Here is a 72,089-nt window from a genome sequence, read left to right on the forward strand (position 1 = left end):
GTAACTCCTGGGCGGAGTTTGGACATGTGACTTCTGCTTGAAATTTAACATTAGGGGAAGGACCATTTTTGGTCATAGCTGAGGTGATGACATCTTGGCAACTGGAATGGACATGACCTCTGTTCCATGTACTATGAGTAACTGCCCCCTCCCCATTTCTCAAAGTCATGTTCAGATGGCAAAACTGCCTGGGATTACCACATCTGACTCTTGCTAGCTGTTTCTGTGTCTATGGCTTCATACTCTCCAGACATAGACCTGGGGCTCAGCACGCATGTTTGTTTGAGTGGCATAAGGTCAGAAGCACAGATCCAGGAGAGACTGTGGCCTGGAGGAAGGTGGGTTGGTTGGAGGACAGAAAGTGGAGGTGGGAGCGAACGAAGATAAGTAAACAAAAAAATGAGCTCTTAAGCAAAAAAGATTGCCTGTCTGCTGTAGCCTGTAAAGCTCTGATGAGAAATACCTTTATGATTTGCTGGTAAACTCCACCCAATTTGGTTCTGGAAGAGGTTATTTTTCATTGCAGTGCAAGCATGTAATTAGTTAATTGGGAAATATGGCACCATTTTCAAAGTTCACTTTCATCTGTCATCTCATTTACACCTCCCTGTGACCTGGGAGATTGGTTTTATTATGCCCATTTTACAGATATGGAAACTGAAGCTCGGAGAGGTGAACCCCCTAAAGAGAAATTGGAGAGGCTTATCCTGACTCATCCGTGATCCCTGATTCCTTGTGCTTGAGATGCAGACTGTGGCTTGGGAATACGGGAGGGCTCAGAGGGCTGGAGCTCAGCTGAGTGGCCGGACGTTCCCCCAGAGGGTACCCTCCTTTGGCTTCCTGGTGACCCTAGTAGTTGTCAATAGTGCTGCAGGTGCTTCATGCCTTCCCACCGTCTGGGTGAAGCTCATCCTAAGGAATTAGCATCTCATTTCTAATTCTCAGGTCCTCAGCAATCAGACTTGTATTTTGGGTCAAATTTGCATACCTTGGGGCTTCTGTCTTCTCGAGCTATATATGGACCCCAGAGCAAATCTCAACCATGGTTCAAAGTCAGCCTCTGGGAATCTGCAGATCACTGGAAGCCAGGCTGTCCACACTTGCTGGAAGCCACTTCCTAGTGAAGGAGCCCTGGAGGAAAGAGGCAACGGTATAGGAATCTCCCTAGAGTGAGAAGCATGGAGCCCAGCACTTCAACTATGTCTGTGGCTGGAGACAAAATAACCAGTTGCTCCTGGTCGCTGCACGTCAGCAATTGTATCACAACAAGAGGCCACAGGGCATCACCCTACCCAACACTGTGATGGGGGCCGGGGTCACATGTGCTTAAGTGTCTCTGTAAATCAGCCCTTCAGTTGGGATTAAGACAGTTCAGGATCCCAAGAACACACATGCACACACACAACCCACTTGCACATACATGTGTGCAGTCACACATCCAGAGACACACATATACATACATATACACACATGTGCATGTGTGCATACAGGTATTCACATGCACACACACATGCACACTGATACACTAACACACATGTGCATATGTGCACACATGCACACACACACACATACACCACTCCTTTTGCTTGCTTCACCTTTTCTGTCTCTGCTCCTCCTGGTGGTCATAACCTCCCATGCCCTGTCTCCTGTATCAATGCCCCGGGACTACCTACTATAACAAAGTGTCACAAACTGGGTAGTTTAAAGCAACAGAAATGTATCCTTTCACAGTTCTGGAGGCTAGAAATCCAAGATCATGGTGTCTATAAGGTTGGTTCCTTTTGAGTGCAGTGAGGACAGAGCCGGCTCCAGCCCCCTCTCCCCTTGGCTGGTAGATGATCATCTTCTCCCTGTGTCTCTTCATGTCACTTTCCCTCCTTGCTCCTCTCTGTGTCCAAATTCCCCCTTTTTATAAGGATACCAGTCATATTGCATTAGGGCCAGCTCTAATTATTTCATTTTAACTCAATTACCTCTGTAAATAACCTACCTCCAAAGACAGTGTCATTCTGAGGTTCTAGGGGTTAGGACTTCAACATATCAATTTGAGGGCACACAATACAGCCCATATACCCCTCAACACTAAATAAGTTACATGGTAGTTCTATTTTTACTGCTTTGAGAAATCTTCATCCTGTTTTTCGTAGTGGCTGCACTAATTTTCACTCCCATCAACCGTGTGTCCCCTTTTCCTGGCATTTTGATTTGCATTTCTCTCATGATTAGTGATGTTGAGCTTCTTTTTTCATATACCTGTTGGCCATTTGTATGTCTTCTTTTGATAAGTGTGTATTCATGTTTTGACCACTTTTTAATGGGATTATTAATATTTGTTGTTGTTTTTACTGTTGACTTTGTTGAGGTTTTTGTATATTCTGGATATTAGTTCCTTGTCCAAATGAATAGTTTGCAGATATTTTCTCCCATCCAAAAGGGCATCTCTTCCCTTTGTAGATTGTTTCCTTTGCTGTGCAGAAGCATTTTAATTTAATATAGTCTCATTTGTCTATTTCTGTTTTTGTTGCCTGTGTTTTTGAGGTCTTAGCCATAAATTGTTTGTCTAGCGCAATGCCCTGAAGTGTTTTTGCTATGTTTTCTTCTACCAGTTTATGGTTTCAGGTCTTATGCTCAAGTTTTTAATTCACCTTGGGTTGATTTGTGTACAAGGTAAGAGATAAGTGTTCAGTTTCATGCATCTATACGTGAGTATCTAATTTTCCCAGCATCATTTATTGAAGAGGGTGTCCTTTTACCATTGTATGCTCTTCATACTTTTGTGGAAAATCAATTGGTTGCAAGTATGTGGATTTATTTTTGGATTGTCTGTTCCATTGGACTATGTGTCTATTTTTATGCCAATACCATGCTATTTGGGTTACTATAGCCTTGTAGTATATTTTAAAGTCAGATAGTGTGATGCCTTTTTCTTTTTTCTCAGAATTGCTTTGGCCATTCAGACTCTTTCACACTGTTTTTTCTATTTCTGTGGGAAAAAATGATGTTGGTATTTTGATAGGGATTTCATTGAATCTGTAGATTGCTTTGGGCAGTATGGTCATTTTGATTATATTAATTCTTTCAATCCATGAGCATGGGATGTCTTTCCATTTGTTTGTGTTCTCTTTCATTTTTTTTTCATTAGTATATTATTATTTGTGCAGTGAGCAGAGCAAAGTCAAGCACACTGTTTCTAGAACCTGGCTGGCTCCCCTCCCCCAGCCCAGCTGATTGTCCTGGTTGCCAGGCACTTGTTTGCATTAGAGACAGAACACTCTGCAGGGTTCTGAATGGTCAATCGCGGTCCTTAGGCCACTGGCAAACAGAGGCAGAGCCACAGAGGGGCTGCTACTCCTCAAAATGTCTCTCCAGCCACTCTGGAGCTGGTGGGGGCTGCCCTGCTGGTGATGGCTTGAGAGAACCCCTGGGGGTCCCTGTGCATCCCGGGGAGGTCCCGGTTTGTGCCGCTGTGGTGATCTTAGTCATCAAGAGATGACACACTTTATGACAGAGGAAAAGAGCTGAGCCAAACGCTGTTTCCATCAGGAAGTCCATGTAGAAGGCAGCCAGAACATGTAGAAGGATGGGAGTCAAGACACAGCCCCAGGAAGCCTTCAATTCACCCTTGATGGAGGCCAGGCCTTGAACGTTATAATCCCTCTGCTTGTCAACCATTAAAACAAATCTGAGCAGGTCTTCCCTGCAGGACATAGGAGGCTTTCTGGAAAAAGCATGGAAAAACAAGCCTCCTAAATGTTCTCAAGTGACTGATGTAGGACACATCCTGAAAGGATCAAAGGAGGATGAAGAAAAACTTCAGAAGAAAATGACAGGTGGTTTGAATGAAAACACTCATTTTGCAGAAAGTCCAGAAGTGCTCAACCAAGAAATTACAAGATGGAAGCAAAGAGTACAGAAAAAGGAGGTGAAAGAAAAGCTGGAACTTTTGAATGCACAAATAAAAAAAGTCATAAAAGATACCACGAGCCAATTAAAATCTATGGCTGAAAACTTGCTGGACACCATGTGGTTGCGAGATTTCCCTAGGGACCACAGTGACGAGAACTAGAAAGCAGAGCTAAAGAGGAAAGCAGAGCTAAAGAGAAAAGCAGAAAATGAAGACCGCCTCCCCCAGCCCCAGCCCTCCCAACTATAAGTCAGAAGAGTTTGCTGGGTAACGGTGACTTAAATGTGTCCTGTGAAAGTCAAGAAAAATCAAGAAATAGCCAGACAATTGTGGGAAGAAAATGCAATGAATGAGAGCTCACAGGAAAAATCAAATGCCTCCAAACTGAGAAAGCATCTTTGCAATTTGAAAATTCCTAGCTGGGCCAGGTGTGGTGGCTCATGCCTGTAATCCCAGCACTTTGGGAAGTGGAGGCAGGCTGATTACCTGAGGTCGGGAGTTCGAGACCAGCCTGGGTAACATGATGAAACCCTGTCTCTACTAAAAATGCAAAAAATTAGCTGGATATGGTGGTGTGCACCTGTAATCCCAGCTACTTAGGAGGCTGAGGCAGGAGAACCGCTTGAACCTGGGAAGTGGAGGCTGCAGTGAGCCGAGATTGTGCCACTGCACTCTAGCCTGGCAACAGAGCAAGACTCCATCTCAAAAAAAAAAAAAAAAAAATCCTGGCTCACAGGTGGGATCCAGAACCTGCAGCTGAAGTTTCAAATCCTGCCTGAATCACATCAACAACATATAGTGCAACTTCAGAGATCATCTGAGGTGGAAACACACAGCTTAGAGATGAAGAAACTTCCCAGCGTGTGTAGAAACGTGAACACACACAGCAGATTTGAAGCCTCTACAAGGAGATGGACAAAGACATCAGCAAAGAATTGGAGAGAACCACTTCCTTCTGTCAGAAGGAGATTATCGGCCGGGCGCGGTGGCTCATGCCTGTAATCCCAGCACGCTGGGAGGCCTAGGTGGGCGGACCACGAGGTCAGGAGATGGAGACCATCCTGGCTAACACAGCGAAACCCCATCTCTACTGAAAAATACAAAAAATTAGCCGGGCGTAGTGGCGGGCGCCAGTAGTCCCAGCTACTCGGGAGGCTGAGGCAGGAGAATGGCGTGAACCTGGGAAGAGGAGCTTGCAGTGAGCCGAGATCGCGCCACTGCACTCCAGCCTGGGTGACAGAGCGAGACTCTGTCTCAAAAAAAAAAAAAAACAAAACAGAAGGAGATTATCATCTGTGAGGAAAGAGCTCAGGAAAGCTGGAGGGCAGTTCTGTCCACTGAGAGAAAGCTCCAGGAGCTAAGGAAAGAAGATGATTGTAGTAGGCCGATCCTGGCTGACGTGGAGTTCAAGTTCCAGGCTTTCCCTGGGGGATCCTTTGCTCCTGCTTCTCCAGGCACAGCCCACAGAGGCCCAGAAGTAGCAGGGGTCCCCTGGGTCATCAGGTCCCCAGCAAGGAGGAGGGAGGTGCTGTGAGGCTCAGGGACCCAGGCCACCAGGTTTCACTCAACTCTCCCAGCAGTGGGGCCCTGAATGCGCAGGACCTCAGCAGGACACAGCAGCCTGGGCTGTCTCTTTAAAGTGATCTTGATTTATCTCTTTTTAGTTTAGCTATTGTTACTTGGGATGCCACGATTTTCGTTTCTTGAAGTTTGGTATAGCATTATAATTTTATGTTAGTATTTTAAAATATGGACTTATTAATGTAATTCTCATAAATATAATTCCTCATCACTGGACCCTTTAAATTACATGGTATGAGTATTGCACTTTTATTTAAGTTCACCTTTTATGTTTGAGATGGGTGGAGATGTTTAAAACAATAAAGTTCATTTCTGAATGCCATAAGCTGTTATTGTACATCTATACAAGTAACAATATTTACCTGAATAAATTTTAATTGTTTTTAAAAACAATGCAAAAAAACTTAAGAACAATATACCATTCAAACTATCTAATATTTGTATTAGTTTAGTCCTAAATTTATTGATTAATCTGGGAGAGTCGATATTTTATAACTATTTGTTTCTTGTTTTGTATTTTTCTTAACCATTGATGTTTTAAGACAATGTTGTTTAAACATTTCTAAACTACATAATCAACAAAAAGATTTCCATTGATGGCAAACCCATTCTCTGTTACACACACACACACAACACCCCGAATGTTGAGAGAAGGGGCTTTCAGTTTTTATGTCAGTACCTGAAGAAAATGTAGAATTGACAGAGATACAAAGTGTTTTTATAATATTTATATAAATAAAGGAAAAAATTTGTACGTACACAATTTGTACACACAGAAAAGACAACTAAATTATCTATACACTAAAGGAGAGTTGCCTGATGTATCAGACAAGATTTCAACAAGAAACAGTTCATTCCAAATGGTGCAGATGAAGAGAGTTTGATAAAGGAAAGTTTCCTGAGCTGTCAGTTTCCTATGACAGTTTCCTGGGCAGAGATAAAGGCTTGGACAAGAGATGGTGAGGCTCCCAGGGGCTAGCACTAGGGAAAAGGTAGTCTCACCTCTGGGCCTGAAGGGAGGATGTGGTGTCATCTGAGCCCAGTGAGGAACTGTCTTGGGACCTGGGGAAACTAGAGCTAGAGGTGCCTACTAAGGTGGCCACAGCTCATTGCTGGAGCTGTGCCCCTTGCTCCAACTGTCTCTGCAGCTGGCTGGGAAGGGTGGGAACATCAAAGAAGGCTCTCTGGAGGAGGTGGTCCCTGAGCTTAACACTGATGGATGAGTAGGAGCTACCTCCAATGCTTTTCACACATGAAGGGGTAGATGAATCACTTGGAGATCTTTCACTAAGCAGGTTCAGATTCATCAGGTCTTGCAGCAGGAGCTGAGACCCCGGGTTGCTCCCAGGTGATGCCTACGGCAGGATGAGATGTGGAACAGCAAGAATCCTTCCATAAATACAGGGCAGGATCCGGGGAAGTTGAAGGGACAGGAGCATTTCCTGCAGACAGTACAGCCCAGGCAAAGACATGAGGGCACAGACCGCCTGGTCTGCGTGAGCTGCACCATGCGACTGGGGTCCTGCAGCCCAATATCAGGCAGGAAGGACAGGACCGTGAGAACCAGCATGCAACATATGCAGGGTGTCTTCCCAATTATCCTCAGAAACACTCATCTGCCATGGGCGAGTCTTGTCCTGAGGATACCACCTGTCCCAGAAAAGCGTGAGGAACCGTAGGCTGAAGGTCCCCCTTGGAGAAGCCACCGTGGAGGGTATGCTTGGCCTCCAGAATCTCCTGTGTGGGTCAGCAGCTCCCTGCTCTCCCAGTTGCTCAGCCCAGACATCTGGAAATCCCTCCTGACTCCTCCGTATCGATCCATCAGGTACTCTCCTAAATTCCGCCCTGCAAAGCCCCTCTACTCTTTTCTGTCCGTCTCAACCACCACCATCCTGCAAGCCACCATTACCTCTTCCCAGGTGCTCTGTTCCTTGGGTAACCACCTCCCTTACTAGGCCTCCACTTCACTATTACTTCCTTCAATTCATGTCTGCACACGGCCAGAGTGGACCTTTTACCAAAGACTTGAGCATGCTTCATACGAAGCCAGACCTTGGCCTGCATGCGGTGAGTGTGCAGCAGCCCTTGGCCTTGGTCCTTGTCTCCTACCTCGGGTCATGAACAGCAAAGGTGAGCACACATCCCTGAGTGCTCTGGACGGGTCTGGCTGGGGCCAGTGTATCATGCTGTGCCCAGTATATTATTCACAGCTCCCTTTCACTCTTAAAATTGCTTCAGTTACGACAATAAATTATATGATCACACAATGAATGGGTCACTTGAATTCAAACTTTTCAAAGAGAACTGCAACATTCTTAAAATATAGAAGCTCATGAGAAAATAGACAACATGAGTCAAATCAAACTCTAAATACAGCCGTGGACAGTCAAAGAAACGCCACTGCTTTGCCAAGTTAGCCCATGTGGGAACATTACGTTTTTGGTTAAGACCATTCTATATTCTTAAAGGCCAAATATAAGCCACCTCAATTTTGGGAAGGTCCCAACAAAAGCTGAATGATGTGTAAGCATAGTTTAAAGTTAAAGCCCCTCTAATTTATCGTGGACCTGAAGATATTACACTTGAAAAATCATTTCACAAGAGTCCATTCTAAAGTTTGTATGATGCAACGTTCTTGTGAATTATAGACAAATGATTCATCTGTTTGACTCAGATTCAAGGACATTTTTTGTGGTGAAGTAAAACACTGAGTCTCAAGATATAATGTAAAGATATGGAGTTGCTATGCCAGGAAAAGAACTATAGAAAGGGCAGCTAGGAAGTCAATGCAATAGTCAGCACACCTCTGGGGCCCTCCCTGGGAGCCTCTGATTCCATTACTCTTGGGTGGGCCCTGGACATCTATATTTTCTCCAAGTTCCATTCATGATTCTAATGCTCAGCAAAGCTGGGGAACCACTGCAATAAGGCATGATCTCTCAAGACATGCATCTGCCTCTGACTCAGCACAAGGGGCACCCCACTTCTCACGTCTTGTGACTGCACGGTGCACAGTGTGGTCAGTTCGGACTTTATGTCAATCTCTGTCCTTCTCCACCCTGTGGGGTGCTGCTGACCTGTGGGGTGTTGACCACAAACAGATTCCTACCCCATGTTTCTTGGGGGTTCCTCCCATGGGGATTTCCACAAGGAGACAGGAGATTCACTCTCCCGCCTCCCCCAATCTCTGCTTTTGTTTTTGTTTTTGTTTTTTGAGACAGGGTCTCACTCTCACCCTCAGGCTGGAGTGCCGTGTCATGATCTCGGCTGACTAGCAACCTGCGCCTCCTGAGTTCAAGCGATTCTCCTGCCTCAGCCTCCCGAGCTGCTGAACTACAGGCACATGCCACCACGCCTGGTTAATTTTTTTATTTTTAGTATATTTTAGTACATTTGGGATTTCACCGTGTTGGCCAGCCTGGTCTTGAACTCCTGACCTCAAGTGATCTGCCCGCCTTGGCCTCCTAAAGTGCTAAGATTCCAGACGTGAGCCACCATGCTCTCCTGCCTCGCTTTTAACCAGCTGGCCTTGAGCTGGCTGCGTCTGTGGGCCTGAGGCTATGCTCCTCTCAAAGGCTGACTCTCCATGGCTCTCCTTGTGGTTCCTCTAACTAGTCCCTTCCCTTGTCCCTCGAGGCTTAGAAGTTGCTGAAGCTGAACTGCTGGGAGCCCCAGGTTACTGCCTGTATTCATTACCTGTGTCTGCTGTAAGAAATTTCCACACACTCATTCACTTAAAACAACATATATTTATTATCTTACATTTCTAGAGGACAACAGTCCAGAAATAGTCCCACTGGGCTAATGTCAAGGGCTAGTGCCCTCTGGAGCTCCCAGAGTCAGCCTGTATTCCCAGGCTTACGGCCCCTTCCACCATCCTGAGAGCCAGCAGTGTGGCATCTTCAACTTTCTCTCTGCTCACCCTCCGCTTTCACCATCATTCATCTCTGACTGTGAGGATCCTGCTTCCCTCTTTCAAGGAATCCTGTGATTACCTGTGTGATCCATGACAGTCTGCCCATCTCCAGATCCTCAGTCACCCTGTAAAGTCTCTTTTGCCGAGTAAGGCAGCATGTTCACAGGTTCTGGGTAGCAGGAGGTGGACCTCTTGGGGGTCATTATTGCGTGTACCACACCTTGCTTTCTACTTTGCAGTTTCCTACGCCCACGCCTTTGTGAACAGCCCCTTGGTGTATGAACCCTCCTCAAAGTCACCTATTTCCAGCATCATTTTTTCCCTAACTCTGTGCACCATCTCCAGCACTTATTTTTCAAATGCATTGAAAAGATAGACTCACTTAGCATTTATGGAACAGCTTTCCAAGGAAATGAATAGATTTGAGCAGTTTGCTGATAGAGGTGCCCAATGGAAATATCAAAGTACAGATGAGAATGTTGGTGGTTTCCGTGAAGTGAAGCTGTCTGACCAGACAATAACATGAGAATCATATCTCCACAGAGATTACCCACTTTTGAATCACTCTGTCAAGGTGTTGGCACAATGCTGCCCTCATTATCGAAAGGCGATGACTACAACAGTCTTGTTCATTCAAGAGCTGTACTCCAGTCAAGGAACTGAGAACCTCCCAGCGGGCACAGCCTTGTGCTTGGTTGTGCAACCAATGTGCCTTATTTCTAATTTCACACACAATGTGTGTGATCAGCAAAATAAGGGCCCCCCAAATATGTCTATGCCCTGATCTCTGAGGCCTGTGAATATGCTGTGTTACATGGTCAGAGAGACTTTGCAGATGTAATTAAATTTAGGGACTTTATAATAGCGGGATTGTCCTGGATTCTCTGGGTGGGCTGAATTAATTCCATGGGTTCTTCAGAGTAGGGAACTCTCTTAGGCTGGGAGCAGAAGAGGGATGCAGCAGGAAAAGAAGTCAGTGGGAGTCTGATCCTGAGATGGATGGCATGCACGCTCACTGGCCCTGAGATGCAGGGGCCACGTGTGAGGACCAGAGGGAGATCTCTAGGGGCTCTGACGGCTCCTCCCAGCTGACAGCCAGCAAGGAAACAGGGACTTCAGCCCCACAACCATGGGAACTACTAGCAGTATCGATGAACCTGGCTGCTGATTTTTCCCAGAGCCTCTTAGTAAGAACCCAGCTGGTTGACATCTTGGTTTCAGGCTTACAGAACCCAAAGCAGAGAAAGCAGTTGAGCTGACCCAGACTTCTGACCTACAGAACTGTCAGGCAATAAACCGTTATTGCTTTCAGCCCCTAGCTGTGTGACTGTTTGTTATGGCAGCAACAGAAAACTAAACCAAGCCATTTCAGTGAGAGCAGGATAAGTGCTGTAAAATAGTATTCTCTAAAAGAGAAAATTTTCATTGTTTATTTCTGATGATAAAAATAATACACTCTCATTCTTGGAAAACAGAACAACATGGAAAAAAATAAAGAGAAAATTAAAATTACTTATAATCTTACCAACCAGAGATCATTATCATTATTGTGATAGACTATATCATGTTCCCTCAAAATTTGCATGTTGAAATTCCCAACCACCAATGGGACTGTATTAGGAGGTGGGGTCTTTATGGAGGTAATTAAGGTAACTGAGGCCATGAGAGTAGGGCTCTGATCCAATAGGATTGGTGTCCTCATAAAAAGACAATTTAATAATTATATATATTGTATATACACAACCTCTCCCTCTCTCTCTCTCTGCTACGTGAGGACACAGCAAGGGGAGAGAGCAGCTGTCTGCAAGCCGGGAAGAAAGCCCTCATCAGAAACTCAATAGGCTGGCACCTTGATCTTGGACTTCCAGCCTCCAGAACTGTGAGAAATAAATGTCCGTTGTTTAAGCCACTCAGTTTATAGTATTTACTTATGGCAGCCCAAGCATACTCATACAATTACTGATCACATTTTCCTGTATTCCTTATGATATTTTAAAGCCCACATACAATATTTTTCTTAGAAGTAAGATCATGTCATATATAATCATATAGCTTCTTAATAAGTAACATTGTTACCATTAATATGTTACCAGAAAAATTTAAAAATCTGTTTTTCAATGACTACATAATAGTTTTTCAAGCTCCATAATGGCAAGATCTTTCCTTTTTTAAAAAAGTGAGTTTTAATTTACATGCAGTAAAATGAACAGATAGTAAGAGTTCAGTTTGATCAGTGTATTAAGTTCATTGTTGCACTGCTGTAAAGAAATACCTGAGACTGGGTAATTTGTAAAGAAAAGAGGTTTAATTGGCTCATGGTTCTGCAGGCTGTACAGAAAGCACGTCAGCCTCTGGGGAGGCCTCAGGAAACTTATAATCATTTCAGAAGGCAAAGAGGCAGCAGATGCATCTTCCGTGGCTGGAGCACAAGGAATAGAGAGAGAGGAGAGAGGTGTTGAACACTTTTAAACAACCAGATCTTGTGAGAACTCCATCACAAGAAGAACTTCAAAGGAAGAAACTGCTCCCATGATCCAATCACCTGCCACCAGGCCCCCGCTCCAACATTGGGGATTACAATTCGACATGAGACTTGGTCAGGGGCACAGATCCAGACCATATCAATCAGTTCTGACAAATGCATTCAGCTATGTAACTCACACCACTGTCAATATATAGATGTTTTCGATCACTCTAGAAAATTCCTTCTGTGACACTTCCTGATCAATTCCCACCATTCCAGAAACAACTTCTATTCTCATTTCTATCCCCATAATTAGTTTTCCTTGAGAAGGTCATAAATGTTATCATACACTATGTACTTTTGTGTCTGCTTCTCTCACTTGGAATAATGCTTTTGAGATTCATGCATGTTACTGTGTGTTGGTGCTTTGGTCCTGTCTGTTGCTGAGTCATGTATGGATACACTGCAATTTTGTTATTGGTTCACCTGTTCGTGAACACTTGGGACATTTCTGTTTTTGAGCTAGTATGAATAAAGCTGCTATGAACATTTTTGTGCAAGGATTTTTGTGGGCATGTGTTTTCATTTCTCTAGGAACTGAATTGTGAGTCATAGGATAGATATATGTTTAAAATTGTAAGAAACTTCCAAACCATTTTCCAAAATGGTTATATCATTTTACATGCTCACCAGCTACATATAAGAGTTCCAGTAGTTCAGCTTCCTCTGCTGTACTTGGAATGGTCAATCTTTTTCATTTTAGCCATGCTAGAGGGCTGAAGTCCTATCTCAGTTTTAATATACATCTCCCTGATGACTAATGGTGTTCATGTGCTTATTGGTCACATATCTTTTTTGGTAAAGTATCTTTTCAGTCTTTTACCTAATTTTAACTAGGGTTGTTTGTTTTTTTATTATTAAATTGTAGCAGTTTTTAAAATTATATGCAGATGCTCCCTGATTTGCAATGGAGATACATCCTGATAAACCCGTTGTAAGTCAAAACTACCATAAGTTGAAAATGCATTTAACACTCCAATAAAGCCATCATAAAGCCAAAAAATCATAAGAATTGATATTTTCTCCCAGCCTGTGGCTTGCCTATTTCATATCTTAATAATGTCTTTTGATGGGCAGAAGTTTTCAATTTTGTTGAATTCTCATATGGCTTGGCTGTGGGTTCTCATCCAAATCTCATCTTGAATTATAATTTGAATTGTAATCCCCACATGTTGAGGGAAGGACCTAGTGGGACATGATCGGATCATGGGGGCAGTTTCCCCCATGCTGTTCCTGTGATAGTGAGTTCTCACAAGATCTGGTTGTTTAATAAGGGTCTGGTGCTACCCCCTTCTCTCTCTTTCTCTCCTGCCACCATGTAAGATGTGCCTTGCTTCCCCTTCGCCTTTGTGAGGCCTCTACAGCCATGCAGAACTGTGAGTCAATTAAACCCCTTTTCTTTACCCAGTCCCAGGTAGTATCTTTATAGCAGTGTGAAAACAGACTAATACAAATTCCAATTCCAATTTTAGTGAATTCCAATTCCAAATTTTGGTGAATTGCAAAAATTTTTATCTATGACTCTGCTAACAAATGTGTCCACCCCCAAATTCATAAAGACATTTTTAAAGTTTTCTTCTAGAGGTTTTACAGGTTTATTATTATGATAAGGCCTATGGTCCACCTTGGAATAAATTTTTTGTATGGTATGAGGTAGGGATTGAGGTTCTTCCCTCTCCTCATATGGATTTCACTTATTTCTGCATCTGATTTTGGAAATTTCCTTTTTTCTCATTGAATTGCTTTGGCATCTTTGTTGAAAATACCATTTGACCATGTAGTTGGGAACTTATTTCGAGAATTTCTATTTTGCTCCCTTGATCTTTTTTTGTCTGTTCTTTCAGCAGTACAGTACTGTATTAGTCTGTTCTCATTCTGCTCATACAGACATATGCAAGACTGGGTAATTTATAAAGGAAAGAAGTTTAATTGACTCACAGTTCCACATGGCTGGGGATGCCTCACAATCATTGTGGAAGGCAAGAGAGCGTATGCAGGAGGACTCCCCTTTATAAAACCATCAGATCTCATGAGACTTATTCACTACCATGAGAACAGTATGGGGAAACCACCCCCATGGTTCAATTATTTCCACCTGGCTCTTCCTTTCACACACACAGATTATTACAATTCAAGGTGAGATTTGGGTGGGGACACAGCCAACTATATCAAGTACTGTTTTGATTACTACAGCTTTAGGTTAAAATTTGAAGTCAGGTAGTATAAGTCCTCCAAATTTGTTCTTTTTCAAAATTATTTTTGCCATTCTATGTGCTTTGAATTTTCATATAAATTTTAGAATCTGCTCATTGGTTTCTATTTTTAAAAACCATCTGGGATTTGGATTGGAATTGCATTGCACCTATACGTAAATTTGGAGATAACTAACATAATAAGAAAATTGTCTCCCAATCCATAAACATTGTATATATTTCCATTTATTTAGGTCTTCTTTTATTTCTCCACACATCTTACAGTTTTTATTACAGAGGTGTTACATACCTTTTGTTAAATTTATCTCTAAGTATTTCATATTTTGGGGTGCTATTGTAAAGAGTATTTTAAAACTTTTATTTTTAAATGCTATATAAAAATATATGTGTATATAAAAACACATACATATGGGTATATTTGTATATCTATCACTACAGCTATATGTTTATATTAATGTCTATATCTATATCTATCTTTGAGTCTCTATTTTCAGACTTGGGCAAACTCTACTCCTCAACTCATGGAACAATCTCAGTATTGATCTATGCATGGTAGGTGCATTTCATACATATGTATGTATTTTTAACAATGTAAGAAGCACCCTCTATTTCACCTTCCAAACAAAAACTTAACTGACCGTAATCTATATCTAATCACGTTTCCCTCCACTTAAGGCCTATCCCCTGGTCTCCATAGTCAAGTATCATCATCCCAAATCAATCTCTGAATTTATTGAATCATTTCCCTGTTCATGGATTTTGTGGTGATGTTTCCAGGTTTTTGCTGTCACAACTAATTCTGTAATAAGTATTTTTATGTGGTATATTTGGTCCAAACACTCATTTTATTCTTGGGATGTATTTTTATAATTGGAATTCCCATGCTAAAGTACATCAAAGGGCATGAACATTTTAAGATTCTTGATATAGTTTAGCAAAAGATATCCAGAGTGCTTGTATCAATTAACTCTTTCACCAGCAAGACAAGAATGCCCACTTCAGAGTACCTTTGCAAAAATTTATTAAATTTTTTTAACTTCGTTAAATATAATGAGTGACACTTTTAACTTTTGCATTATTCACATTTTATTAGACAGTGGTTTTTCCTACTCTGCAAATTTTCTATTTTGATTTTAAAATATTTGTATTTAATGATACTTAATGTATTGTGGAGAGTAGCTGCACATCACATTTATAGAAAGTATTTTTCCCTTTTAATTTTGTACATGATCATACCAAGTTTTATACATGCTTCATCCTCATGACCTAAACACCTCCCAAAAGGCCCAGCGCCCCAACAAACAGTGTTACACTGGGGATTAAGCTTCCAATACATGAATTCTGGGGGACACATTCAGACGATAGCAAATATTAAAACTATAAATTGTATAAAATTGTATAAACACAATTTACCTATTATCTGTTAGGAAGTGTCATTGTTCTAAGGTCATCCTAGTCCTGGTCAGCCAGTCTCACATGAAATAAAATCCACCTGGCTGTGAAGCCACCTCCTTCAGCACAGTGCCATCATCCCTGCTCTCTACTTAGTGAAAAACAATGGGACTTTTAAAGCGTTGCACTGGAAAGCATGACCTACTCCTCCAGCCTGATCTGGAGTAGCCTCAGACCCCCCAGCCCCTCTCAGAATGAGGGAACTTTCTCCAGCTCCGCAGGACTGTGCAGGGCCCCTTCCCAGTGCAGCCTTGACTGTGGGGTGCGGTCCCTCTGCATGCCACTCACAGGACAAGTTTAATCAAGCCCAGTTTAAGGATCACAACCATGATGTCTACAAAACCACGATGAACTACAACCATTTGTAGTTCATTAGTTCAGAAATTCATTACTGAACTTCTGTGAACCTCCACAGTGCAAGAGCCCTTTTTGAAAGGCAAATTTGGATAGATTCCCGGTTCAGGCTTACTTATATGCCAAGATAAATGAAAAGGGGATTCTTAAATGTCATTCAAAGACGATTTCTCATCTAGCACACACCCTGAGCTTCTGGAAGTCGCCCAGTCACTCACTACTTTATTCACCACATAGGTATTACACAACGACCACGAGAAAAAGTCATCGTCCAAACCAGAGAAAGGAAATTGACCGGTCACCTGTCCTGGGTGCATAGCCGCATGTGATGACAGGCAGGACCCTGGCAGGGCAGAGAAACCAGCTCTGTTCAGAGGTTTCCAGACTGTAAATTTCAAAGCCCTGTACAATTTCAACAACAATGAAAATTTAAGGATCAAGTGTTCTGGCCTTTCAACCTTCCACTTTGCCAAATAAGCAAACTGAAAAAATAGTTACACTCATTTTTGCTATCATTTTATAAAAGGATATTTTTAACAGAAAAAAAGGGTAAAGAAAGTTATCTTAGAATAAAAGACAGTTTCTCAATTAAGTTCATTTGAAGTATGAAAACTTGCTATACGTTCCTTATTTTTCTACTTTTGTTTGCAGACCAGTGCAAAAGCTTTTATATGGACCAATCCCAGTCAGAAAGCAGGCACTTGGAAACCTCATGTCTGTGAAGAACAAGGGGTGGAACCTCTGAAATCCTCCCCTTTGAGACTTCCTGTGCATTCACACATCCTTCTGTGTGCCTTGAAAATGTAAGAAACAGATGTGGGCAAGAGGCAGCCAGAAGTCTCCGGCACAGGCCCTGCAACCTATCTGCTCGCATCCTGCTTGTGAGACATGTCAGCGATAAACTCCAGGAGTAGTCACAAGGGGTGACAGTGGTTACTGCCTGGCTCTGCATCCAGCAGCCTGGTGGAGCCTAGGCTAAGTCTACAAAAATACGGAGCTCAGAGCTCCTACCTAGATGTTTTTGCACATCCAACAGCCTGGTGGAGCCTAAGCTAAGTCTACAAATATATGGAGCTCAGAGCTCCTACCTAGATTTCTTTGCTTTATTCAGGCAGAATTGACAAATTAGAAGGCATGTATTTAAGGTGTACTACTTGATTATTTGAAATACATGTACACAATTATGCTAATTAACATATCCATCGCCTCACAGTTACCTTTTTGGTATGTGATGAGAACACTCAAGATCTGACCTCTTAGCAAATTTCAAGTGTACAACACAGTATTGTTCATTGCAGTCACCACGCAGGACACTAGATCTCCAGAATTTAAGTTACATTTTGATTGATTAGGTATGAGTTGGGCCTAACGATAGCATTTTACTCTTTTTTTTTCTTTTTTCTTTTTTTTTTGAGACAGGGTCTTAACTGTCACCCAGGCTGAGTGCAGTGGCACAATCATGGTTCACTGCAGTCTCAACCACCTGGGCTCAAGCGATCTCCTACCTCAGCCCCACAAGTCGGTGGGACTACAGGCACACCACCACGCCTGGCTCATCTTCTATTTCTCGTAGAGACAGGGTCTCACTATGTTGCCGAGGCTGGCCAGGAACTCCTGTACACAAGTGATTCTCCCGTTTTGGGCTCCCAAAGTGCTGAGATTACAGGCTGGAGCCACTGCACCTGACTGGACATTTTACTCTTTATCACAGCATTAGATACACACAGTCTAAAATATCACAAGGCTTATAATGGAAACAACTAGCCCCTGGCTCTGCCTACCCCACCCTGCTCGTAGCCGTGAGATTACGACCACCAGTGCACTTAGTGATGCTTTTGGGAATTCACCTCTATGCTTGTTAATAACATGCTCATAGGGCTAGATCCTGATCCTCCACTGAGCACATTAACCTGGGGGGTCTGCAAAACCATGGCTTCTCCCCACTAAAGATGTCCATGTCCTAATCCCGGGAACACGGGATCCTGTGAACATGTCACTTTCCATGGCAGAAGGGACTTTGCAGGTGTGATTCAAGTAAGCATCTTGAGATGGGAAGATTTTCCTGGATTATCCAGCCTGGTCCAATATCATCATAAGGGTCCATATGAAAGGAAGGGATTATCCAGCCTGGTCCACTATAATCATAAGGGTCCATATGAAAGGGAGAGTTTATCCACCCTGGTCCAATATCATCATAAGGGTCCATATGAAAGGGAGAGATTTTCCACCCTGGTCCACTATCATCATAAGGGTCCATATGAAAGGGAGGGATGAGAGTGGAGTCAGAAAAAAAGAGAGGTCGCCGTGGAAGCAGAGGTTGGAACAATTCACTGTGAAGACAGAGGAAGGGGCCAAAGCCGAGGAATGTGGCAGCCTCTGGAAGCTGGAAAGGGCGAGGAAGATTCTCCTCGGAGCTTCTGGAAGGACAACAGCCCTGCTGACGCCTTGATTTTAGTGCAGTGAAGACTCATTTCAGACTTCTGAACTCCAGAACTGCAAGGTCACACTTGTGTTGTCTTAAGCCACTGAATGTCCAGTAATGAGTTACAGAAGCAACAGGAAGCCAATACAGCTCTTTAATACTCCCCCAAATTACCACCCTGTTGCCCCAACAAACATTCGCTTCTCTTTCTTCATCTTCCCAATGTTGTTTATCTGGGTCTTCAGGAAGTCAATACTATGATTATGTAAATATTTTCCACTGAGCCACATCAAGAAATAAGATTGCATTTCTGTCTCGTACATGTGTATGTTTTCAAGCTTATAATTACTTTGGATTTTCCCCGATGCACCTCTGGCTAATTTTCAACAGCCACAATTTACTTGTAAAACCCTTTCTCAATTCTATTTTCTGCACAGCCTATATATCAAAAAAAAAGTTCAGTTCATGTTTTTCCTGGAGGAATCCCTCCAGGAAACCCTGGTCTCCCAGCTTCCACCTGGACCGATGGCTCCCTGGGTCCCCTGCATGGCTGCCAGCCTGACAATCCCTTCTGTCCTGCTCTGCTTCATTGATTTCGCTGCTGAGACTCCTCTTTCTTGGTTTTCTCTCTTATCTTGGACGAGCACGTGCCCAGTAACTGCCTGAGAAAGGGTGCAGACAAGAAACATTTCTTGAGATCTTGAGTGCTTGAAAATGCCTGTATTGCATTTTCAAAATTGATCAGTAGTTTCATAAGCCAAGAATTCCACATTAGAAATTCGTTGCCCTTCCAGAATTTTGAAGGCCCTTGTCTTCTAGCTCCCTGTGTTGCTGTTGAGAATTCTAAAGGCCTCCTGATTGCTGATATTTGCTAAGTGGCCTCTGTGTTCCTCTAGAAGCTTCTAAGGCCTTCTCTTTATCTCTGCTGCAGTGATATTCCATGATGATCTGCCTTGGCCTGAGCATCTGTCAGGAGATTTATACCACTTAGCTCTAGGGAATTTTCTTGCATTTTAAAAAATAACTTATTCTCTATATATTTTTTTCCTTTTCTCTCTTTTGGAATTCCTGTTTGTCAGGAGTTCAACCTTCTTCTCTTGTCTTTTCATCTCTCCTCTCCTATTGTTGGCTCTTCGGCCTTTTGCAGTATTTTTTTGGCAAAAATTCTCATTGTTATCTTCTAATCCTCCTGTAGAATTTTGTTTCAGCTCTGTCCTCTTTCCTGCCCCCAATCCTGGAGCTATGAATGTTCCTGCTAGGAGCCTGATCTTGAATCACAAGTATACAGTTCCTCTTAAGTCCTAGAAGGTTTTAATTGTGGGTTTGTCCAGAAAGTTTCCCTCTGCTCCCTGAATTGCCTGTTTTCTCTGAGATCCTTTCTGTCTTGTCTTTAGTTTCTGTTTGTCTGTGTTAGAGGACTTCCTGTCTGGTGATCCTTGGCTATCTATTCATAGTTAAGAGTGAGGCCCTAAAATATTTATCAGAAACTGGTGTGCTGGGGCAGGATTTGCCTGTGCAGTGAGAGGCAAACTACATGTTCAGAGGAGCCCACATTGTTAGCATCTGGAGCCTGTCTTCTGGGTGATGTTGTCCTCAGAGGTCATCTGTTTTCCTGCTTGCTGGTTATAGGTTTGGCTATGGCTGCCCTGGAGCAGGGATGGGGAAGGGGCCGGAAGTCCACCATTCAGTGTGCACAATTCATACCCCCACCTCACCCTGCACTGGAGTGCCAGCTGCCTCGATTTCCCAGAGGATCACCCTCAAGTCTCTTGTGGGATCAAGGAGCTAGTGTCTGCCTGAGCAGCAGATCTAACAACCCTTGGACAGCATTCAATAACCCACCTCTTGCCAACCCCATCTCACCCCAACCTTTCGAGGGCCTGGAGTCTGATTCCTGAGGCTCTCGGGTGGATCCTCAAGGTCTTCTGCTTGCACCTCTGACTGCAGACACTCGGTAGCCAGCTTCCACTAGCACCTCTGACTGCAGACACTCGGTAGCCAGCTTCCTTCCCTCCGCTAAGTCACCTCCCACCCATGGCTGTGTCTGCTTTCCCCTTCAGACATAACTCACATTGTCATTCATCTTATTTAATCCCCAGTCCTGGGCTCCTCATCCTGTAGATTCCCTGTTTTCATGCTTTTACTGACATTTTAGGGGGGCTGGGCTGAAAAATATTGAAAGTGCATGTGCCACCGGCCATGTTTAAGCCTCTTCTGCCTGGGCTGGGCATGGTTGTTCATGCCTGTAATCCCAGCACTTTGGGAGTCCGAGGTGAGTGGACCACCTGAGGTCAGGAGTTCAAGACCAGCCTGGCCAACATGGTGAAACCCCATCTCTACTAAAAAATACAAAAATTAGCTGGGAGTGGTGTTGGGCGCCTTCAATCCCAGCTACTTGGGAGCCTGAGGCATGAGAATCACTTGAACCTGGGAGGGAGAGGTTGCAGTGAGCCGAGATCGGGCCACTGTGCTCCAGCCTGGGTGACAAGAGTGAAACTCCATCACCAAAAAAACAAACAAAAAAGCCCCCCAGAAAACAAAGACTCTTCTGCCCATGCCTGCCATAGACACTGAAGGGAAAACGCAAAGCATCTTCCAGGAAAGCTGACTCACAGAGGTGCACAGAGCCAATCCAGGAGCTTCTCTTTCTCCCACAGCATGCACCCATCCCCAGCAAGTCCTGCCAGCTCTGCTCTAAACAGGACCAGGCTCAAAGCTCATCTCTTCACCTCCTTCACTACCTTCCCTACCATTCGTCTGGGATTCCTGCAGACACCTCTGACTAGACTGCCCTGCTGTGCCCTCTTCAGTCTATTCTCAGAAATTAGACTCAGCTGGAGAGATTCCTGTTAAAATAAAAGTCAGATAATATGACCCCTTCATTCTAAACCCTCCAACAGCTTTCCATTTCACTCATGACAATATCCTAAGGCCTTACTATGAACTGCAGAGTCAACACGATCTTTCCATATCACCTCCTACTCCTGGCCTCTTTGCTTAATCTGCATCAGGCACACTGAACTCCTTGCCATTTCTCACACACACTGAGTGTGTTCCAGCCCCAGGGCCTTTGCACTTGATGCTCGATCCCCAGATACTCCTATGATCATGCTTTCACTTACTTCCATGCTCAGCTGAAATGTTACCTTATCAGAGACCTCCATTGTTTTATCAATCTATTTGTGGCCTGAAAAAGTCTGATTGTGATTCCTGGGTTCCAAACACCTTGATCCTTCAGCTGCTGATATTACAATCAGAAATTCATGCTGGTTATTGGTATTCTGACTTCTATTTGGAATCCATGAAGATCCCTAGGCCAACACTTCTCAAGCTTTAACGTGCATGTGAACCAGAAAGATGCTAGCCAGTGCTTCTTAGACTTTTACATACAAAGGAATCACTTGGAGAGCTTGCCAAATGCAGATTAAGACTCAGCAAGTTTGGGACTGGACCAGAAGTTTGCATCTGTAACACGCACCCAGGTGATGTCGAGCCTGCTGCTCCCCAGCTTACCTTTTAAACAACAAAGTCTACACCAAGGTGAAGATACTGCCCCTCTCATCCCAGACACACAAGAGAGAGAGGCTGGGCCTTCACACCTCCCATCACCACCTGTGGGCAAGTTACTCCATCAGCCAGAAGATGGTCAGCTCTTACAGCCTCAAAGGTCTAATGACGCAACAGCTGCAGCACCTGCTCCCTGGGTGCCCACCTGTGGGGTGAGTCAGCAGCTGGACTGAGATGACAGCTCATGAGCATGTCTCCTGGGACTGTGCCTGTGGCCTGGGCTTAGGCCAGACTCTGTCAGCAACTAAATGCACCTGGAAGGCTCTCCTCAGCTCTGCAAATCCCACCAGCTGCCTGACCTGCTTTCCCCAAGCCCTACCACTCCTCTTGCCTACTCTGCCTTCGTCACCCCAGTTAGGTCAAATGGCATTCTCTTCAGAATGACCTCTACCCTCTGTTGAGACTCTGCTATCTGCCAAGCAGTGTTGCAGGTATTTCCCTTGCATCATTTGATTTAACTCTCATAAGTGTGCTATGGGATGACCGTTATTACCTTCTTTTAAGATGAGGAAGTGAAACTGCAGTGACAGTAACTAATTTGCTCAGGATCACAAAGCTGGGAAGTGATGGAGGTGGGATCCCAGGCTGGCTCTCTGATTCCATCTTGGGCAGGGGACATCACATCTGTGCCACCACCCTACTTGCAGTCTACCAGGCTCCACCACCTCCATTATCTTAGTGGACAGGTGGAGAAGCACCACCTCATCTTTGTGGAGGGAAATGCTGTACTTCAGCTTCCTTCATCCTAACACCCAGGGGAAAGGAAACATCCCAGTCCCATCTCAGCTAGCTTTCCTGTCTTACCTAATATAAGATGGGATAATAACTGAGACTCCCAGGTGAAGTTCACAGCCCAGGGACACAGGCTCACTAAAAACCTGAAACCTAATCATTGGACTCTATATAGAATGATTGGCCTCCCCCATTTCTGCCCAGCACATCAGCAGTGCTCTTTTGTAGTAACTGGAACACAATACAAGCTATATGTCAGTGAGCTTGAAGATATATGAATAGAAACTTCTCAAACTGAAAGACAAAGGGAAGAAAGACTGAAAAAAAAATGGAGCACCATGTTTAAAAATGGCAGGACAATTACAAAAGGTGTAACATACCTGTAATGGGAATACCAAAAAAGAAGAAAGGGAGAAAGGAACAGAAACAATATTTGAAGTAATAATGAGTGAGAATTTTCCAAAATTAATGAGACACCAAACCACAGATGCAGGAAACTAAAGAGAACACCAAGCAGGATGGATATTTTAAAATGTATACCTAGGTATATAATATATATTCAAATTTCAGAAAATCAAAGATGCAGAGAAAATAATGAAAGAATTCAGAGGTGGAAAAAAACCTACCTTACATATGGAGGATCAAGGGTAAGATTACATCAGACTTCTCCTCGGAAACCACGCAAGTAAAAAGAGAGTGTGGAGTGAAATCTTTAAAGTGCTGAAAGAAAGAAAACACCACTAGCTATAGATAGAATTCTGTATCCAGTGAAATTATCCTTCAAAAGTGAATGTCAAATACTTTTGCAAAGAAAGAAAAACTGAGGGGGTTTGCTGCCAGTAGGACTTCCTTGGAAAAGAAGGGAAAATGGCATAGGTGAAAAACTCAGGTCTACTAAAAGGAATGAAGAGCATTCAAGAAGAAAGAAATGAAGGCTAAAACGAATATTTTCTTTTTCTTATTTTATGCTAATCTAACAGTTTATCATTTTCTTCAAGATAATAATAGTAAACATGTATTGGGTCATTATAGTTTATAAATTAGTGAAATGAATGACAAAAATGTTATAAGAGATGAGGAAAAGAATTGTGAATACTCTGTGATAACATATTCTTGCTACACATGAAGTGGTATTGTGTTATTTGAAAGTAGACTTGGATCAGTTTTAAATGTATATTGCAAAATCACAGGTAACTACTAAAAAATTTGTAAAGAAGTATAACTGATATATAATGAAAGAGGAAATAAAATGGAATCATATAAAATTCTCAAGGAAAATCAGAAAAGGAGAAAAAAGTGTAAGAGGAAAAAGAAACAGGGAACAAGGGAAACAAATAGAAACAGTAATAAATATGGTTGATAGTATATCAAATATATCAATAATTAGTCTATATGTCAATGTTCTAAATATGTGAATTACAAGACAGGCGCTGTCTGGGTGGATAAAAAAAAGCAGACCTAACTGTATGTTGTCTACAAGAAACCCACTTTAACTATAAAGACACAATTAGAATAAAAGTAAAGAGATAGAGATAGATACACCATGTTAATGCTGGAGTAGCTGTATTTATATCAGACAGTGTGGACTACAGAATAAGTATCAGGGCAAAGGGGCAAGAAGGGAGGGCTGAGCAAGTGGAGCCAGGAGGAATTTTAGGGCAGTGGAACTCTTCTGTACTTTACTGTAATGGTGCATACATGACATTATGCATTTGTCAAAACTGCTAGAACTGAACAACACATGGAGTGAACCCTCACGTAAACTATGGACTTTCACAGACAACAATGTGCCAGTATTTTCATCCATTTTAGCAAACGTACTGCAACAATGCAAAATGCTAATAATAGTAGGGGACACTGTGGGAGGAGTCAAGGGTCTATGTAATATCTCTGCACAATTTTTCTTTAAACCTATCACTGCTCTAAAAAATAAAGCCCAGTTTTGTTTTGTTTTGTTTTGTTTTTAAAAAAAGAGGCCACGTGCAGTGCCTCATGCCTATAATCCCAACACTTTGGGAGGCCAAGGCAGGAGGATTGCTTGAGGCCTGGAGTTTCAGACCAGCCTTGGCAACATGGCGAGATCCTATCTCTACAAAAAAAAAAAAAAAAAAAAAAATAGCTGGGCATGGTGGTACATGCCTGTGGTCTCAGCTACTGGGGAGGCTGAAGTGGGAGGATTGCTTGAGCCCAGGCATTTCAGGCTGCAATGAGCTATAATAATGCCACTCTACTCCTGCCTGGGCAACAGAACAAGACTCTGTCTCAAAAAAAGAGAGAAAGAAAGAAAGAAAGAGAGAAGGAAGAAAGGAAAGAAGGAAACTATCACAACTATCGCTTTAGGCGTTGGCTGACCTTGACCTCCACCCCGGCCCTCACCACCGGGCTAGTCAGAGCCTTAGTCCTCTACATCCATGGGGCCCCTACTGCCTGAGCTAGGCAACCCCTCAAGACCCCAGGGCTGGCCTTGGTGGACAGTTCTCTAATTTCATTCTTGGTAAAGGGACCGTGAGCGAGTGCTCATGGCAAAGTCCCAGAGGATGAACAAGAGGCTCTGAGTCTCGGTCTGCCAGAGGGATTCTAAGAGAGAGAAGTGGCTTAATAAACAAAAGGTGGCAAATATGAGCCAAAAGAAGGCCCCATCCCGTTGTAGTAGACATGCACTTCTGAAGACGGCTCAGTGGATTGGAGACTGTTCCCAGGGCCACCTTGGGAGGCATGAGGGAAGGAGCTTGGGTCAACCCGTCATACCCAAAGCAGAGACACCCTCACTCGGACACTTGCTGAGCAGGGACAAACCGGCTTCACAGAAAATTCATGAAATTTTAGACTCCACCAGAAATTTTAGACTCCATCTACTTATTTCTCCTGGGTTGTTACATTGAAAATCCAGGTCTCTCAGTTTATACCTTTGGGGAGACTCTTCAGTCCTCTCCCCATCTGCTGACATTAACCAAACACAAAGGAGAAAGGGGTCTCAGAGGAGGGTCCCGGGGACCTTGGTGGGCAGGAACCAGCTTCCCTGTGCAGAAGGAAACTTGAAATCAGGAGACTGAGCCTCACCCAGGAACAGGCCCCTCCACTGTGCCCTGAGAGGCCCTTGTGGACAGGAAGGGACAGGGCATAGCCTCACTTCGACCCTCTGGGTTTGCTGTGGGGCCAGCTGGACCTGGTGTGGCTGAGCTCCAGGGTGCTGTCAGCCATTCCCAGTTCCCCCATGATCTGGGTGGGGAATACAGTATCACCTCTATCTGTGCAGTGAGCACAGCAACGTCAGGGACACTGTTTTTAGAACCTGGCTGGCTCCCCTCCCCCAGCCCAACTGATTGTCTGTCCTGGTTGCCAGGCACCTGTTTGCATTAGATACAGAACACTCCGCAGGGTTCTGAATAGGCAGTTGTGGCCCACAGGCCACTGGCAAGCAGAGGCAGAGCCACAGAGGGGCTGCTCGTCCCCAAATGTCTCTCTAGCTGCTCTGGAGCTGCTAGGGGCTGCTGTGCTGGTGACGGCTGAGATCATGAGAAGAGCCCCGGGGGTCCCTGGGCATCCCTGGGAGGTCCTGGTTTGTGTTGCTGGGGTGGTCTTAATCATTAAGAGATGACACTTTATAAAGAGGAAAAGAGCTTAGTAAAAGTGTTGTTCTCACCAGCAGGTCCATGGAGAAGGTGGAACACTGGACTAAAGAGACAGGCTGAGGAAGCCCTCAAGTCACCCCTGATGGAGGCCAGACCTTGAATGTTACAATCCCTCTGCTTATCAACCCTTAATAAAAATCTGAGCAAGTCTTCTCTGCATGACACAGGAGGCTTTCTGGAAAAAAAAAAAAACATGGAAAAGTGAATCTCCTAAGCATTCCCAAGTGATTGATGCAGGACACATCTTAAAAGGATGAAAGGAGGATGGAGGAAAACTTCAGAAGGAAATAACAGACAGTTTGAATGAAAACATCTATTTTGCAGAAAGTCCGGAAGTGCTCGACCAAGAGATTGCGAGATGGAAGCAGAGAGTACAGGAAAGGAAGGAGGAGAAAGAAAGGCTGGAAACCTTTGAATGCACAAATAAAACAGGTCATGAAAGATACCATGAGCCAATTAAAATCTCTGGCTGAAAATTTGCTGGACACCGTGCAGTTGGAAGATTTCACTAGGGACCGCAGTGATGAGGGGAACTTGGAAGCAGAGCTGAAGAGGAAAGCAGAAAATGAAGAAACCACCCCCCTTAAAAATTAAGTAAATTTTTTTAAAGTTATGTGCATACATTCTGTATATACAGAAAAGATATCTAAATTGTATGCACACAGAAGGAGCATTGCCCCCACAAGGAAGAGTTCATCCTAAATGGTGCAGATGAAGAGACTTTGACAAAGGAATTTTCCTGAGCTGTGGGCAGGGATGAAAGCTCAGACAAGTGATGGGAAGCCTCCCAGATGCCAAGGCTTCCCACCCCCAGGTTTCAAGGGAGGAGAGAGGAAGTGATGTCATCTGAGCCCAATGAGGCCCTGTCAAGGGACCAGGGAAAACTGCCCCCACTTTTTGCTCCCATCCTCTCATTGACTGCAGGTGCACAGGCAGCTGCCTGAAAGAGGGCCTGTGAAGTGCAAGCCAGAGGAGTTGGCCTCCAGGGCACAGAGCAGGCAGAAAACAAATTTGGAGAATGACCAGCACTCTTGGGTTTATTTGACTGAAAGTGCTTGTTTTATTGCATTCATTCACATCCATTTATTTAATAAATATCCATGGAGCGTCTATCATGTCTTCTGCACTGTTCTAGGGGCTTGGGATGCAAAGATGAAAAATACCAACCCGATGAGGCCTGCAGACCCCTAGAACTTACATTTTGGTGATGGGCAAGGTCAGGTAATAAAAGACAAGCAAGTGATGGGAATATGTGCTCTGCAGACATTTGCAATCCAGTGATGGGAGAACAGGGGCTATGGGAGAGCACCCAGGAGGCAACATTTAACCTGAGATCTAAAGGTAAGAAGGAGGACCCTGGGAGGGTCAGGGGCAAAATATTGCAGGTAGAAGGTACAGGTAGGATAAGACCAGGAGAACTCTGCTTCTGGGTCCAGGGGAAGCAAAGCAAAGTGAGGTTGTGGGGAGTGTGCAGAGCCCTGTGCAGACGTGACCTCCAGTGCAGTGTGATCACCCAGGGAAGGGTCTTACCCCTGGAGAGGTGGGGTTGCGGGGAAGCGGGCACGGAGGAATGTGTATGCCACCTTGACCTTTTTGGTTGTGGAGAGAATGGAATAAGAATTGGGAGAGAGGCAGGATTTCAGCGAGGGGTGTCACAGGGGTCTGATGTTGGGGTGGCCATCACAAGATGAATCAAGGACAGATCGGGCTGTGTTTGGATGGTCGTAAGGGTCAGAGGAGGAAAGAAAGACACCCTTGGGTGCTTTCTTATGACCCTGTGATGTTTGTCACTGCTTTAAGAAAGCCTTAGTAAAATCTCTGCAGGAGAGCCCCTGACAAAAAGTCAGAAAGGCTTTAGTGTATGAATTACACCAGGGAAAGCCTGCTTTTCCCTAGCATAGAGTATGGCGTGCCGCATGTCTCTCTTGAACTTGCGTTTGGTTCCCGCACTACTCCCACAACAAGGACTGTAGGGGCGGGTACAGGTGGGGCTCCAGTGAAGGGTGGGGGTTCTCAGGTATGATGCGTTTACAGCCTGCATTGAAGCTATATGCAGCTATATGCAGTTGGGAGGCAGCTTTGCAGAGGCCAAGGGCCGTGGTTTGACCTTGGGCAAATGACTTAATCTCCAGGAGCCTCAGTTTACTTATCTGTAAACTGCCCCTTGTTTGGAGATTCCAAGAGGAATTTTAAGTTTATTCCACCAGAGTGCACCACCATTAAATGAGAAAGACTCATGAGCTGTTTAAGTGCTCATGAATGTGGTGGGTGTACATGCTGGGGCTGTGCCTGGCTCTTTCATTGTCCCAGGAGCCGTCTGTGGTGGGTAAGAAGATCAGGGCAGGCTCTCTGGAGGAGGCGGCTCCTGAGCTGAACACTGAAAGATGAGTAGGAGCTATCTCCAGTGCTTTTCAAAATTGAAGGGGCAGATGAATCACTTGCAGAGCTTGTTACTAAGCAGATTCTGATTCATCAGGCAGGGGCCTCAGCCTTGCTTTGCTCCCAGGTAATGCCTATGCTGATGAGATACGAAAGAGTGAGGCTCTTTAGATCATTATAGGGCAGGAGTCAAGGAAAGATGAAGGGACAGGGAAGGAAAGATTTCTGGCCAGGACAAGGCACAGGCAAAGACACGAGGGTGCACACAGCTTGGTCTAGGGGAACAGGAGAGTTTGTGCTCTGGAGCCAGGGACTCAGGAGGGAGGGCAGGACCTGGCAGCAGAACAGATCCCCAACCCACACAGATGGGCTCTTCCTGGTCATCCTCTCCAATGCCCCTATCTACCATGGGTGATCTTTGGCCCCAGAACACTTTATTTTTCAGAGGAGTACAAAGGACCACAGACTGGAGGTCACACTGGGGAAGCAGCCATGGAGAATGCACTCTGCCTAAACACAGAAACAGCTTGTACAAGGAATAGCCTGAAGATAAGGTCAAAGGCTTCAAATCATGAACCAACTCACGAGCTCCGGACAAGCTCATTTGTCCCAGGAGCAGGATGTCCAAGGGCTCAGTGAATCTTAGTGAACACATTAAATACAAATACACCTTATGTCTAAGGATCTGATGACAAATGAGTATTTTTATCTTCTTGGGTAAAATAATGTGTATTCTGCTGTGTTCTTGACTGAAGAGGTGTATATATGCATATAATTATATATACATATGTATACATACACACACATCTATAATTGTGTGTGTGTATAAGCACATTATACAATGCAACACAACACCTATGTGCTTTTTTACTTCATTCTACAAATATCCTCAGTGAACTCCAACCACCACACGTGGTACAAGATTCAAGAAAAGATGCTACATAGGTTGCGTGTACTTTTTCAAGGGTTCCATGCTAGTTAGACTTCTATTTTTTCATTTATTCATTCAACAGAGATTTATTAAGCCCCTTCTATGTGCCAGGCACCAGGCAGATTTGGGAGATACTACTGTGAACAAAACAGACAAGGTCCCGGCTTGAAAGAGCTGAACTTGACTGAGAGGCGGGTGGTGACTGAGGCCTGGCGGATGCAGCGGCTCCCTGCCAAGATCCCTCTCCAGTTCAGTTTCCCAGGAGCCAGGGAGGGAGCTCGCCTGCTGCACAGCATGGTCAGGGAAACTTGTAATTACAGCATTTATTAGGACAGATTAGAGAGCCAAAAGAATCACGTTGTTAGAGGAACAATGAAATTAAAAAAGAGGTTAAGCAAAAACCACAGGAGAAAAACCCATGCATTTGCCAGCTATTACAGGCTCACAAGACAGCAGTTACATGATTGAAATCTCCACCTTAGCCTCTGATCTGCTTAGGCATTTTTAGCTGGAAGAGACCAATCATATCTCTAGTCTTGAGCCTGGGGCCATCTCTTCGGCTGTGTATACAGTTGGGAGGCAGCTTTGCAGAGGCCTAGGGCCGTGGTTTGACCTTGGGCAAATGACTTAATCACCAGGAGCCTCAGTTTACTTATCTGTAATAATTCCTGGCTTGCAGGCTGGCCATACAGCCATACGATTGAGAAATCATACCTGCGTTGTGACCAGCACATACATTCTCAAAGGGAGGTAACTGCCAGTCAGTGGTAGACCAAGCCATGTTAGAGCCTTCGGCAAAAGGCAAGTTCAGAAATACAGATCCCCTTTATTTAAAATTTTGCTATTTTGTCATCAAGGAATTTATTGCATTAATTTTCATTATATATACAGCATTAAAATAGTATCTATCTGGGCTGGGCGAGGTGGCTCAGGCCTTTAATCCCAACACTTTGGGAAGCCAAGGCAGGAGGATTGCTTGCAGCCAGGAATTCAAGACCAACATGGGGACTCTCAGTCCCCTCCTCCCCCATGAGATAGTCATCATCATCCTCATTTTACAGGTGAGGACATGGAGGCACCGAGACATAAGTAACTTGAAGGCCACACAGCTAAGCAGCCAGAGTTCCAATCCAGGCTACAGAACGTCAGAGCCTGTGTTCTTAACCAGCAGGAAACACATGGCTTTAGACTTTTACCACAGACACGTGTGCCCAATGTGCAAACCAGCCAACCCACAAAAACTGCTTTGCATTTTTAAGCAGTTGCATTGAAGCTTACAGAGTGTTCCAGTGCGCTAGGAGCCCCACTGACCCATCCCGGGCTGGCCAGGTGGGTTCTTTTCATAACTGTGTGTCTGCGGCATCTGACCCTGCTTGTATCTTCTCCTGGAGGACTTTGAGACAAGACTTCATCTGGGGACACTGAGAGTCCAATGAATGGAGACACTAGGACACCCCTAACTAGAAAAGACAGACGGATGTGCACACTGTCACCCTCTACCTCCTTCCACCACAGACCGAAGGTGGCACACAGGAAGGCACACACTGCACCGGAAAACTGAAAACTGGAAATGTGAATGCACAAGGGGTCGGGGCCAAGAGGACCCAGGAGGAGGCTGGGCCGAGAGGGGGTTAGAAAGTACCCTGTGGGCCATGGGACTTCAACAGTTCACACAGTTGAGTACCCAACTGAGGCCAAGCTTTGTGGGCCAAGAACAAGGGAAACAAGATCAGGGCTGAAGCATGCCCCTTCCTTGGGAGAAACACATGTGCTTAGGGCTTGGCTTTAAAAGAGCTTTTCCTTGTGAAATCCACTCAGGGGCCCCGAGGAATGTCATGGACTGGGTCTTGAGGTGACTCTTTCTTATGCCACTGCATATGACAAGCACTGCAGCTTCCGAGGCCCCCATGGGGAAAGCCCTGAGAGAGGGATGGAGGCTCCCCCATGGCTTCCAGCACACGGGCCCTGTCTCCCGGGACACGTTTCTGGTCTGTCTGATGTGATGGTGTCACCTGCCTGTGCTGTTCACCTGCTCCACCCCAAGGGTAGGCCCTGGGTCCTGTGCATTTTGCACTCCTCCCAGCAACACAAACCGGTGCTGGAAAGGCCTTCTGTTGAACTTGCAGGGTGCAACCCGGCTCCTCAGTGGTTGGGAAGACCCCGCACTGCTGCTCTGACTCCCCTCTGTCTACATAGAGGGATATGTTGGGGTCCATGGAGAAGTCATCATGTGATCAAGATCTGACCTCCCCCATCCCATGTTCATCCGTGGGAGGATTAATCACTGCCTCTCTCTAGCTCCCCTTTCTTAGCTAATCTGGAGTCATAAAACATCTTAATATTAGGCCACATCCACACAAGCAGCAGGTAAGTTCCCTTTTAAATATAGCCTCTCCCAGGTGTTCTGAAGTGGGCGTCTCCCCCACCCCAGCCTACTCACAGATTTCAGCATCCACCCTGAGGGTGTCTGTGTGAAGAGCTTGTCTCCTCCTTGGCCATCCAGTGCCTAGCTGCTGTCCAGTTATTGCTGGAACCCTCATCAGTCTGGTTGAGTCACAAGGAAAAGATGTTCTGCCCCAGGCACTGGTCTGGGGACCGCACACTCTCCTTCTAAGGTTGTAACATGGCTGACTCTTCACCTTCCACCCCAACCAGCATGTCAATCAAAGGACAGGGCCACACAGGCAAGGTAGGTCACAGCAGCCGGTTATTAGGAAAGAGGACTGAGGTTATAATCTCACAGGCCAACTCCTACCTGGAAGATGGTGGCCTTGTTTTCAGGGTCAGGCATAGTTTACCAAAGAATATTTGGAAAACGGCCTTGTTATTTATAGTTTTTAAGCTGTGCAAGTGAAGATACCAGGAAGAGAGAGCTAGGGTCAGAGTGGGTTGAGCTGGGGTTTTTGTTGTTGTTGTTGTTGTTGTTGCCATTACTAGAAAAGAGACAATGCAAAACCCAAGGCATTGCCTCAGAGCCCAGGGGTAGGGATTCTGGACTCCCTCCACAATGTTCAGGTCATTCTAAAGATGCTGAGAGTCCACGAGGAATGAGATGAAATGGCAGGGCTATGAATCAGTTCCCGTGGTGTTGAAAGCTTCAGGGAGGAAAGCTCCTGGCTCACAGCTGGGTTTTCTTGGGTCCTCACAGTACCATCGCGCTAGTCTCTGTTGCTACAGCTTCTTGGTGGTGGCAATTGCAGCTTCTTGGTGGTGGCAGCTGTGCTCGCTGATCCCAAAGGACCACTATGGTTCCAGAGGAAAGAGTGGTTGGAGAACAGGGGCAGTTTTCAGCAGAAGCACTTGTGACTGAGATAAGACACAGAGGAGAACTCCATCTAAGCCCAAGTGAGTAGCGGCTCTTGGTGACAGAGCGATGCCAGGCCCTACACCACTTGCATTTCTATTCACTGAGTGCCTGTGGAGGGCCAGGCCTGGCTCTGTGCTCTACAAGCCCCTCTTGGCATTCCTTAATTCTCTGGGGTTTGTGTGTGGTCCCTAGTCTATGGTTGAGAAGTAAATCAGATTCAGAAAGCTGGTGAGGCTACAACAGGGCTTGAACTCACGTTTACAGAGAAGCAAACTCCAGACCCCTTTCCCTCTTCTCTAATTTGTTCAATCTTTGTCTCTGTTTGCCTCCCCTCTATCATTCTTTATTTTTCCTGTCTCTTTCTCTCTCCCTTTTCTTTCCCTCCTCTGTCCCTCCTTTCTCTTTTTTCTCCTTTTTTTTCTCATTTTTCTCCTTGCTGTTGTTTGAATGTGTCCTCCAAAGTTCAAGTTTTGGAAACTGAATCCCCAGTGTGCAAGCATTAAGAGGTAGGGCCTTAATAAGTGGTGATCAGGTCATGAAACCCTGCCCTCGTGAATGGATTAGTGTCATTATTGAGGGAGCAGGTTAGTTATTGTGAGCGTGGAATTTTTATAAAAGCAAGTTCAGCCCTCACGCTCTTGCTCTCCCAAGCTTTCTTGCCCTTCTGCCTTCTGCCATGGGATGAGTAGCAAGAAGGCCCTCACCAGATGCAGCCCCTTGACCTTGGACTTCCCAGCCTCTAGAACCATAAGAAATAAATTTTTTTCTTTATAAATGACCCAGTCTGTGATATTCTATTATAACAACACAAGATGATCTTCCCACCTCAATCAACTTTCACTGCCCAACCCAGTTGCACATAGACTGAGTACGTTGCTGGGTCCTGGGCACATGGTGATGCCTGAATATTTTCCCTGACCTGGAGCCTTTGCAAATCTGCTTACTAAACTCCATGAAAACTGTGCTCAGGGTTTTTCATTGAAAAATTCAGGTGAGGTGAATATTTTACTCATCTCTTTTTGGTTGGTTTTAACTTTAATGTAACATTTAATTAATTCTTTCAAATGAACTCTGTGAATACCTAATTCAGGGAGAGGAGCTTCAAAGGAGAGAGGAACATGCTGGGAGACTGAGGATGTACTGGGGGTAGGGAGGAAAGGGAAAGGAAACAGAAACAAAGGAAAAGGGAAGGGAAGAAAATTTAGCATTCCCCAGCATGACTCAAGGTTTTCCTGGTAGTTCCTATAATCTTTCAGGATGATATTGAAGTCAACTTTGAATTTAAATCCTTTCTGAGCCACTGACTATTTACTGACAGTCCTTCTGACCTTTAACTGTGAGCTAAGATTTTCCCGTTGAAAGACTAACAAGGGATTTATTCCTAGGATACAAAGATGGTTTCACATAATTAAATCAATAAATGTGATACACCACATTAAAAGAAAGAAGGACAAAAACCATGTGATCATCTCAAGAGATAAAGAAAAGTCACCGGACAAAGTTCCAAATTTTTCATGGTAAAAAGTTCCAATAGGTGAGAGATAGAAGGAGTGTACCGCAATGCAATAAAGGCTACATATAAAAAGCTCATAACTAACATCACACTCTACAGTGAAAAGTTGGGATCTTTTCCTCTAAGATCAAAAAAAGACAAGGATGCCTACCTACTCTTACCACTTCTATTAAACATAGTTCTGGATGTTCTAGCCAGAGCAACTAGAAGAGAAATAAATAAAAGGCATTTGAATTGGAAAGGAAAAAGTTACATTGTCTCTATTTGCAGACAACATGATCTCATATATAAAACATCCTAAAGGCTCTACCAAAGAACTGTTAGAACTAATACATTCAATAACGTTGCAGGATACAAAATCAATATGCAAATATCAGTAGTATTTCTATATAAGAACAATTAACTATCTGAAAAAGAAATCAAGAAAACAATCCCATTTATAGTGGTACCTCCCCCCAAAATTACTTAGATGTAAATTTAACCAAGTTAATGAAAGATCTGTAGACTGAAAACTATAAAACATGAATGAAAGAAGTTAAAAAAGACACAAATAAATAGAAAGATATTCTGTGTTTAAGAATTGGAAGATTTAAGGCCAGGCGCGGTGGCTCAGGCCTATAATCCCAGCACTTTGGGAAGCCAAGGCAGGTGTTGCACGAGGTCGGGAGTTCAAGACCAGCCTGGCCAACATGGTGAAACCCAGTCTCTACTAAAAATACAAAAAATTAGCCCTCTGTGGTGGCAGGCGCCTGTAATCCCAGGTACTCGGGAGGCTGAGGCAGAGAATTGCTTGAACCCGGGAGGAGGAGGTTGCAGTGAGCCAAGATCGTGCCACTACACTCCAACCTTGGTGACAGAGCAAGAATCTGACTCAAAAAAAAAAAAGAATTGGAAGATTTAATATTGTTAAAATGCCCATACTGTCCAAAGTGATCTAAGAGTTAAATACAATCCTATCAAAATTCCAATGACTTTTTTTAACAGAAATGGAAAAAACAATCCAAAAATTTGGATGGAACCACAAAAGACCCATCAATGGCCAAAGAAATCTTGAGCAAAAAGAACAAAGCTAGAGGCATCACACTATCTGATTTTAAAATCTATTATAAAGCTATAGTAATCTAAACAGCATAAAACTGCCACAAAACAGACACAGACAAGTGGAGCTGAATAAACAGCCCAGAAATTAATTCATGAATTTATGGTCAATTGAGCTTTGACAAAGATTCCAAGAACATACAATAGGGAAAGGACAGTTCTTCAGTAAATGGTGCTGAAAACATTGGATATCCAGATGCAAATAAATAAAATTAGACCCTCATCTCACATCACACACAAAAATCCCCTCATAGATAAGAGACTTAAATATAAGACCTAGAACCTTATAAATACTGGAAGAAAACATGGAGAAAAAGCTCTATGACATTGGTCTGGGTAATGAATTTTTGGATATGACCCTAAAAGCACAAGCAACAAAAGTAAAAATGCAGCCGGGCGCGGTGGCTCATGCCTGTAATCCCAGCAGTTTGGGAGGCCAAGGTGGGCATATCACAAGGTCAGGAGCTCAAGACCAGCCTGACCTACATGGTGAAACTCTATCTCTACTAAAAATACAAAAATTAGCTGGGCATGCTGGTGGGCACCTGTAATCCCAGCTACTCAGGAGGCTGAGGCAGGAGAATCCTTGAACCCGGGAGTGGGAGGTTGCAGTGAGCCAAGATCACGCCACTGCACTCCAGCCTGGGTGACAGAGCAAGACTCCATCTCAAAATACATAAATAAATAAATAAATAAATAAATAAATAAATATGCACAAATGGAATTCAATCAAACCAAAAAAGCTTCCACACGGCAAAGGAAATGACCATAGAGTGAAGAAACAACATATAGTATGGGAGAATATATTTACAAATCACACATCTGATAAGAAGTTAATATCCAAAATATGCAGGAAACTCAAACAACTCAATAGCAAAAACAAAAACAAGCAAAAACAAATATAAATCAGTTAAAATGGGCAAAGAATCTGAATAAATATTTCTCAAAAAAGACATACAAGTGGCCAATGGGTATATGAAAAGATATTCAACATCACTAATCAGAGAAATGCAAATTAAAATCACAATAAGATATTAATATCACTTCACATCTGTTAAAATGACTAGTATCAAAAAGATGAAAGATAACAGATGTTGGCAAGGCTGTGTAGAAAATGGAACCCTTGTACACCGTCAGTGGGGATGTAGATTAATACAGCCATTATGGAAAACAGTATGGAAATTTCTTAAGGAATTAAAAATAGAACTACCATATGATCCAGCAATTTAATTTCTGGGCATATATTTAAGGAAATAAAACTGGTGGCTTGAAGAGATATCTATACTTTCATGTTCATTGCAGCATTATTCACAATAGCCAAGATATGGAATCAACTTAAGTATATATTAATGGATGAATGGATAAAGAAAATACTATTCAACCTTTAAATTAGCCCTCATGCTAATTTATTTAGAAAAATTTATTTCTTATGGTTCTGGAGGCTGGGAAGTCCAAGGTCAAGGGGCTGCATCTGGTGAGGGCCTTCTTGCTACTCATCCCATGGCAGAAGGCAGACGGGCAAAATAGCTTGAGAGAGCAAGAGTGTGAGGGCTCTTTAAAAGAAGTAAATTCTGTCATTTGTGACAACATGGCTGAAGCTGGAGGGCATTAGGCAAAGTGAAATAAGCCAGACACAGAAAGATAAATACTGCATAATCTCACTTATATGTGGAATCTAAAAAACTAGGGCTCATAGAAACAAGGAATAGAATGGTGGCTACCAGAGGGCAGAGGTTGAAGGATTGAGGAGATGGTGGTCAACGGACACAAAATTCCAGTTAAACAGGAGGAATAAGTTCAAGAGATCTATTATACATAATGAGACTACAGTTAATAATAATATACTATGCACCGGAAAATTTCTAGAAAGACAGAGTTTTAAGTGTTCTCACTCCAAAAATAAGTATATGAGGTAATGCATATGTTAAAAAGCTTGATTTAGCCATTCCAAAATGTACACAAATATCAAAACATCACGTTGTACACTGTAAATATTTACAATTTTTACTTTTCAATTTGAAAAAAAAAGAAAAATGAAAGAAACCTTCTTGTTGGATTGAGTTCTCTATCATCAACAGGGATGGAGATGTCTTAGGGAAAGAGAAAATATCACCTCTCTCACTGTAAGAAACAGATTTTATTATTATTAACCCAGAACACTGCATTTTCTCTTTGCTGTTGGAAAATTTCTGATGACACCTTTAAAAAATTTACCTGAGATTTGTCTCTGGATTAGTTAAATGTTCATTAAGTGATCACAGAAAGTAAAAGTTTGGGAAACTTTACCAGGAGCGTTTGGGGGAAGCAAACCCTGCGCGGATTTCCTTTGTTCTTGCAATAGCAGTTCCCTCTTGAGTGTGCCTCGGGGCCCCTCAGTTGGCCCTGGGACATCTGCTCACTTTGGGACTCTTTCTGAACATTACTTGGGGAAGGAAGCACTGGGGGAAGGAAGCACTGGGCTTGGGACAGGGCTGGGCCTGCCCCTTCACTGGACCATGACAAGGTTGTTACCTCATCAAGGAGAGGTGCAAAAAGCTTAGGGGCTTGGATTTCTAGATTTCGGTGCCAACTATGCCACTTACTGGCTTTATCCTTGGGGAATTTATCTACTCTGTGACCCTCAGTTTTTTTCATCTTAATTATTAATACGTACCTCATAATGTGACTGTGAGGATTCACTTAATAATATATGGAAAACCATAGAATAGTGCCCAGCATCTAGGAAGTGCCACAGCCCCCTTCAGCAGCTAGCGAAACCTGCAGACCACTTTTCAGAGTGGTATTATTATTTTTATTTTTTTCTAGGTTTACTGAGTTATAATTGAAAAAATAAAAATGGAATATAGATGTACAACATGAAGCTCTGATGCATATATCCATTGTGAAATGATGACCACAATCAAGCTAATTAATGTTATCTATCACTTCACATAGTTCAACCTTTTTTTGTGGTGAGAATACTGAAGATCTACTCTCTTAGCAATTTTCAAGTCTAAAATACATTACTATTAACACAGTCACTGTGCTGTACGTTAGCTCTGAGGACCTTATTCATTTTATACCTAAAAGTCTATACCCTTTAACCAACATCTCCTAATTTCCCACTCTCATCCCTACTGCCACCTCTGGTAACCAGCCTTCTCCTCTGTTTCTGAGTCCAACCTTCTTAGATTCCACATATGAGTGAGATCATGCCGTGCAGTGTTTGTTTTTCTGTGTCTGGCTTGCTTTCACTTAGCATAATGTCCTCCAGGTCCACCCATGTTGTTGCAAACGGCAGAATCTTCTTCTTGTTAAAGGCTGAATAATATCCCTGGGTGTGTGTGCATGTGTGTGTGTGTGTGTGTATCACATTTTCTTCATCCATTCATCCATCAATGGACACTAAGCACTAAGGTTGATTCCATATCTTGGCTATTGTGAATAATGCTGCAATAAACATATGAGTCCAGATACTTCTTCAAGATACTGATTTCATTTCCTTTAAATATATGCCCAGAAGTGGAATTGCTGGATCATATGGTAGTTCTATATTTAGTATCTTGAGGAATTTCCATACTGTTTTTCATAATGATTGTAGCAATCTACATTCCCATCAACAGCGTACAAGGGTTCCATTTTCTACATGGCCTTACCAACATTTGTTATCACTTATCTTTTTGATAATAGATATTCTAGCAGGTATGAGGTGGTATCTCATTATGGTTTTAATTTGTATTTTCCTGATTAGTGGTGTAGAGCATCTTTTCATATACCTGTTGGTAATTCATATATCTTCCTTTGAGAAATATTTATTCAGATCTTTTGCCCATTGTTAGCTGAGTTATATGTGAGTTGGTTTTGGTTTGTTGTTGTTTTTTGTTTTTGCTATTGAGTTGAGTTCCTTGTATATTTTGGATATTAAATCCTTCTCAGCTGTATGGTTGACAGATATAGTCTTGCATTCTGTAAGTTTTCTCTTCACTCTGTTGATTGCTTGCTTTACTGTGTGAAAGCTTTTTTAGTTTGATGTAACTGTGTTTGTCTATTTTTGCTTTTGTTGCTTGTACTTTTAGTGTCATATCCAAAAAGTTATTGCCCAGACCAGTGTCATCCCCTATGTTTTCTTCTAGTAATTTTAAAGTTTCAGGTCTTATGTCTATGTCTTTAATCCATTTTGAGTTAATTTTTGTGTAGGGTTTAAGATAAGAATCCAATTTTATTTTTATTTTTTGTATATGGATATCCAATTTCCCCAACACCATTTATTGAAAATTCTATCCTTTCTTCATTGTGTATTAACATCAGAATAATATTTTTAAATACATAAAATTCCGAAGATGACAAAGGAAACCAATTATATTGGAATGCATACAGAGTTATAATTCTGAAAGAGTAATACATGTGCCTCTTTGTAAACACATCATATATCAAACTGCAGTGACAGTTCTAACAACTATTGCAATTTCAAAGTCATGTTGAGTAGGAGGAGTACTTTGAGATTCTGAAACAATGTTCTTGTGCTATGAAATATCCATGATTTTGATTGGTGATGATATCCCAGGTCTTGTTAATGCTGCTGTAATCTGTTGCTTCCATTCCATAGTTGAATAAAATGCTTGATATCTGTTGGAAATTAGTAAAAATAAAAATGTATTTTTTTCCATCCAAGTTCATTCTCAGACCCTGAAGAGTCACTTCTCTGGATTCTGCAGCAAAGTTCCCAGCTGGGGCGGCAAGATTTAGGCAATTGAAAAGAACATACACCTTGTTCTCAGTGGCAAACCACATGGAAAGCTTTAAATGTCAGAGAAGAATTCTGCCATTTTACTGACTTTTTTGTAGTTCTCCTAAGAAACAAGTGTTAAGTGACAAGCTTTTCAGAGGAGATAATTTTCTCCCAAGTGGTCTTTTTATTTACCTGAATATTAAGTTCAAAGATACTCTAGTCTCTCAAAGGAAACCTGTGGGTGGAGTGTTTTTTAAAATGTCAAATTCCAAACGAAGCTGAAGGGCACAGCCTCAAGAAGGCTCTGTGTTCACCAGTGCACAGGGACCTGCCAGCCCTTTATTGCCATTGTCTACATAACATTTTTCAAGTTCTCTGAGTTGTGAGGCTGTCAGTATGGAGACTGCTATTTTTTCTGCTATTAAATTTTTTTTCCTCCAACTTTTTTTTCTTTTTCTTTTTCTTTTCTTTTGAGATACAGTCTCGCTCTGTCACCCAGGATGCTGGAATGCAATGCAGCCTTGAACTCCCAGGCTCAAACAATCCTCCTGCCTCAGCCTCCCAAGTAGCTGGGACTACAGGCATGCACTGTGATGTGGTTTGTCTGTGTCCCCACCCAAATCTCATGGTGCATTGTAATTCCCAATGTTAGGGGAAGGGCCTGGTGAGAGGTGATTGGATCACGGGGGCAGATTTCTCCGTTGCTATTTTCGAGATAGTGAGTGAGTTCGCATGAGATCTGATGGTTTAAAAGTGTGTGGCACTTCTCCCCACCCCCTCTCTCCTGCCACCTTGTGAGGAATGTCCTTGCTTCTCCTTCACCTTCTGTCATGATTGTAAGTTTCCTGAAGCCTCTCAGTCATCTTTCCTGTACAGCCTATGGAACTGTGAGTTAATTAAACCTCTTTTCTTCATAAATTACCCAGTCTCAGGAGTTCTTCATAGCAGTGATGATGAATACACACCATCACACCCAGCTAATTTTTCTTTTTTAGTAGAGATGTGGTCTCACTATGTTGCCCAGGCTGTTCTCAAACTCCTGGGCTCAAGTGACCCGCCTACCTCGGCCTCCGAAAGTGCTGGTATTACAGGCGTGAGCTGCCGCACCCAGACCTCCTCCAACTGCTGCTGGTTGCTATCATAGGCTCTCACTGGGTGTCCACCTAACATGTCCCTTCAGGAAGGCTGCTGTCCTGACATTCGGTAGTGGAGGCCTGGTGTTGAGCCCACCCTGCATTTCTGCCCCCTTCTCTGGCTTTCTGGGGATGCCCTCCTCAACCTGAAAATGACTTCCAACTCCTCAGCACAGGGGTGGGCACGTGACCCAAGCAGGTCCAGGATTCCACAAGATCCCAAGCATGAAGAATCCTATAATCCTGGGGCTCCAGTGGCCGTCTTGTTCCTTTTGGAGAACTAACCTACTGCAGAGAAAGTAGTAGAGCTAAAAGAAAGAGACAGAATCCTGATAGCATCTGTGACTCTGGATCCAGCTATCCATAAAGCCCCATACCCTAATCTGGTCAATTACCCAAGTCAATGAGTCCCCTTAGAAGCTTAAGCCAGTTTGATCTGAGTTTCTGCCACTTTCAGGAGGAAGAATCTTATTGGTATATTTTATAATAAACCTGCTGATATGCAAACTGTTTTCAATAGAATGCTCTGTCCAGAGTCACAGTGGAGTCCATCGGAACAAATAAGGTCAGACAGCTCACAGCTACAACTGGGCTCATGCCTTCCAAGTATCAGTCATAACAAACTTCCTCTGTGTGAGTCCTCAAGGCGTTCTTCCTCCGGGGGAATCACTCCCTTTCCATTGTCCTGATACTCTCTCTGTGGGGCTGTAGAGGAGTGCATGGCTTTTGCCCTACTTCCAAGCCTTCTCAGGGAACACAGCAGGGACAAAGAATTGAAGGCTCAGCCTCGGCCATGGCCCATCAGGCCGACTGCAGTCTTCTCCTGGGAGAAGATCCAGAGCCTCAGGCTCTGGGCTCCCATATGCAGGGAGAACCTCCGACCCCAGAAATTGGAAGGAGCTACCACTCCCTAGGAGACATCTTTCCTTGAGCTTTTTCAAGGGCTGAACAGAGCCCACACTTGTTCACGGAATCCATGGGCCTCAGCACATCAGAGAGAGGAGAAGAAATTGACCCAGAGTGTAACCCACCCCCATCTTCGGGCCCCACCAAGAATTGTCAGTGATGCCAGAGGAAGAGGCACCTAATTCAACAGATCAATGGAGACACATCACCCACAAGCACCACTTCTCTACCATTTCATCCCACACTGGTACCTGATCATCAACCGTTGCAAACACTCATTGCTGTAATTGTATCATTAGTTTCAATCACAGCCAATCTGGGGCTAGCATGTGAATATCCTTTTCTGTTCCCACTGCTGATGAAATTTCAGAATTATAAGGTGAATGAAACCTAGTAGATTAAAGTAATTGTGAAACTGATGCTAAAGAACAGTCCTGTTCCCCATGCTGCCTAAACATGTAATTTCAGACATCAAACAGAATCTTTAAGCTGAAATAAAATCTCTACTTAGTCTAGCACCATTGTATTCTCTGTATGGGATGAAGGCAGCTCTTACCGCATCTATTAAGATTTATTATTAAAATTGCCTGGGAATTAAAAAAATACATTTTTTCCCTTGGCAAAGTTAGCACCAAGCTATCTCAGTTAACTCTCTGGAGGAGAAAAAGGGAAATAGTGGTTGTGAAATTTGAGACTTGCAAGAGTGCCCAGGACTGCCTAGGTATAGACTAGACTGTTCCACCTAAATATTCCCATAGAAAATGCCCTAGGTGAAGTCTCCAGGTATAGTTTTCAGAGCAAAGCCCTCACCCAGTTCTTCAGTTTCCATAATACATTAGTGACCACACTAAATCTTAAAGTCCTTGCCATCAGTTGACATAAAAGTCCAATGAGAACTCTTGCCTTACCAGGGAAGGCTAAGCCCCAAAAAAGCTGTGTGAGCTGTTGTATGTTGAGTCAGGCTCCAGCCGGTCTTCTACCCATTGCTAGAATAACAAATCAAGTCTCCTGCTTCAACTGGAACTCATGTGATCTTCACCCTCCTTGAAAGACAGCCCTGTCCTAACCCCCTCCAGAGCTGCCACATCCCTGGTCCCCAAACAATCAAGTGAGGAGGGAAGGCTGCTGGCCACCCACAGGGCCCTGAAAGTACAGCATGTTGACTCAGGAATAATCCAAGCCTATGGGGGGAGGAACAGGACTTTATGGAAGCTGGGAGAGCCCTGGAGACTGAAGAAGGAGTCACCATGGCAACCAACTCTCCAGCTTTCATTCTCCTCCCCATCACTTGATCCAGACATTCTCCTTCCAGAATATAAGGCCTGACATCCATCCACTTCCTATCGTGTGGTCACAGGCAGATCTCTCTACCCACTGGCAAAGAGTGGGCTGATGGAAATGAGCATTGGGTGCATGGTGCTTGGACTGGGTTTCATGGTTATCGCTCCAAAATCCATGGCCTTTTCGGAACCTCAGAATGGGACCTTATTTGGAAAAAGGATCTTTACAGATGTAATGAGTTAGTATAACATCATTCTGAATGAAAGTGGGCCCTAAATCCAATGACTGGTGTCCTCTATAAGGAAAGAAAACAGAGACACAGAGACACACAGGGAAGAAGCCATGTGAAGGCCAACGCAGAGGTTGGAGGGATGCAGCTACAAGCCGAGGAATGCCAAGGACTGCAGCAACCACCAGGAGCTTGGAAGAGGCATAGAAGCTACTAGAAGGAGCCAATCCTGCTGACTTCTGGATTTCACACTTCTGATCTCCAGAACCGTGAGAGAATACATTTCTGGTGTTTTAAGCCAAGCTGTTTGTGGTGCTAAGGCAGCCACAGGAAATGCACACAGCACCACATGAACACTTCAAAATACAGCCATTGCAAAACCTCAAACCTAGAATCTAATTAGCCTGAACCAGCCATTAAAAGAAAAAGTTATGTATGCCTGATAACCATTCTCCATATTTTTAAGGAGACAGAACCAATAAGAAAAAGAACATAGATAAATTAATTCCCCCGTTTGATATTTATTTTACAAGTAACCTTCCAGGGAATTCCCTGGTATGAACAAATGCATGCATTATGAACTCATCCAATGATATTGAGTTCACTGCTGGAATCTGGGCAAAACATTGCAAGTTGCTCAGTGAAAACAGGTCCAATTGTGTTTGGTTTGCTCTAAGTCAGCTGCAGGGAGGCACTGCTCTGCCACAAGACAAGAGGGAGGAAAGCTGGGGAAATCAGATAGGTTTCCTTGTTGCAGGTGTGTTCAAAGGAGGGTTGGAGCATCTTCCACTGACTTCACCTCTGTGAAGCTCCTCTCCTGTCTTCGTAGTGAGAACAGAGATGGCTGTAAGTCAAATACACCTGGAAAAGGCATTTGTGGACCAGACCATCCATGCACTGTGTTAACTAACCACTTAAGGCGAGCAGCGTTACAGACCTGTAGTTGTGGAGGCAGGAGCTACAGGGACATTTCTGATGTGGCTCCAGCCCTCCACGATGGTATGATCCCGTTGAACCCAGAATCCCAGCACATGTGGACCAGTCAGGAAGCAACTGGCTGAGAGTGGTAGAGGACCCAAATTTCCTCGGAGGTATTTACTTCATTGAGAAAACCCACAGGGCCACTCCAATCCCACATCCCTGGCATCCTGTGGTTTATGGGCGTGGGGCCACTTGCCTGTTGGAGGCGTGATGCGTGATCCCCAGTATTTGCTCTGCAAGGCCAGGCATGGGCTCACCGAGAAACGACCTTGCCTTTGTGTTGTCCTCCTCCTAGACAATCCATGGGACAGGCCGGCCCTTTGGAGGGTGCTTCCTCCTGTCCATCCCTCACTGGGGAAGCAAGAAGGCTCTGGATTGCCTGCCCCCCAGCCACCTGACATGAGTTGGGCACAGGGAGTGGCATTAGCCTGGGGCATTAATCCCCTCTGGTAGATGTCCCAACAAACATGCACCAATCCGAGACAGGGGCAGGGCACCAGGGGAAACTGTAGTCTCCTTTGCTTTGAATCGGTTATTATGGAGGACTTTATCACAAACAGAGAATTACATTCCCAAATATTCATTCTTTTCAACACAAAGCTTAAAAGGTATTGCAGTTTGAATTGTAGTTGAGACACGACTCTGTAGTACCCACTACTGCATAAGGTTCAAGTCCAAAATGATCCACAGTCTTTTTCTTCTTTAATATTTTCTCTTATTCACAGAGATGTAACACTGTACCTTCTATTGTAGGTGCTCCAATCTCAGGTATACCATTCAATAATGTCTTACATATGTCTACAGCCATGCAACTGCCTCCCAGAGCAACATCTCAGACATTTCCAGGCCCAGCAGACTTCCTGATATTCCTTCTCTTTCAATACAAACCCCCGGTCCTACAGGTAACTGCTATTACAACTTCTAGTACCATGTGTTATTGAGCTTCATATAGATTGGAATTGTACAATGTGGGCTCCTTGAGATCTGCTTTCTTCTGCTTAACGTTACGTCTGTGAAACATCTTTGCATGGGGCAACAGTTTATTTTTTTCATTGCTATGTACTATTCCATTGAATGCATATGCCCCAATTTATTTAGTTCATCCTAACGTGGACGGGTATGTGTTGTTTTCTGTTTGGGACTATAATATATAAAGGAGCTAGGACCTTTCTCACACATCTCTTCGTGGCCACAGCCCTCATTTCTTTGGAGAATATGCCCAGGAGTTTCTGGGGCATGGAAATATGTATGTTTAACTGTAGTAGACACCGCCAAACTGTTTTCCAAAACTGAACCAATTTACACTTCAACCATCAGTGTATGAGAGCTCTTGCTGTTGCCCACCATTGCCAACACTTGTTGTTGTCAGTCCTTTTAATTTTAGCCTTTCTAATGGGTGCATAATGGTATCTTACTGTGGGTGTAATTTGCATTTTCCTCTTGGCTGTAATACTGGGCATCTTCTTATGTGCTATTGGCCACTTGTATTTTCCTCCATTATGGGGGTCTCTGTGAATCACTCTATTACGGGCCTGATAGTTAATATCTCTGGCTTTGGAGGTCATATGGTCTTGTCCCCACTACTCAACTATGCTGTTGTCAAGCAAAAGCAGCCATGGGCAATGTGTGAATGAATGGGATTGGCTGTGTTCCAACACAGCTTATTTATAAAAACAGGCTGGGATGGGAGGTGGATTTTGCTGGTGAGGCTTTAATTTGGTGACCCCTGCTGTATTGTAATGTGCCTGCCCAAGACTTCTGCCCATTTTAAAATTAGGTTGTCTTTTTATTCATACAAGTTCTCTGTAAGTTCTAAATTCCAGTTTTATATTCTTAATCATTTATCACATTTTGAAAATTAAAAAAAAAAAACATAGTTATTATGTTGGACCATTCCTATAGCTTTTGCCCTGTGTTTCTACCATAGTCCCCTAAGAGATGAGATCACTCTTGTGACAAGAGCTTCCTGCTGTTACCCAAGAGAGCTGTCTGCTGCCATCTTTGTCCCAGCATGACAGTGTGGCAGCCCAGCCCAGAGCACTGTGGCTCTGCTTGTAGCCTTGGGGAGTCCCACTGCCTAGGCCAGGCTGGGTGAAAATATCCTGACTTCTTGGAATGGACACAGTTTTCAAAAGGAGCATAAATTTAGTCTGCTAATTCATGTATATACCATGAGGTCAAAATTGAGGGATCTGGGCACAGATTCCTTTTCCATTCTTAGCCAAATGCTTTCTAGGTTGGGCATCAGTTGATGGTGCAATTGAGAGGAAATTGCCCAATTATTTTATTGCTTCACTAACAAAATGCTTACTGTCTTTGCATTGTAAAATCTTTTTTCATTTATAAGCTCCCCAAGGGAGCAAAAGCCATGCACAGTGGTGTGCCAGGAGCCTCATGATTGTTTTGCCTGTTATCTTATTTGAGCAAATATTAGTATCTCATTTTGCAGCAAGGAAACTGAGGGTCAGAGTAGTTACATGAATTGATCGAGATCAAGAGATTAAATAATTGACCAAGTCAGAAATGTTTTACTCCAAAGTCCATGATCTTCCCCATGGGCCCATACTGTGGTTTCCCTTTCATATAAAGATGGGGCTGGAAGGGCCATTATTGAATATCTGGTCAAGTTCCCTCACTTGATGGATGAACGCTGAGTTCCGGAAGGAGTCAACCAACTCATCACCCAAGGTTCCCCCAACAAGCTAGCAGCAAAGCTTGGATGAGAACCCAGATTTCTAAGTTCAAAGTCTTCCTCACATCGTCCTTTATTTAAATAATTTTGACTGTACTCCATCAACCATAATACAAGCTATATAAAAACAGCAATTTATTTTGTCTAAGACTATACCTAGTGTCTGTAATAGCATCGAGCAATTGAGATGTTCCATTTGTTGAATAAATGGACTGTAAGACAATAAGTAGTAGGTGGTTCGATTACAACCTGCAAAGAAGTTTTGATGCTCTTCCTACTTTTCACTCCCTCTTAAGTCTTCATTCAAGACAAAGAAGCTTATTGGATGCCCAACATCAGCCAAGACCAAAGGCCAAAAGGAAATGCACAACATCAGGCCTTTTTTTCTTGTTCAGTAATAAAATCTGTAGCAATACAATAATTTGTTTCCTTTACAGATACTTTAATCAAAAAGAAACATATCAAAATATGGTAAATTCTACTTTTTCATCCGAGTTATCCAATTGGCTTTAGAATGCCAATTATCCTTATTTTCAATTGTATTCATTTCCAAATATACAGCTTCTTAGAAATGTAGGGACACTATTCTCAGCCCTTAAATGTGGAATTTATCAACCCCTGTACTGTTTATTTTTGTGCAATTAGCAACATCACTTCTGGGAAAAAAAAAAAAAAAAAGGACTTTTGGGACTGATAAATGTATTTGTGACATTTTCCTCTAAATATCTTGCTTCTTTATGCATCCTCTCATTTTATACTGAGCTTGATCTAGGGGAAGTTTGGGTAAACAGATCTCTTATGAGTAATTAGTGTCCAATTAAGCCAAGGTTTCATGTCTGTGTGAGTCAAGCCTCCTTTTCCAACCCCTGGGAAGAATTAAGTAGGTCAGGTCTCTGTTTACAAAGCAAGCCCCAATGCTGTTGACTATCCAGGGGATTTTACAAGTTATTCCCAGTAGCTGGACAACTAGATAAAGCTACTCAAAAAATTTGTATAGGCCTTTGCTGCTGTGCAAGGGGCAACGTTGGCCATCCAGTGATCTAGGTCCTTCCTTTCTGCATTTGTCCTGTGGGAGTTTCCACAGACTGTTACGTCACCAAGAAGCTTCATCCTGAAACAAAAGGAAGGTCACAACCCTGATCTCATGGTCAAAAGATCATGACACTATCCTTCCCATCATAAGCCCTGTTTCAAATGACTCAACTTGAATGGCAGCTGCTCTACTGGCAATCTTTTGTGCATGATTTATTTTTTCCAACTTTGTATTCCAAAAATTTTCAAATATACAAAAAAGATAAAAGATGAATACGAGGAACATTTGTATACTCACCACTTAGATTCAACAATCATCAACATTTGGCTGAACCATTTGAAAGTGAACTGCACTTTAAATATTTTTGCATCTATCGCCTGAGAATAAAAACATTCTCTCTAATACAAAGTAACACTGTAACAAAGAATGATTTCATTTAAGTTATCAAAGTAGTCAAAATAAAGTTGTTCATAATATTTTCTTATTATCCTCTTAAAGTCTATAGGATCTGTAGCGATGTGTCACTTTCATTCCTGATGCGGGAATTTGTGTCTTCGCTCTTTTTTTCTGCATAAGTCTAATTAGACGTTTATTAATTTTATTAATTTTTCCCCAAAGAACCTGCCTTGGGTTTCATTCATTTTTTTAGTTTCGGTAAATTTAATTCATGTCTGCTTTTATGTTTATTATTTCCTTTTTCCTATTTTTGGAATTTAATTTGCTTCTTTCTAGCATCTTGAAGTGGAAGTTTTGATCTGTTTTTAGCCATATCTTACCTATTTTAATATGCTGCGTTTTTGTTCTTAGTTAGTTCAAAATATTTTTAATCCTCCTTGTTATTTCTGCTTTGACCCATGGGTTATTTAGAAATATGTTGTTTAATTTCCACATATTTGGGGACTTTCCAGATTCTTCTGTTGTTGACTTCTTATTAAATTCTATTATAGGCAGAACATAAACTTTTTATGATTTCAATCGTTTTAAATTTGTTGAGGCTTGGTCTTTGGCTCAGCACATGGCCTATCTTGGCAAATGTTCCATGTGCACTGGAAAAGAGTGAACATTCTGTTGCTATTATATGGACATATTTACATCAATTAGTCAAGTTGGTAAATAGTGTTATTCACTATTCAGTAAATAGTGTTGCTGAGTTTCTGTTTACTTCTTCTATAAGTTATTAGGAAAAGAATGCAGAAATTTCCAACTATGATTGTTGATTTACCCATTCTTCCCAGTTCATCAGTTTTTGCTTCATTTATTGTGTGCATACACATTTAAGATTGTTATATCTTTGTGATGCATTCACCCTTTGTCAGTATAAAATGTCCTTCTTCATCCTTGCTAATAATCATTTTTCTGATTTCTGTTTTCTCTGATGTTAATACAGCCACTCTTACTTTATTTTGAGTATCTGCATGAAATATCTATTTCTATCTTTTACCTATTTTTGTCATCACATGTGAAGTGAATTTCTTGGATAAAGAAAATGTGGTACATATACACCATGGAATACCATGCAGCCATAAAAAAAGAATGAAATAATAATCTTTGCAGCAACGTGGATGCAGCTGGAGGCCATTATTATAAGCAAATTAATTCAGAAACAGAAAATAAATATTACATATTCTCACTTATAAGTGGGAGCTAAACCTCAGATACATATGAACATAAAGATGGGAACAAGAGATATTGGGAACTCCAAAAGGAGGGAAGACAGGAGGGTGGCAAGGGCTGAAAAACTTTTTATTGGTACTGTGTTCACTATCTGGATGATGGGATCAATAGAAGCCTAAGCCTCAGCATCACACGATATAACTAACCTTGCAATAAACCTGCGACAAACCTTGTAACAAACACATACCACTGGAATCTAAAATTTAAATTTAAAAATTTAAATAATAATAATAAAGTAAGTTTCTTGCAGATCGCACACAGTTTTGTCTTTCATTTTTAACAAGCTCTGTCTTTTGATTGGGGTGACATGTTATGTCATTATCAACATGGTTGAATTTAAATCTACCATCTCCCTTTTTTTTCTATTTGTCTCATCCCTTTTTTATTGCTTTTCCTCTAAATTTCCACTTTCTTTTGGAATATATTTTTTCTACTCTATTTATAGACACTATTGGCTGATAAGCTATACTCTTTTATTATTTTAAGTAGTTCTTCTAAGATTTACAATATTCAAATTTAACTTTTCACAGTCCATATAGATATAATATTATGCTACTTCATGTATAATGTATAATCCTTGGGATATTATATTTCTATTTTTGCCTGCTATCTTTTGTGCTATTATTGTCATACATTTTATTTCTCACCTTATTTTAACTGCAAAATACATTTCTACTCTTTTTGCCTTAAATATTACATTATTTAAGGCAAATAATGGGCCAGGCATGGTGGCTCATGCCTGTAACCCCAGCACTTTGGGAGGCCAAGTGGGCAGATCTCTTGAGATCAGGAGTTTGAGACCAGCCTGGCCAACACAGTGAAACCCCAACTCTCCTAAAAATACAAAACTTAGCCTGGCATGGTGGCACATGCCTGTGGTCCCAGATCTCCAGAGGCTGAGGCAGGAGAACCACTTGAACCCAGGAGGCAGAGGCTGCAGTGAGCCGAGATCACATCACTGCACTCCAGCCTGGGTGACAGAGCAAGACTCTGTCTCAAAAAAAAAAAAAAGAAAAAAGAAAAAAAATTCAATTATCTTTTAACAAAATGTTTAAATGAGGCAAAAAACCCTTTATATTTACTCATATATTTATCAATATCAGCCCTTTCCACTCTTGTGTATACATCCAAGTTTCTATGTGATCGTAGGTTTTATATTACTGTGATTTAAAGGACTTGATTTAAATTTATTGTAGTGTAGGTCTGCTGGAAGTGAATTCTTGTAGCTTGTATTTGTCCGAAAAATATTTTATTTGACTTCCATTTTCAAAGAATTATTTTTCATGAATATATAATTATCGGTTAACAGGATTTATTGTCTATCTATCTATTGCTCTTTAAAGTATTCTGGTCTGCATACCTTCTGACAAGAAGTCTGCAGTCATTCTTACTGTTCCTCTGTACATATATCTATTTTTCCTCTCTGCTTTTAAGAATATTTCTACCACTTGTTTTTAGCTATTTATTATAATGCTTTATTATGGGGTGTGTGGGGGGTGGTGTATGTGTGTGTTTATTCTATTTTGGGTTTGTTGTGCTTCTTGGATCTCTAGCTCTGTAATTTTCATCCGATTTGGAGACATTTCAGACATTATTTCTTCAAATGTTTTTGTCTTTTCTCTTTTAGGAATTTCAATTACCATTACATTAGACGACTTTATATTTTTCCACAGATCTCTGTAGCTCCATTCAATTTTTCTTAGTCATTTTTCTCTCTATGCTTCATTTTGGATAAATCCCATTGCTATATCTACAAGTTCATTGATCTTAAAGGAAACCAGAATATTTCACCCCAAAATGTGGCTGAGCTAAAGAAGCAGTCGCAAGGTCTCTTTGACCCCTTCTCCTATCTCTCAATCCTCTGTCTCTCCCAAAGCACAGGATGAAGCTGCTCTCCATAGTTCCCTTATCTACCTAGAAACTGAACCTACCAGAGGAACACACTTTTCTTCCCTAAAATTTCATTAACCAGAGAAGATTAAAACTCATATCAAAAGGAAGAGACTGAAAATTAAACACCAGATGAACTCATCCCAAACCGTTGTCTGCTCTCTGTCCAATTTCCAAAGACTATTCCAATTTCCAAATACTATCATTTACTAGCCATTGTCTGAGTATGAGGCCCATTCATTTTGCCCCTAAAAATCACTTACTGTCCCTCAAACCATCCACATTTCCCCCATCTTCCCTTCTGCTATGACGAAGAGTATATACGCATCCATACCCCATTGGGTAGTCATTTTCCTGCAATTCCCCTGTGCTATGCACATTAAAATAAAGTTTGTATGCCTTTTTTCTCTTATTAGTCTGCTTTTCTCTGTTGATTTTCAGCAAACAGTCAGAGGATAAAGAGAGAAATGTTCCCCCTTTACTCTTACATATTTGGTGCTGTGAGCAGCATATTCAAAACTGCTCTGCTTTTCTGGAAGCCACAACCAAAGGAACTCAGGACCTGAGAGGCCAATATAAGAGTAAGAAATTGTTACCAGACTCCTAGTCTCTCTCTGTGGAATCTGGTACCAGACTCCCAGTCTCTCTCTGTGGAATCTGGTTGAGCAGATGGTAAAAATTACTGTTTGTCTATTTTTCCTTTTTACATTTAAGATTAATGGGAGAAAAGCATTTGTATGACTATTGTTAGGTGCAGTGACTCTGGTGTATTTTTGGTATGAATATTCATATTGTCTGATCCATTTATGCCCAGAAATAGTCTTTGCTTTTTCTTTATCTTTGTCTTCCTGTGTCATTTTGTCATAAAGAGGGGTACCATAGGGTAGAACATAGGCCTAAAACATAAGCCTGTTGTTCAAGCCAGCTTCCACAGACCGGTGAGTCTTATAGTTCTCAGCAGACCTCCAGCATCTATTTAGACAAACTGTGCTGCAGGTCTCCAAAATAAAAATGGAATGAGGTTGCCCTCTCCTCTTATTTTATGTCCTTGAAAGCTTGCCTTGTGACCAAGTGGGAGCATTTCTCTTTTTAGTCTCTGCTATCCAGGGTATGTGATTTTCAGATCATGTCTGGTGGCCAGTCTGAAAGGACTGGGACACCCAAGATGCATAAAATTTTAAGCAGCGTACTCTGTTGCTAACATGCTAGGCTCTCAGGATGGTTTGTCTTAATAAGGAGCCTCATCCACAAGGGGCTTGTTGTCTCAATCTTTGTTGCCTGGTTAGTGCTGGGCAAATCCAATCCCAGAATTTGGTGGATCTATACCTGGTGGTACAGCCAAGTGTCCATGTGTCCATGTGCTTGTGTGGAGAACAGAGACATCATTCACACAAATACCATCCTTAATCACCTGTGGCAACAAAGATCTTTTGCTATCTTAGCCTATTTCTGGGAGTAAATTTTTGAGGATCATGGAGGCTGCATCTTCTATGCCTCCTGATCTTCCCATAAAGAGGCTTATTAGATTGAGTCACTATTAAAATATGTACGCCATTGGAAATTCTAATCATCAATGGCCAGATAATAGTTTTTTGAATTAGAAAGACTTCTATATTTGAAAACAAAATTTGAAGATCTCTTGCCCTAAGCAGTTGCCTTATTTGTATTGATGAGAGAACCAAATTAAAAGAAAGACGCATAATATTGGGATGGCAAGTCTTAAAAATTATTCTAACAAAATTAAAAAGCAAAAATTTGACCTAAAACAAAAGTTAAAATTCTTTGAACACTCAAACTGCCAACTTTGAATTTCCAGGGGGATTTGTAAAAAAGTCACTCCAGCCTATGGTCTGGTGTTTAAGATTATGTGCATTTACCACTGTGGTCTGGGTTTGATTTAGTTCTCTGGTCAGGGAATCAGCCTCTTGAAAATGTAAATCCTTTAACTCAGGAGGAAACATTTATAAAAATTAGTTTGAATTATTCGTTTTGAATTTATATTTGTATGACTCAACATTTGAGGTACCCATTTGTTTGTATTCTTTCTTCTCACATAGACAACTTTTCATTTTCTGTTGTCTAACTGACTGTCACTTTTGATTTTCCATCTATGGGGCACACAGATTGCTGGGTCATTGTGTGTAGATGGCCCGGTGAGAAGTTAGGTCTCTAGAAAATATGACCAGACAGAGATGTGGGCTGTACTTCATTTGTGACTAGTGACACTTTTCTTGCCTTAAGCTGTCACTGGGAGGGGTCTAGATCTTGGAAGGGTTGCAACTTTTGCTTCTCCTTTGGAGACTTAGGTTAAACCCATAAAGGGCTTCTTGGTTTTATTCTCATGTATGCTTATTTGTTTTGGTTTTGAGTAATTCACTTAGGAATACTTCTGGTTTAAAACTATTTTTAGAGTGTGATAGCAACTTTTTTTTCTGTTTATCTTGCATCCTCTACTGGATCAGAGAGATGTATCTCCCACCACCACTGGGAACCAAAGCCCTTCTTAGGTGGCAAAAGAGAGGTGCTGCTCCCACCACCACTGCCAATGCTCCCCTCCTCAGTCTCTCAGCTCTCACAAAAGGCTGGCTGCTCACATAACAGAAAGTTTGCTGCTTGTATGTTTAAAAAAAAAAAAAATTTACAGAGCTCTATGGTCGAAAGTCGGTTTAATTAAAAGCTAATCTTCTTCTCTTTTCTCTTTTAAATTCTATCTCTTCTATGGAAACTTCTTAGTCAACAAGACCCCTCTTTTTTGAACCCCTGCTAACTAGAACTTCATTGACCTTTTAGGAAACTTAAGATTCTCCCACACTGACTCCCCTAAGACTTGGTCCATTTACCTCTTCTCCTCTTTCCTTTTGGCACCTTCAATCTTTCATCCAGTTAATCCCCTCCCTCCTTCATTTGGTAATCAGTTGATAAAAATTACAAAAAAGAAGCAACAGCACTCTGGCCACCACAAAGATCTAACGGAAACTTTTAGCAATGCTGAGAACCCGAGTGGAACACAGAAAAGGCACTATTGACCCTCTCTTTTGGGGTCCTCTGTCTTCCTCATGAGCCTCAAAAGTCATAATCAGCTTCTCAGATCTAAAGGTCTGCTCTCTTTTGCACTGAATTCCTGGATCTCTTTGGTTTTTAGATACATATCATGTATGCATGTGGTGTTGTATGTTGTGTCTACATGTATGTAGATTATTATACCTGTGTTTCTATATTGTCTACATAATACCAAATTGATTTTAAAATAAACACTCCTAAATTAAGTAGATAAGCTCAAATGCTTTTCAAGTTTACATGACTGTAATAAATCTTTGGTAAATAAAGCTAATTTTTAAATTGTTGGTAAAATAAAATGGAAATGACTTCAGAATTGTCATTATTAATGCAGACGTTTTTGCCTGGGTCTACTGGTCAGACAGATTTATGCTGTCTCTTACAGACATTTTAAGGTTACAAAATTATTGCTTCTCTGATATTTTTAATACTTGCTTGATTTGTCTGTGAGGTAAAACTGTGCTGTGGGCTGGCTGCTGGGTTCCCCCTAACCTTACATACATCTTACAGTGAGCTTATATCTTTGGTTTTGAGCTTCTGGATTCTGGGCTCCAGACAGGAGGCTATGGTGAGGCCTGGGGAATGTGGGTCTACAGTGCCTAAGCCACCAGCTGCAGGGCAGAGCCAAGCCCAATATGGCCCCGTCTTCCCTGGCCCAGCTATACCTCCTGGCCATGCTCAGTGGGATTGGATCCTCTAGACATTGTCTTCAAAAGTCTATCCTCTGTCCTGGGCTCTACATCTGATATGTAACTCTAGGACCCAGATGGGCCCTGCCCTTCAGAGCTTTCCTGGATACCCAGGATGGCTGTGGGAGGGACATTGCGGGGGATATCTCTGTCCAGTATCTTAAAGGCCTTGGTAGGATAAACTCCTTGCTGACATAGGATTAGCCTCGTGTTGCCTTTTAAAAAATAGACCAGACACAGTGGCTCACACCTGTAATCCCAAGACTTTGAGAGGCCAAGGCAGGAGGATCCTTTGAGCCCAGGAGTTCAAGATCATTCCTGGACAACATGGTGAGACACCATCTCTACAGAAAATTTAAAAATTAGCTGAGTGAGTAAAAAGAAAAATATTAGCTGAATGTGATGGTGTGCACCTGTAGTCCCAGCTACTTGGGATGCTGAGGTGGAAAGATCACTTCATCCTTGGAATCAAGGCTGCAGTGAGCCATGATCATGCCACTGCACTCCAGTCTGGGTGACAGAGTGAGACCCTGTCTAAAAAAAATGAAATAAAATAAATAATAAATTAAAATTAAAAATCATTTAAATGGCTAGCTTTATTTTCTATGAGCAATTCAAATATAATTGTTAAGAATGACTAAATCAGTTAAATGTAAATGCAATAAGCAAGAATAAAAGTTGTCATCATTTCAAAAACCTTTTTAGTAGGTTAAAAGGTTTTTAGAAAACTTTGAGACCATACCATTCATTGGACTGGTTAAAATTCCAGAACTCTAATGAAAAAATGAAAAAAAAAAAAAGTGGACTTATAAAATTGTTAACCTAACGTCAGGCAGAACAAGAATTAATTACATAGAGCTGAAATGATGAAGGACTGAAATAATTTTTTATGATTCTTTTGTTTGAAACATTGCTTATCCTTTCCAGAGTTAAGAAAACTGTTTTCTCTTAAGCTATCTATAGCTTTACAGTAAAAGCTATAGACAAAGTATATTTCCGTGAAAAAAGTTGAAACATTTACCTTTCTCTCTACCTGATCCCTTCAGAATTCAGAAATTCTTCATGAGTATTCTTACTTTATGCAAATACAATTATTTCATAAGTTCAGTAAGAACTCATTCTCTTTTATAACAAGACACAACTGGAAACACTGGTTATTTTACCAAGGCTCTGACTGAAATACAATATTTTTAGATATGATCAGATTGCTTTGAGGGACTGAAGTTGACTTTTGTGGGGCCAATAAAATGTCCCTTGGAGAGACTGGCCTTGTACCTTGTCTACATGGTTCCCTTACAAGCGTCCTGATTTTGTGGTGAGTAATGAATGTCACCTTATGACAGGCCCATGAACCTCAAGTTATTTGAGGGACCTAGAGAAAAGAGGTATTCACCCATTTATACAGGTATTACAGACACAGTCTGAGAGTGAGTCAGATTTTTGGCTTGATTTCTTAACATAGCTAGGAAGCCAAGGGGCTTTTTAAAAAGTCTAATCTGAGATTCTTTATGAAAATATCCCAGCAAAGCCAACTTAGAACAAGCCTATAGGGTCATTCATCATTCTTACTAAACTTTTGTAAATAATCAGGTCAAAGACTAAACTTAAACAAAACAGTCTAATTATGATTATCTTTGGTCGAAATGGGAGGATTAGAGAGAAAAAAATTATGTCATAGAAGAAAACCTCACATATGCCTGTTATTAGATTCTAGCCTTATCCATTTGTTTCTGAGCTTTCTATCTGGACTGAATCACACATTTTTATTTTCCTCCAATATCTGACTGAGACACTCAGACTAATGTTTCCAATTTTTCTTCCACCCTTCTGACTTGGAATTATTAGAAACTAAAACTGCCTTTTTCCTGAGGCTGAAACTAGTCAACTTGGCTTTGAAGAAATATTATTGCAACAGCTTATATTTGGACAAACTTTCTACACGCAAAATGCAGACTACAAAAATCTGTCAGACTGCCACTAATCTTCTCAACTGACTGCCCTCCAGACTCTAAAGAAACTAGTTTATAAATTATTTCACCCATTAACATTTGTTTTTTGTTTCTGTTTCCATAAAAGCCCTCTTATTAAAGCTCTATTTGCCCACATCATGTATAGAGGCCTAGCTTTGAGAATCTATCTACAATGCCATCTTTTAAAATGAAACACACTTGTTTAATTGGACTGGCCAATTTCCAGAAATAAGAGACTTGTTTAATTGGATTTTTAAAAGTGCTTAGATTTGTTCTTTTTTTATGTATTCATTCTCACAATAATCTATGTTCTTTTCTCCCTTTACAGATCCCTTGCCACTGGATTACTAACCCGATTTCTCTCTCCATAGCTACCAATCCTACTTTAATAAGTGAAACCTTTTGAAAATAAAGTTTCAAACAAGAGACTAAAAAATCAGTATTTCACCCCCAAAATATTGCTGATCTAAAGAAGCAGCTCAAGATCTAACTCCTTCCCCCATCTCTCAGTCCTCTGTCCTCCCCAAAGCATAGGATGAAGCTGTTCTCTAAAATTCCCTTATCTATCTAGAAACTGGACCTACCAAAGAGGAACACAATTGCCTGCCTCGAAATTTTATTAACCAGAGAAGATTAAAATTCATATCACAGAGGAAGAATCCCAAACCATTTCTTCTTTCTGCCCCATTCAATTTCCAAAGAAAATTACTTACTAACCATTGTCGGAGCATTAGGCCCATTTATTTCCACCTAAAAATCATTTATTATCCCTCAGATTGCCACATTTCCCCCATTTTCCCTTCCTCTGTGAAGAAGGGGCTATAAGTATCTGTACCCCATTGGGCTATTGGGCAATCATTCTCCTGCAATTCCCCTGTGCTATGCACATTAAAATAAATTGTGTTTGCCTTTTTCTCCTACTAATCTGCCTTTTGTCAGTTGATTTTCAGTGAACTTTCAGTGAATCTATAATTTTTTCTTCTGTAGTGTTGAATTTACTCATACTACTTCCACTAATTTTTAAATTTCATCTATTGTATTTTTCATCACTTGAAGTTGCATTTGGTTCTTTAAAGTTATTCAGTTCTGTCCTCACTATGTTTTTATTTTCTTTTAAGTACCTAAATGTATTTATAATACCTGTTGTACGGTCCTTGTCTGCTAATTCCATAATCTCTGTGTATTAGTCCATTCTCACACTGCTATAAGGACATACCCAAGACTGGGTAATTTATAAAGGAAGGAGGTTTAATTGACTCACAGTTCAGCATAGCTGGGGAAGCCTCAGGAAACCTACAATCATAGCAGAAGGGGAATCAAACACATCCTTCTTCGCATGATGGTAGGGAGAAGAAGAAGGAGAGCCAAGTAAAGGGGGTAGCCCCTTATAAAACCATCAGATCTCGTGAGAATTTACTCACTATCATGAAAACAGGATGGGGGAAACTACCCCCATGATTCAGTTATCTCCACCTGGTCCCTCCCACAACACATGGGGATTGATTATGTGAACTACAATTCAAGATGAGATTTGGGTGGGAACCCAGCCAAACCATATCACTCTGTCCTTTCTGATTTGCTTCTAATGGTTAATATTTCTCCTAGTTATTACTCACATTTTCTTTTTGCTTCTTGTAGTTTTTAGCAGGATACTATAAATGGTATGTTTCGGGGTTTGCATTTTGCCATTTCCCTTTAGAGAGTGGTGGGCTTTGTTTTGAAAAGCAGCTAAGTCATTTGAAGACTAGACTGATCCCTTGGAGGCCTGTTTTTTTTTTTTTTTTTTTTTTTTAAAGCTTTTCTAGGGTAGATCTAGAATAATGTTGCTCCACCAATAATTTGGTCCTATCAGTACTGCGTGACTGCCCTGGGGTACTCAGTGACCACTCCAGGGTGTTGCTAAGGACTCTACACTCTGACAAGCCAGACCATAAGCATCTGCCTTCCTTGTGTGATGGGCATTCAGTCAGCTCACAGCTCACTGGTCATGCTTTGCCCATCTTTGTTGACATTCACTCTGCACAGGAACAGCCTAAAACTCAGCAAACACTCATGAAGAACCTCTGCAAATTTCTGCAGAGTAGTTCCCTCCACTTTGTAAATCATCTTTACAATGTCTTATAGCTTCAGCCTCCTTGAACTCTGATCTCTATCCTTTCAACTCTGAGGCCACTGGGCCCCATTTGGGTTGCTGCTTCTGCGACCATGGTCTGAAAAACGCCTCCAGGTAGAAAGGTGTTTATCTGTTGTTAGGGATCACAGTACTGTGCTGTCTATTGTCCAAGGTCTGAGTACAGTTGTCTAATTTGTCCTGTTTTGAAGCTTTTTATAGTAAAAGAAGTTCAGGTATTGCTATTTCCTCATGGCCTGAGGTGAAGTCCTCCTTATTTTGTTCACTTGTTTCTATAATTATTTCTCCCTTATCATTTCTTTATATTTGTGTTTTCTCCCTTATTTTCTTAAACAGTTTTGTCTGCTTTGTTGTTTTTTTAATGAACTAAATTTGAATGTATTTTATCTACCGTTTTTTAAGTTTCTAACTCATTAATTGTTGCTTTTATCTATTATCTCCTTTCTTCTGATTTTTTTTGAGTTTGCTTCCTAAAATCTGTTGAGTTTGAAACTCTCATATTTTCTGTTTTTAATTTTTTTTTTAATTTTTACTGAGGCTAGGACTATACTTCATATAATGAGTGTACCATGAATAAATCTGTGTCAAGTGAACAATCCTCTTGGTGATATTCAAATAGGAATCTCATGCATTACTTTTTTAAATAACAGCTTTATTGAGGTTTAACTCACCTATCACAAAATTCACCTTTTTAAGGTTTACAATTCAGTGGTTTTTAATGTACTCACAGAGTTATACAACCTCACCACTCTCTCATTTTAGAACATTTTTGTAACCCTAAAAAGAAAAACTGCACCCATCAGCAGTCTTTCCCCTTCTTACCCTCAGTTCCTGGCAACTACTTATCTGTTTTATGTCCCAATGGACTTGCCTTTTACAGACATGCAATAGGAATGGGATTATACAATTTGTGACATTTTGTGACTGGTTCCTTTCACATAATGTACTGTTTTCAAGAGTCATCCATGTTTAGTATGTATCAGTACTGCCTTCCTTTTTATGGTGAATGATGTACCATATTTATTTATCTTTTATCAGTTGATGCATATTTGGGCTTTTTGACTCTGGCTATTATGAATAATGCTGCTTTGAACATTTGTGTAGATGTTTTTGCATCAACATATGTTTTCAGTACTCATAGGGCTGAATTGCTGGGTCATATGGTAACTTTAACTTTTTGAGGAATTGCCAAACTTGTTTCCAAAACAACCGCATAATTTAAATTCCCACCAACAATGAATAAGGGGTCCAGTTTCTCCACATTTTGCCAACACTTGTTATTGTCTTTTTTTTTTTTTTTTTAGTTTAACCATCCTAGTGGTGTGACGTGTATCACATTGAGGTTTTGATTTGCATTTCTCAAAAGACTAATGGTAGGCATCTTTCCAATGTGCTATTGAATATTTGTATATCTTACATTTTATCTTACATTTTCAATTCTTACATCTAGACTTCTGTAAGAGGCCTATGATCCATTTTTTTACGATCCATTTTGAGTTTTGTGTATGCTATGAGGTAAGGTCCCAACTTCATTCTTTTGTATATAGATATCTAACTGTTCCAGCACCATTTGTTGAAAAGCCATGCAGCATTTTTGTCAAAGAAAAAAGTCTCTAATATATAAATGGCTATAATTTTATGAAATCATAGGACATTGCCTCTAGAATTCTGCTTAGAAGTAATTTATTTCAAATGTCCTCAAATGGGTCAGCTAATTTACCGAGAGCATCGATTCTGCCCCCAGCTCATGTCCCCAGGATCTATACCAACCTAGAAACTGTGCAGCTGGTCCTCTACTGTGTTGATGATCAGAATTCCCTTCTCCTTTTTCTCCCCACATATTTTTATTTCCATCTTGATACTAAAACTCTCAGAAAACTAGTAGATGTGCAGGGATCAGACGAGTGATGTGGTGTGAAGGGTTTAGGGAGAAATTGTTAGTAACACATTTCATTTGAGAAAATAAATTTCTTTTAGGGAAGATGAAGGCAAGAGGAGCCCTAGCATGAGCAAGAAGGGATTGGTGACTTTTTTTTACATCATTCTTTGGCACAGAGTTCTAGGAAATCAGTGGTGTGATAGGTGACCCACTCCTGTATAGCAAAGCTACAATGGATGAAGGCCTTCTAGACCTGGGATTGTAGAAGTTCTATCCATCACTAAACTTCTTTAGTGTGGCAGATTTTTCACTGACTCCACTGCCATTCCTGCTTGATTCTAGTGAGGCTTCTGATATAACAATGCTAGAAAACTAAAAACCCCACTTACCAGAGCCAGGATTTTGTATGTGGATGAGATTCTTCCAAGCAGATGTCCACATATGAGACTAGGAGGGTTTGAGCAATGGGAGGCAGTGGCCAGGCTCAGGGACACTGGAGGTCTTTGCAAGCAATAGACACGTTGGTTCTCCTGGGGCAGTTCTAGAAGAGTTTCCAGAGTCTGGTTCCTAGAAACTTAGGTACGGAGCAGTACGTGGTGGCAACCATGGTGTTTCCACTAGAAGAGCTCCATGTAAGATGGGGCATTTCCCTTGATTGCCATTGTTTCTAAGTGTGTAGCAATCAAATCTTATTCCCTGGGTCCTGGTGAAGTTCTGTAAGATTCATCATATCATCTGATAAATCATTTTCTTCTCAGAGTAACTAGAGTGCATTCTGTTGTCCGCCACTATGAGCCATAACCAGTGACCTCCTTAACACAGAAAGGGAAGTTAACACATTCTTACATAGGCCATCGTCAAGGCTATATAAATGTTTCTTCTAGGAGTAAATCTAAAAGGAAAACATCAATATGTGCCAATGGGAATAAAATATTTTTTAAAAACTGAAAGAAAAACAACCACAACAACTCAGAAGGGGGTGGAGAGACTTTTGAAGATGATTTACTGCACAAACCAGAAATAAATTATTTTCGAAACTCAAAATGATTTACTAGAGACACCAGAAGTAAATTATTTTGGAAACAGTGTGCCATCACTAATAGAATACACAAAGACAGCAACTCCATGAAACAAAATCAGAAACCAAAACCAAAGAACAGGCTGCAAAGGAAGGGGAAAGAAGATGAGCATTAAAGACAGAAAGATGGCAGGTCGTGTGCTCCACAAGGAGCACGTTTTGCACTAACACCACAAGAGTCTGGCTCAATGAATGGGGATTGATAGTAGTTTAAAAGTCTGAGAGCTTTGAGGAGGGATTAAAACATGTGAAAAATGGAGACGAGCTCACTCCACAGGTCTGATGTGGGGGATGCTGGCCCAGGAAGTTCTGTGCGTGCTGGTACCCCTGTGACACCCATGGAAGGCCATGTCTGATCTTCAATTCCACAGAGATCCCGAAGAGACCGAAAGGGAAGAGCAGCTGCTGCTGAAAAGGTTGTGGCCAGGGAGGAATTTCAGGGAGAATGGACTGCTCCAGTTCCTGAGTTGACTGCTCTCCAAGCTGAGGCTGCAGACTGGGCTATAGGTATAGGTGGCTTCTGGGCCCATTCGGCTGATCCCTACTTAAGTCTAAGGGGCTCAGTCTCCCACTGAGGGCTGATCTGCAGCTCCCACTGCCCAGCCACTGAGGGGTCTTAACTGTTTTTCCACAGGCTCTTACACAGAAAACAGAAAAAAGGTGAATGGAAAATTAACATCAGTTTTTTAAAAAGTAAGACGAGCCAAGACAACCAGATGAGAAGATAAACATGGTTGGTGAGATAAGAAAGGATTCTAAGAAAACAATTGCAATAAGATAAATATGTTTTAGAGGAGGCTGGGAGTGTAGTGTCAAATTTGATGTAGTGCAATATTTGGCTCTTTAAAAAATATAATAAACTCTAAGCAAATATAATTAAGAAAACAGAAAAAATGAACAAATAACAAAAGAGAAAGGCAAAATGATAAGCTTCTGATAAACATAAGCAGGAAAAATGGGCAAATAAGAAATCAGAAATAAGAAATGTCAAGGGAAAAAAGAGTTGGAGGGAGAAAGGTATAATAACAGAAATGGAGGCAACGTACCAACTGATTATAATGTATGTACTCAAACTGTATAAAAGCAAAAGATCATTGGAGAAACATGAACATTGAATGAATATTTGATGACATCAAGAAATTATTGTCAATGTTTTAGGTAGGTAGTGATATTTTCACTATTTTTAGGTCCATATATTTTAGAGCTACATGATGAAATATTTAAAGATGAAATTATGATGGCAGAATTTGTTCAAAATAATGGGAGAAGGGGTGGCAGTGAATGACAAAATGAATGGGGATATAAGTAGAATGAAGTTTTCATGAACTGACTAATGTTGAAGCTAGAAGATGGGACAATAGTTAATTGTACTATCTTCTCTAATTTTATATAATAAAAAGTTTTTTAAATTAAACTGAGCTGAGAACAAAAGTGATAGGAGATTATGATATTCTACCTTGCAAAATATAATTTAAAATCTTAAAATTAAGCACACTTTTCTGGGCATGTTACCAAAATTGACATAAGAGAAAAATTTAAATGTGACTATATTACTAGCCACAAAAGAAATTTAAAATACAATTAACATATGTCAAAAGTTTCTTTCACAAATTTGAGGAATTAGGTTGTATCAACTCTTCTAGAACACACAAAAAGATGGAAAGCTACACAATCGATTTCATGAAGCTAAATTAATCTTGATTTCTGTACCTAACAAAGATAATGCAATAAAGAAAAGAAAATCATGAACCAGTCTCACTTAGGAGTAATTTTAAAATCCTAAATAAAGTAGCTGCAAAATAAACAGTATCCTAAAGGAATTTTCTATCATGATCAAGGAAAGCGTATCTTATCTTGGTAATGCAAAAGCGTTCAATATTAGAAAACTCAACGTTATAATACTTTATGTCAGCAGTCCCCACATTTATTAGGATTTAAAGGGCATTAAATAACACCTAAAACACATTCTCACATTGTTAAAAATCCTTAGGGAAAATGAGAACTCAAGGATACTTCTTTCACGTCATAATTATGTAAACATAAACAAGTGGCCAGCATATGAAACATTAAAAGTATTCCTGTTAAAACCAGAAACAAGGCAGGTGTGTCTACTATTTCACATTGCTCAAGAAGATCAGAGTCATGTAATAAGACTGGAAGTAGAAATATGAACCATAACTAAGAGAAAGGAGGTGATTAAAAGTTCATTATAAACTAACAACATGGCTGGATAACCTAAACACCCAAGGGAATCAACTCTAAGCACTTTGAATTAAAAAAAAAAAAACAAAGTAAAGGGACCAGATTAAAAAATAATAATAAATGTACAACAGTCCATTGCTTTTCCATACACCAACATGAAGCAAACAAAAATATACTCTCATTGGTGAAAAAGATTTCATTCTTATTCAGAAACAAGAAGAAAAAGAAACTATTGAGATACAATACAAACATAATCAACAAACAGAACAAAATGAAATGCTACACAGCCGGTAAAAATCTGTAACAGTAAGTGAAAATCACTCTGGAGAAAAAAATAAAATAAAATAAAAAAATAAACAAAGCCCAGTATCCATGAATATATTCACTATGATTCTTTTTTTATAGACTACAGGTTAGATATAATGTTAGAAAATAAAAACAAAAATAATGGCAAGTAAACCTATGAGATTTTAATAGTAATTATTTTTGTGAGATCAATTTTTAGATCAACCTTATTTTCTGTATGCATTCATGCTATATTATCTACAACAAGCAAGTATTACTTTTGAGACCAGATCAGGAAAGAATTTTATTTTGTTAAGTTGACTTGAGATAAAAAATTAACCAATAAATTCACTGGCTACATATGATTTTCAAGATTTCTGAATCACCCTGGGGATGAGAGCTTTTCTAAAACATGGGGTTAGCACACAGGAGCCATAGGTCTGAGGCAAAGTTCAAATGGATGAGAATGGAAACGTTGCTCTGGCTTACCCAAGCTGGCCAGTTTGCCTAGAACTAATTTAAGAACATAAAGATGACATCATTGCAGGTGTTCTTTCAAAGCGGAGCATACATTTATAATGCTTCTGGCTGACAAAATTGGAAAGGAGACAAGGTTTAAAAAGCCTCAGATATTCTTTCTGCCGATGCTCACCGTCTTCATCTTCAAATAAAAGTATTTATATTTCTTCTGTCTGCCCCTTGGGCTCTGGTTCTTGGTTAAGAAATGTCTCATAAATTTCAGTAGAGGAGGAAAACAGAAGGTGATGGTACAGAACATTCTATTTTCAAGACTATAAATATTTCAACTTCTCGAAGAGATCACCTATCATGAAAACTTCAGATCTTCCTAAGTAAGTCTTATAAAAATTAACTATAAAGTTTATGACAGTTTCCACAATCAAGTACTATATGCCAGATTGGCTTAAAGCATTTAGAAATGAGCAGCCTGAATGTTTGCAAAAGGTCACATACTGGAAAAGAGTAATGTCCAATTCAAAAAGTGAAAAGTAAGAGATGCTGCCAATCCAAAAATTGAATGCCCAAACTTTACTGAATTCTGTTAATAAAATCAACAGGTTGTTCCACTGTACAGGCAGGGTTACTACTTTATGCTGATAATCCAATAAGTGTTTATTAAGCACCTGCTATTTACAAAGCACTGTGGTGGACACTGTAGAGAGAATTGATAAAATATCTCAAGGAACTTAGAAGGTAACCAGGGAAAAGGACAAGTACAAAAATAACTAATAGAACTCTTACCAATTAACATGAGCAACCAAATAACCTGATTTTAAACATGGGCAAAAGAACAGACATTTAACAGAAGAACATGTAGGAACGGTCAGGAAGCACATGACAGGTTGCTCAGCACCATTAGTCATCAGAGAAACGGAAATTAAAACTACATCAAGATGCCATTTCACACCCACTAGAGTAGCTCAAATAAAAATGACTGACAATGCCAAATGTTGGCCAAGATGTAGAGAAACCGGAACTATCTTATATTACTAGGGGAGAGTAATGGTACAACCATGTTAAAAAACAGTTTGGCAATTCTCTTAAAGCTACCCTATTGCCCAGCAGTTCCATTTCTAGGTATGAATACTTACCCCAAAGAAATGAAAACCTATGTCTACAGAAAGCGTGTGCAAGAATGTTTATAGCTGCTTTATTTACAATAGCCTCCTTCCCCAAAAAGACAAATGTCCATCAACAGGAGGATGGGTAAACAAACTGTGGTATAGTCATACAGTAGAATACTATTGAGCAATTAAATAGAACAAGTTACTAATAGGTGCAACAACATGGGCACATCTCAAAAACTCCACTTTGAGAGACAGAAGTCACACACACAAAGAATACATGTTGGAAGAATTCATTTGTTTGAAACTCTAGAACAGGCAAAACTGTTCTATGAGGTTAAAGCTATGGTGATAGAAGTCAAAAAGTGGCTGCCTCCAAGATTGTGGGGGTGGATCAACAATTCACTGGAAAGGGAGAGAAGAGGAAGTTCTGGGGTGGTGGATGTGTTCAGAATCTTGATTGGGATGATGGTTACACAGGTGTACAATTGTCCAAACTTATCAAACTAAGCATGTAAGGTCTGTGCATTTGTTGTACTTAAATTATACTTCATTTTTTAATACTCAGAAAAGGTAAAAATAGAAATAGTAGACATTTGACAGTTGTGAGTTTGCATTGCAAGGACTACAAAATTCTCAAATTTGTTAATATCACCATAGAACAGGACTTCACAATAAAATGTTCACTTTGGCATGAAAGGGAGGAGGTCAGGGTGAGCATGGGGTGATGAAGCCACAGTGAGGCCAGGTGCTGGGTGAAAACAGGAACCCACTTCTGGGGCCCATTCCTGTAGTGCCTGAGACTCAAAGTTGGGCCTCAGAAAAACTGTAACTCCTCACACATCATGAACCTCTAAACTAGCTTACAAAGGCTCAAAAGGGAGGATTTTAAATCCAAAAATGTAACTACTGTACAAGATAGAATATTAGAAACACTAGAAGGAAGTTGTAATGTTTTAAATGAGGTATAAAATGACAGCTAAATCTCACCTCCTGCGTAGTAAAACCACATTAACTCATATAGTCACCACTCCTCGTATGAGTCTGGCCCCATCCAAAAGGGATGGAGTTTAAATTGGTTCTATGATTTGAAACAAACACATGGAAAGCCCTACTGGGATATTTATTAGCTACATTAAGATACACCCCTTAACAACCTTTAAAAAAAACTCTACCATGTTATCTGGTGTAGTTCTGCTCAGGATACCTTGTGGGAATATAAATGACAAAAATTTAAAATTACCTTACAAAAGAATTTGCACATTGCTATGATCCAAATGTTGGTGTCTTCCCAAAATTCATATGTTGGAACTTAATGCCTGATAATGTCCTGGCTGTGTCCCCACCCAAATCTCATCTTGAATTATAGTTCCCATAATTCCCACATGTTGTGGGAGGGACCTGTTGGGAGATAACTGAATCATGAGGGCTGTTTCCCCCAGACTGTTCCCGTGGTAGTGAATAAGTCTCACAAGATATGATGGTTTTATAAGGGGAAACCCCTTTTGCTTGGCTCTCATTCTCTCTTGCCTGCTGCCATGTAAGACGTGCCTTTCGCCTTCCACCATGAATGTGAGGCCTCCCCAGCCACGTGGAACTGTGAGTCCATTAAACCTCTTTTTCCTTATAAATTACCCAGTCTCGGGTATATCTTTATCAGCAGGTGGAAATGAACTAATGCAATGCCCAGTGTGATAGTATAAAGAAGTGGGGCCTTTTGGAGGTGATTTGCTCTTGAAGGCTCTGCCCTCATGAATGGGATTAGTGCCCTTATAAAAGAGGCCTGAGGGGGCCTCCTTGCCCTTTTTGCCATGTGAGGACACAGCAACAAGGCAGAGAACAAGCCCTTGCCAGACACAAATCTGCCTTGATCTTGGACTTCCCAACCTCCAGGACTGTGAGCAATAAATTTCTGTTGTTTATAAATTACCTAATCTAAGGTGTTATGCTATAGCAGCCCAAACGGATGAAGACACACATATTAGGCAATAATTATGTCAGTTAAATTTGGTGTGTTTACACCAAATGTCTTCAACATTTTCCCTGCCCTAATATTTGCAAGGAGCACAGTAAGTATCTGCCCATTAGCACAGATGCCTCCATAAGGCAGTGGTGTTAAAAGGAGGGGAACGGTGTAAAGATGTTCCCTGTTTGGTGGCAGGGGTAGGGGGTATGATATATAGTTTCCCTCCCCCACCATGAGAATTACTAATTCAATAAGGAATTAAATTAATCAAATGCCAATATGCTTATTATGGCTTTTGTTTTTGCTTTTGGTTTTTTGCTCAAGTTCAAGGGCATCTTTGATTTTTCTCAGTCTTCCCAAGACCTTACATGGTCGGGCCCCCACATTCCTCCTTTGCCCCAGCCTCCTACTTTCCCCCCTCCCTTAAGACTCCAGCTGCACTGGCCTCCTTGCTATTTCTTGAACATGTCAGATTCTCCTGCCTTAACACCTTTGTAGTGGCTGTTCCACCTGCCTGAACCCCCTTCCCAGACACTCCAATGACTAACTCCTTTACCTCTTGCAGGCTTTCTCATAAAGATCATTCTCTTAGAAGGGCCAACCTTGACCATTCCTATTTAAAATTGCAATCTGTCCTCTCACAGGCAAGGCCTATGCCCTCCTTCCTCTCTCTGCACTCCTTTCCAATGCATTCATCACCTTTGACATACTGTGACTTTTTTATCTTATTGTGTTTATTGCCTTATTGTGTTATATGTATTATCTACTATATTATTATCTTTTATTTTCTGTTTATTGCCTACTCCTCTTGTTACAACATAAGCGCTCCATGGCAGATGTCTTTGCTCGTTTTATTAACTTCTGTTAAGCACCTACAACTCGACCTGTCACATAGCACGTGTTCAACAAATGTTTATCAAGTGAATAAATGTATTCTTTTCTATGCTTCTTTAAATAAATACAGCTGACCCTTGAACAATGCCAAGGTTAGGGGTGCTGACCCCACACACAGTCGAAAATCCACATATGACTTTTGACTCTTTCAAACTTAACTACTAATAGCCTACAAGTAGTCTTACCAATAACATGAACAATCAATTGATACATATTTTGTATATCATCTATATTATACACTGTATTCTTACAATAAAGTAAGCTACAGGACAGAAAATATTATTAAGGAAATCATAAGGAAGAGAAAACATATTTACTATTCAGTAAGTGGGAGTGGATCATCATAAAGGTCTTCATCCTTGTCATCTTCATGTTGAGTGGGCTGAGGAAGAGGAGGAGGAGAAGGAGTTGGTCTTGCTGTCTCAAGAGTGGCAGAGGTGAAAAAAATCTGCCTAGAAGTGGACCCACAGAGTTAAACCTGTGTTGTTCAAGGGTCAACCGTATAACCATGATATTAGCATTGTGAACATTCTCTCTTCATCTCTTCCTTCCACCTACCCAACTCTCCACTCAAGGGAGATTTATAAGTAAGATTTTGAACACTGAAAATCAAATTAAGTGGTCTGGAAAAGCTGCAATGGCAAACAGGGGAAAACAATTTGGAAAGCAGCCCTTAACCCTACATTTTCCTATCCTGTGAAATCTGTGAATAATTGTATCTACACGAGGCCAATGGCCCCAGCTCTATCCTCTAATCACCTTCTTCTTCTATTTCCCAAATGTAACACTTACCCAGCCAACAAGTAAGGAAATAGATCAGAAAGCTTTTGAGTGACTCTTTTAGTGAACCTGGACTCCAATCAATCAGAAAATTCACGTGGGATTATGCCATTGGCATTAGTTTTTCATGTATGGTAAATACATGGGTTCATCTCATTTGAAAGGAATAGGCACATTCGTGTCATCTTAAGAACTGGGGTTTTATGATTTATTTAAGGAGCCATCTAGTAATAAGGTATACAGGGGTAGGATAGAACCTAATGTATTACAGGCTCCATAGAAGATAGACTTGGGAGGTTGTTCAGGACTGAAGCTGGCTCTGGGCTCCTTGTTGGCTTGTTGCCCCATTAACATCAGGAATTCTTGGATCTTCACTATGGCACTCCCATTGGCATGGATCCCCTACTGTCTATTGATTTCTGCTTCTCTCTAGGCATCTTCTTTTTTCTCCTCTTGTACCATCTGACTGACTCCATTCATGTCTCCAGGAGAAAGAATGTGACCATACTTGTTAATTACCATGGTCCATGCTTAGGGCTCTTACCCCATGGCCCCTTGTAGGTCATCAGTCAACCCACAAAGTGGCTGCCTTTGGTTTAGGTAGGACCATTAATCAAGGGGAACCCAGTAGGCTTGTGTTTCACCATAATCATAGCCAACCCCTCTTTGAGACTATTCCCCACAGGACCTCTGGGATCGTGTCAAGCTCAATACATTGACCCAGGTACACAGAATGCCAGTCACTGTGTCTTTGTCCCCACTCAGAACACATTACCCCTGATCTTTTCTTACCAGCATTCTAACCCTCTAGACTTCATTGTGGGGAACTGTTGACAGCTTAATATGAAACAGTCTCACCACAAAACAACCTGCTGGTTTCCGGAAACTCCCCAGCTCCCAGACTAAGGCACTCAGGACAATCCAAACTCCCATTTCCACAAAATCCAGAATGGATTTTCATAAGCATCAGGAACACTGAAAGGGCCTGTAGGCTCCACAGGGCACCTACATTTCCTGGGGCTTCCCTCAGAAAGAAGATGGAGAGTAAATGCAGTGGCCGCATTTAAGGAAAGGAAAATGAAGGTTTTCAAGCCTGCATGAAGCCTAGAAAGTGCCACTGTGTGTAGCCACACCCATAAATATTTTTGCTTTGGTAAAATTACAGGCAGAGGGCCCTGCCAATTCAGAAAACAATCTATTGGCTGCCACTGCCTTGTGTTCCACACTCTGTGCAGTCCCCACTGCATAGAGAAAGCCACCTGGAATTCATAGGATTCCTTGATATTTGTTTTCAACAAATACTTCCTGAATGCCTACTATGCACCAAACTCCACGGTCAGGAACAGGCCTAATCCTGTTGGTGTTTTTATTTCAGTCTCAGCTCTGTCAACCTGCTTGAAGCTGCAAGGAATTTAGTGTTCAGGGACAGGCCTCCACAAGTCCAATGAAGTTGGCTGCATTTCTGATTCACTTCTCTATCCAGGAATAAAAATAGGGGCTGATCTACTCTTGAAGCCAAAACA

The 72,089-nt window shown here is 41.5% G+C and overlaps 2 long non-coding RNA genes across 3 annotated transcripts; one reads left to right on the top strand and one right to left on the bottom strand.

Moving 5' to 3' along the window:
* Positions 1–335: 335 nt before the first annotated feature.
* LOC129052323 (uncharacterized) lies at positions 336–25,956 on the bottom strand. Of its 2 annotated transcripts, none has more exons than XR_008517324.2 (4): positions 25,796–25,956; positions 25,572–25,684; positions 23,292–23,385; positions 336–1,131 (listed from the first exon to the last, which is right to left on the bottom strand). It is a non-coding gene; the product is annotated as an uncharacterized LOC129052323 (long non-coding RNA). The 2 variants fall into 2 exon arrangements; XR_008517326.2 differs by lacking the exon at positions 336–1,131 and adding an exon at positions 17,655–20,012.
* A 73-nt stretch (positions 25,957–26,029) lies between these two features.
* Positions 26,030–29,367, top strand: LOC103888896 (uncharacterized). Its single transcript, XR_008517328.2, has 3 exons — positions 26,030–26,218; positions 26,315–27,638; positions 29,122–29,367. It is a non-coding gene; the product is annotated as an uncharacterized LOC103888896 (long non-coding RNA).
* Positions 29,368–72,089: the final 42,722 nt, after the last annotated feature.

Source organism: Pongo abelii, chromosome 22 (genome assembly GCF_028885655.2).
Source record: "Pongo abelii isolate AG06213 chromosome 22, NHGRI_mPonAbe1-v2.0_pri, whole genome shotgun sequence".
Lineage (NCBI taxonomy): Eukaryota > Metazoa > Chordata > Mammalia > Primates > Hominidae > Pongo > Pongo abelii.